A 72,089-nucleotide genomic window follows, 5' to 3' on the forward strand; every position below is an offset into this window, starting at 1 on the left:
CACCATTTAACTTAAATCGGACGAAAATATATATGGGAGCTATATCTAAATCTGAACCGATTTTCACGAAACTTAACACACATCATTCTAGACCTAATTCATTACCCTGTGCCAAATTTCGTGCAAATCAAAAGATATATAGGGACTTTGGTGGACCATTTGCATTAAATCGGACGAAAATATATATGGGAGCTATATCCAAATCTGAACCGATTTTCACGAAACTTAACACACATCATTCTAGACCTAATTCATTACGCTGTGCCAAATTTCGTGCAAATCAAAAGATATATAGGGACTTTGGTGCACCATTTACATTAAATCGGACGAAAATATATATGAGAGCTATATCAAAATCTGAACCGATTTTCAGGAAACTTAACACACATCATTCTAGGCCTAATTCGTTACGCTGTGCCAAATATGCAAATAGAAAGATATATAGGGACCTTGGTGCACCACTTACATTAAATCGGACGAAAATATATATGGGAGCTATATCTAAATCTGAACCGATTTTTCCCAATTTCAATAGGGTTTGTACTTGGGCCAAATAAGTGACCTATGGCAAATTTCATCCAAATGGGATCATAAATGCGACCTGTACTTTGTTCACAAAAATACATAGACAGACGGACATGTGTAAATCGACTCAGAAAGTGATTCTATGCATATTCTCAAAAATGTTAAAATCCACGCCTTTTAGAGAACCTGAAAAAAATATTTTTTTCAAAAATCTACGCTCCTTAATAAACCTAAAATTATTTTCTTAAAAAACCTCGCTCTTTAAAGAAACTACATTTTTTTTTAAATCGATGCCTCATTTGGACCTCGAAAAAAATTAACTCACCTTAGGATCATAGTGCAGACCATAGGTACATATAAACATTGTCATTCCATCGGGTAGAACAAAATCCGAATAGGGTTTCAGTGAGTACCCCTCCCTCGCCCCCATTCCTTTATTATATCTTCTCTGAAGTATTGGTAATACCGGATACAACCTTAAGGTCTCACACACAACCATATCAAGATATTGTAATTTACTGAGATTTTCATAGGACACACTTGTACCCTTCTCCGCCTCAAATGCCTCCTTAATCTCCTTTTTCAGACGCCTTTGAATTTCCGGTTGCTTGGCCAATTCCAAAAGGGCATTTGACATGGAGGTGGCTGTGGTATCAAAACCAGCCGATATCGATATGCCCACCTGGGCCAATAGACAATCCATAAATTGTGACATATCTCGACCACTTTCCTTGGCGTCATCCGTCAACTTTACAAGGATATCAATTAAATCGTTGCGTGTCTCTTCACTCAATTTCCTCTCCTCAACAGCCTGGACAATTGAGGTCCGTAGAAAATGTTCCGTTTCTTCGTGTAAAAGCTTTGAGCGGAAAAATCTTGCCAGACTTGGTACAAAAAAGGCGATGATAAAATTAAAGGCTCTTCTTCCCGAGAACTCTGTTAATTTTCGAATTATATTTCGCAACTCCTCTGAAGGATTTTCCATGGAATTCGATTGGAATCCCAGCAGCACCGTGGCGATTATATCAATTGTGTAGCTGGCACAAAATTCCTTCATGTCACAACGCATCACCGTCGATTGCTTCTCCAGATACCGTTCCATATTTTGGGCCACATGTTGTATTAGACCATACATCGTCTTCAATTTGGCACTGGTAAATAGTGGACTTAATTTTGTCCGCATCTCCCTCCATGTCGCATATGAGGTCATAAACATTGCTTGACCACCAATTGGATCGTAGTCCACATCTTGTTCGGCAAAACGATCATGGAAACTATCGAAATGCTTCACCAAAATTGATTTAATTATTTGCGGATCCTTTACCATCAGAGCAGGTTCGTGCAGACCGTAAATACCCACCAAGGGTTCATTGCCAAATTTTGGATCATCATAGATTGTCTTTAGGTAATAACCAAAATTGGTCTTAAAACGTAATGTATCGACCAGGCAGCCACTAAAAATTCGTCCTTCTACGCTGGGTATTGTTTTGTGACGATTCCAATATGAAAATTGCCGCCGATACCACATGTAGATGGGTAGCAAAATTGTTGCGAGAATTAATATAAGTTGTAACATTTTTTTTACCAAATTATTTGTTCCGATCCGATTTGCGAATGTTGGCGTTCTCAGATGCAATTAATTAACTGTGCGGAGAATTTAAAATTTTGATTATAATAAATTTCCTAAATTAAAAGTCATTCTATAAGAGAAGGTATTTTCTTTGTTGTTTATATTAATTGCTTACCAAATGATCCCAACAGACCTCAATGGTTCATTAGCAAAATTCTTATCGGTATTTCAAATTGAAGCCTAATGCTTACGTACAGTGTGGTACAAAATTAAGCAACAATGGCAATCCACGCCTTGTGTGGGACCTTGAAAAAATATTCTTTAACAATCCACGCCTTGTGTGGGACCTTGAAAAAATATTCTTTAACAATCCACGCCTTGTGTGGGACCTTGAAAAAATATTCTTTAACAATCCACGCCTTGTGTGGGACCTTGAAAAAATATTCTTTAACAATCCACGCCTTGTGTGGGACCTTGAAAAAATATTCTTTAACAATCCACGCCTTGTGTGGGACCTTGAAAAAATATTCTTTATAAATCCACGCCTTGTGTGGGACCTTGAAAAAATATTCTTTATAAATCCACGCCTTGTGTGGGACCTTGAAAAAGTATTCTTTAACAATCCACGCCTTGTGTGGGACCTTGGAAAATTATTCTTTAAAAATCAACGCCTTGTGTGGGACCTTAAGAAATTATTCCTTAAAAAATCCACGCCTTTTGTGAGACCTTAAGAAATTATTCCTTTAAAAATCCACGCCTCTTATGACAACGTCTTTTATGGGACCATGAAATGGATATCCCTATATTATATTACCGAATATAGTTTGTTCTCATGTACTGCCATCCTTAGAGGATTATTATTGCAACTTAAAAGTATGTTTGTTAACTATTCGACTTCCCAAGGCGGAACATCCATACATGTCATCTACAATATTGACTCGTACTAAATGCATATACAAATAGTTTTGTATGTGTTATCGGTTTATTCCATGTAAGAAATTTCGAAGGTAAATTGCACTCAAGAAAAAAAAAAACTATCCAAGAGGGAATTTTAAGGATATTTTGTCCATATGCAAGGCTATGGACTAAATATCATAAAAAATCTAGGACTTACATAGAGCTTGGAAAATATTTCTAACAAATCGACACCTCGTAAACAGGTTGGAACATAATATGTGATCCCCTCATACATTTTGTGAGTGTATACTCAATCCTCCTCAGTCCCTTCTCAGCTAAGTTGCATTGCAATGCACAAATCCAATTTTCTTGATAAATACTCAAACGACAATACTCAGATACCAATAACAGGGCAACTTGAAATCCAATTCAATTTTCAATAACAAATATTAACACGTTTACAAATAACAAATAAGGATTGAGAATGTGTGTGGTTATGTGCTAAGCTGCCTTATTATCTTAACAATAGTCAGCGAAAAGTGCACTTCTTCTTAACCACAAATATCAGCATAAAGGAATTTTTAAGGCAACACATTCACGCTTAAAATTAGATAAAATTGCAATGTGTTGCCTGCTGCCATAATACGAATTTTCCGATTTGCCTCGAGACAAACAAAAAAATCGTTTATATTGAAATTCATTCAATTGTTGAAATTTTTATTTCATTTTTTTCACCGTCTGCTCAAATTTTTTGCGAACTTTTCCAACACTATGTAAATCACACGATGAATGTAGATTTCACACTTTTTATGCTTCACCAATACCAACACCACCACAAAATAAAAAAAAAATAAAACATTTACATATTTTTTTTCGGAGGGTATCTTCTGTTATTGGCTTTGATGGTGGGGAGGCTTGAACATGTTTTATTATGCATCGCTGTATTACACCCTCTGCCGACGAATTAAATATTTTATTGTTGGATTTTATTTTCGGTGAATACAATGTCCATATATAAATATAAATATACATACACATATTTACATATTTTTTTTTTATTTTTAGCGTTATATTAAAAGTTATTGATAATTGAGAACTAATTGATGATTGATGGATTTTCGAAGAGAAATAAACAGAATATAAAAATAATAACCAAAAAATCTTTAAAAGTAACCACGCCTTGTGGAGGCCTTGGCCACACATGTTTGGGACCAAGAGAAAAAAATCCAGCCTCTGTTGGACCTCCAAAAATATTTTCCACACCACTCTATCCACCCCTTTTTTGAACCTTAAAAATTCCGCTTAATGAATCCTAGTTTTCCCTCTTCTTGGTTTCTATGGTGTTCTCATTTTTTTGTCTATTGTCCGACCACTTTTTATGAAGTACCCTCTTAACGTGCAGACTAACATCCAAAATACACAGAACTTTCTTCGTATACAATGTCGTTGTTTTTTACCTCCACCCTAAAAGGTCCGAATGTGAACCGTTATAATTGCACTGTTGCATGTCCAACTCAGGCATTATAAGCCTGAGGGTTTCTTTTCAGTTTTTCCTTTTTTCTACGGCTGTCTGTTTGGTTTTCATGGGGACAATGTCAACAAGCACTTCATTCTTATTTGGTGTCGTATACACACATACATACACATAATATGTACACCAGACATGTTGGTGTAAGAGAATGTTAAAGAGCTGGTGTAAAAAAATGCATTAAAATCGGTCGAAGTACTGTAATTTATAGGATAAAGGTGACAAATATGAAACCCATAACTTGAATGGCTCCAAAGGACATGGAATTAAAATATATATATATATATAGAATTAATTCCTTTTTAATTTACTGCAGTATCTCAGTTATGACCTGCATTAATATCAGTCAATCTATATATTTTGTCCCACTATCCAAAATCTTGTATACATAATTTTTGTAAATATTTTTTCGACCCATCTGATAATACAAATTTCTATATAACTTATATATTATAAGCCTGTCACATGTCAACACTTCATAATGCGAAGTGCTTTTAATGTCAGAGGTGTGAACAGCAAAAAAAACTGATTTTAGTCCTTTGAAATTTTTTTAAATGCATTTAATTTAAGGACAACTTAGATTTTTATTTTATAAAAATTTATAATTTATATACATATATTTATTATATATATTTTGAAAAATCCACGCCGTATGTAGGCCTTGAAAAATATTCTTTAATAAATCCACGCCTTCTTTGAAAAATCCACGCCTCTTACAGGCCTTGAAAAAATATTCTTTGAAAAATCCACGCCTCTTACAGGCCTTGAAAAAATATTCTTTGAAAAATCCACGCCTCTTACAGGCCTTGAAAAAATATTCTTTGAAAAATCCACGCCTCTTACAGGCCTTGAAAAAATATTCTTTGAAAAATCCACGCCTCTTACAGGCCTTGAAAAAATATTCTTTGAAAAATCCACGCCTCTTACAGGCCTTGAAAAAATATTCTTTGAAAAATCCACGCCTCTTACAGGCCTTGAAAAAATATTCTTTGAAAAATCCACGCCTCTTACAGGCCTTGAAAAAATATTCTTTGAAAAATCCACGCCTCTTACAGGCCTTGAAAAAATATTCTTTGAAAAATCCACGCCTCTTACAGGCCTTGAAAAAATATTCTTTAAAAAATCCACGCCTCTTACAGGCCTTGAAAAAAATATTCTTTAAAAAATCCACGCCTCTTTTAGGCCTTGCAAAAATATTCTTTGAAAAATCCACGCCTCTTTTAGTCCCTAAAAAAATATTCTTTGAAAAATCCACGCCTCTTACAGGCCTTGAAAAAATATTCTTTGAAAAATCCACGCCTCTTACAGGCCTTGAAAAAATATTCTTTGAAAAATCCACGCCTCTTACAGGCCTTGAAAAAATATTCTTTGAAAAATCCACGCCTCTTACAGGCCTTGAAAAAATATTCTTTGAAAAATCCACGCCTCTTACAGGCCTTGAAAAAATATTCTTTGAAAAATCCACGCCTCTTACAGGCCTTGAAAAAATATTCTTTGAAAAATCCACGCCTCTTACAGGCCTTGAAAAAATATTCTTTGAAAAATCCACGCCTCTTACAGGCCTTGAAAAAATATTCTTTAAAAAATCCACGCCTCTTACAGGCCTTGAAAAAATATTCTTTAAAAAATCCACGCCTCTTACAGGCCTTGAAAAAATATTCTTTAAAAAATCCACGCCTCTTACAGGCCTTGAAAAAATATTCTTTGAAAAATCCACGCCTCTTACAGGCCTTGAAAAAATATTCTTTGAAAAATCCACGCCTCTTACAGGCCTTGAAGAAATATTCTTTGAAAAGTCCACGCCTTATGTAGGCCTTGAAAAAATATTCTTTGAAAACTCCACGCCTCTTACAGGCCTTGAAAAAATAATCTTTGAAAAATCCACGCCTCTTACAGACCTTGAAAAAATATTCTTTGAAAAATCCACGCCTCTTACAGACCTTGAAAAAATATTCTTTGAAAAATCCACGCCTCTTACAGACCTTGAAAATATATTCTTTGAAAAATCCACGCCTCTTACAGACCTTGAAAAAATATTCTTTGAAAAATCCACGCCTCTTACAGGCCTTGAAAAAATATACTTTGAAAAATCCACGCCTTTTGATTGCCTTGAAAAAGTATTCCTTTAAAAAATACAAGCCACTGCTAGTCCTTCAAAATATATCCTTTAAAAATCGTCGCTTTGGAGAATTAGAGTAAATTTCATTGCTGGGCTTTATTTTCTAACAAGGCAACAAAATGCCACTAGAGCATCCAAGACAGAGCTGACATGACCAAGTACTGAACAGGACGAAACAAAAAAATATTACATACACACACACAATGAGATTAAACGCCAGAGGAAAACTATCCACAACCAAGCACCTGCATGTGGGAAAATGAAAGAAGGAATTTATTTTAATTAGATTTTCATAAATATTAATTTATATAAGAGAATGATAGGGTAGGATATGAAAAAGGATTACACACCTGTAGCTCGTTTTTAGAAGAAAACAATTCTTTACACGATAAACGGTTATAAAACAAAGATGGATTTTTAAAAACATTCAAATTAATCTGCTTCCGCTGAGAAAAAATCGCCTTCAGATCCTTTATCTTCCCAAATTACTCTGACATTTGATTTTTTAAACATCATCTGATTCTATTCCAAATTACTTCTTTCTGGCTTTCATTGATTTCAAATTCATTCATTTATCCTTTTTACATGCATATCCTTTCATTTATTTCTTAATTCCTTCCTATTATTCTTTATATATGTTCCATTCCTATTTTCTCATCATATTTTTCCACCAATTTTTTTTAAAATATCATTAACCAAATATGGTCGTCCATCATCCGTTGTTTAACAACATTTAAAAGATTTGCACAATATTTTGTCATTGTTACACCAACACACACACACCCATACATACATACACAACCATTTTCATAACATACATATTTGACAAACACAAACCCTGGAGTTTAATCCTGTGTAAACTCAGTTTTTTGACAAACGCCCGTTATTTAGATTTAGTTAAAGTACTTAATTTTCATAGCGATGTTGGAGGCTGGGGGAAATGGGGTGTGGCTGAACACACAGAGCGCCAAACTTTGTAATATGGGCCATTTAGTAAGTGTCATGTTTATTTTGGCCCCTTGCCAATGGAAAGTTGACTAAAATCAAGGTGTGCAGTGGTGTTTGGTTTTTTTCTATTTTTTTCATTTATGGTTTTAGAATTTTAGAACATGTTCGGGATATTTTTCCGATGGCAGCTACATGAATTTAACTAATAAATATTGGTTTAGTTTGGTAAACAGTGGTATTTTTCAAGGCCTACGAGGGGAATATTTTTTCAAGCCAACCTACAAGAGGCGTGGATTTTTTAAAGAATATTTTTTCAAGCCACCCTACAAGAGGCGTGGATTTTTTAAAGAATATTTTTTCAAGCCACCCTACAAGAGGCGTGGATTTTTTAAAGAATATTTTTTCAAGCCACCATAGAAGAGGCGTGGATTTTTTAAAGAATATTTTTTCAAGCCACCTTACAAGAGGCGTGGATTTTTTAAAGAATATTTTTTCAAGCCACCCTACAAGAGGCGTGGATTTTTTAAAGAATATTTTTTCAAGCCACCATAGAAGAGGCGTGGATTTTTTAAAGAATATTTTTTCAAGCCACCTTACAAGAGGCGTGGATTTTTTAAAGAATATTTTTTCAAGCCACCCTACAAGAGGCGTGGATTTTTTAAAGAATATTTTTTCAAGCCACCCTACAAGAGGCGTGGATTTTTTAAAGAATATTTTTTCAAGCCACCTTACAAAAGGCGTGGATTTTTTAAAGAATATTTTTTCAAGACACCTTACAAGAGGCGTGGATTTTTTAAAGAATATTTTTTCAAGCCACCTTACAAGAGGCGTGGATTTTTTAAAGAATATTTTTTCAAGCCACCTTCAAAAGAGGCGTGGATTTATTAAAGAATATTTTTTGAAGCCACTTTTGAAGAGGCATGGATTTATTAAAGAATATTTTTTGAAGCCACTTTTGAAGAGGCGTGGATTTATTAAAGAATATTTTTTGAAGCCACTTTTGAAGAGGCGTGGATTTATTAAAGAATATTTTTTCAAGCCACCTTCAAAAGAGGCGTGGATTTTTTAAAGAATATTTTTTCAAGCCACCTTCAAAAGAGGCGTGGATTTTTTAAAGAATATTTTTTCAAGCCACCTTCAAAAGAGGCGTGGATTTTTTAAAGAATATTTTTTGAAGCCACCTTCAAAAGAGTCGTGGATTTATTAAAGAATATTTTTTGAAGCCACTTTTGAAGAGGCGTGGATTTATTAAAGAATATTTTTTGAAGCCACTTTTGAAGAGGCGTGGATTTATTAAAGAATATTTTTTAAGCCACCTTCAAAACAGTCGTGGATTTATTAAAGAATATTTTTTGAAGCCACTTTTGAAGAGGCGTGGATTTATTAAAGAATATTTTTTGAAGCCACTTTTGAAGAGGCGTGGATTTATTAAAGAATATTTTTTGAAGCCACTTTTGAACAGGCGTGGATTTTTTAAAGAAAATTTTTTCAAGCCACCTTTGAAGAGGGGTGGATTTTTTTAAAGATATTTTTCAAGGCGTACCAAGGCTTTGTTTGTTTCCGATATCCCCAAATATATGAAGTACACCACTGTCCCGTATTATGTTACAAAAATCCCTGGCGCTAAGCTCTTCCAAAAATATCCAACATGATACCTGATCTACATTTAAAATGCTATTGCTGGTAAACTACTATCACTCCTCCCACTGCCCCCAACCAAAAAACGTTTTATGGTTTAAAACTGAACCTCTCCTCCTACCCTCCACCAGTTTTAATATTATTGTGTAATTCTAGATTCCCGAACAGGGCAACAGTCTCGCAACAACCGAGGTAAACAAATGTGCGTAGCAGAACAAATGCCAAACTATACCGCAAATGAAGTCATGTTTATTCAACACAAATACCAACACAAAAAGCCACTTCCTTTCGGGTGGAGGACCAGCAGAGGGCACACATGTGAACGGAACACGCACATCTAAACAACAGCAACAACAAAAAAACTACATCGAAATACTGGACCTAACTAACTTCACAACATTGTATTCCACCTTCTGGTCTGCATATCCTTGTGTTCCGTTGTTCTGCCGTTAAGCTAGCAATTCGCGTAAAAGTTCAAATGGCTATTTCACGCATCGTTTGACGTGAAATATGTTCAGGGAATTTTAACTAGAATATCAGATCAACATGGAACATTGGGACGGTGGATTGTTGGGTCGTTTGGTGTAACAGAATGAATTTGGTCCATTCTAATAGACAAGCTGTAGCGCTGAAAATGCATACTTACTTTATGGGCGGTCGAATAATGGAAACAAGAAAAACGGAAATTAACAAAATAGGTCAAACAGTTTTTTTTTTCACGGAAATGAAGTGGAATAGGTTATGAGAACAAAAATGGAAAGGGAATCATATTTACACATTGGACCTTAAAAAAATATTCTTTAAAAATTCTACACCACTTACGTCTCTTGTAGTGCTTGAAAAAAATATTTTTGTTAAACTACTCCTCTTCGAAAAATATCCTTCATTTCACAATTCCTTTGTCCATTGTAGCCTTGACCTCAGGCTATGAACTTTCCTAAACTGTTTATCTTAATGAAAACGTTTCTTGTTTTTCATTGTCCATTTTCTTCATTTGCCTTTCTTCTTCGTTAGCAATTAACCATTTTATAATTGTCCTTGTTGAAATTATCCTTTGCCCTCCGTTCTCTATCTACAATAAAATTTAATTGTTTCCCCTTTTTTTGGAAAGCGGCCCTTAAGCGGTGTCCATTCTCCCACTAAAAAACAATAGTCCGCTATTTTCTTTCAGCAAAAATAGTCTCTTATCGCGATATATCTTTCTTTCATTTCTGTTTCTTGTTTTACTATTCTTTATTTTTTTTTTTTTATTATTTTTTTATTGTTGTTGTGTCTCCTCTTTAATCGCGCTCATCCATTCGGGCTTAAAAGTTGTTGCTGTTGTTTTTGTTGTATTCGCGTAGTCTGCTGCCTCCTTTTTGTTTTTTGCCACTTAACGCATAATAGGGACTAAAGGTGCCGTCAAGAAGTGGCATTAGCAGGGTCTTAGCAGGACACGTTTTTGTTGTTGTTGTTGCTGCTGCTGTTGTGGACTGTAAATAACTAAATAGAATGAAAGGATTTCAGTACAAATCTTGAAATGTTCTTATGAATGACTTTATAAGTGTCTCGGAGAAGGATGAAGGAAACGGAAATTATCTTTGGAGATAATTTGCCAAAAAAATGCCTTCAAGTGGACTTGACTTTAAGAGGCTAATAAGTAATTTTAGATGGAATAAGACGAACAAGCATTTTTGTTTTTGTTCAATATTTTTTTTTGGTTTCAAGGCCTACAAGAGGAGGGGATTTTTTTAAACAATGTTTTTTTAAGGTCTACAATAGTCGTGGATTTTTCAGGAATAATTTTTTCATGTCCTACAAGAGGTGTGGTTTGTTTAAAGAATAATTTTCAAGACCTACAATAGGCGTAGATTTTTTATAATATTTTTTAAAAGTCCTGTAACAGGTATAGATTTTTTAAAGAATATTTTTTCAATGCCTACAAGAGGCTTGGATTTGTATACCCTTCACCACACTGTGGTATTATGGGTATTATGACTTTGTGCATATGTTTGTAACAGGCAAAAGGAAACGAGATAGACACATGGTTCCTTTTGAGAATATGCATAGAATCACTTTTTGAGTCGATTTATGCATGTCCGTCCGTCTGTAGATGTTAAATTGTAAACAAAGTACAGGTCGCATTTATGATCCGATTTGGATGAAATTTGGAACAAGTCACTTATTTGGCCCATGGACGAACCCTATTGGGGAAAATCGGTTCAGATTTAGATATAGCTCCCATATATATTTTCGTCCGATATAGGCACCAAAGTCCCTATATATCTTTCGATTTGCAAGAAATTTGGCATAGCGTACTGCCTTAGGTCCAGAATGATGTTTGTATATATATATATTTTCGTCCGATTTAAGGTAAATGGTGCACCAAAGTCCGAATATATTTTTCCATTTGCAAGAAATTTGGCACAGCGTAATGAATTAGGTCTAGAATGATGTCTGTTAAGTTTCATGAAAATCGGTTCAGATTTGGATATAGCTCCCATATATATTTTCGTCCGATTTAAGGTAAATGGTGTACCAAAGTCTCTATAAATCTTTCGATTTGTATGAAATTTGGCACAGCGTAATAAACTAGGTCTAGAATGATATGTGTCAAGTTTCCTGAAAATCGGTTCAGATTTAGATATAGCTCCCATACATATTTTCGTCCGATTTAATGTAAATGGTCCATCAAAGTCCCTATATATCTTTTGATTTGCACGAAATTTGGCACAGCGTACTGAACAGAGCCTAGAATGAAGTGTGCTAAATTTTGTGAAAATCGGTTCAGATTTGGATATAGCTCCTATATACATTTTCGTCCGATTTTAGGTAAATAGTGCACCAAAGTCCCTTTATATGCTTCGATTTGAACGAAATTTGGCACAGCGTAATTAATTAGGTCTGGAATGATGTGTGTCAAGTTTCCCGAAAATCGGTTCTGAGTTGGATATGGCTCCCATATATATTTTCGTCCGATTTAAGGTAAATAGTGCACCCAAGTCCCTTTATATGCTTCGATTTGCACAAAATTTGGCTTAGCGTACTAAATTGAGTCTAGAATGATGTGTGCTAAGTTTCGTAAGAATTGGTCGAGTTTTCGATATAGCTCCCATATATATGTTCGTCCGATTTTATATAAATGGTGCACCAAAGTCCGAATATATTTTTCGATTTGCACGAAATTTGGCACAGCGTAATGAATTAGGTCTAGAATAATGTGTGTCAAATTTCCTGAAAATCGGCTCAGAGTTGGATATAGCTCCCATATATATTTTCGTCCGATTTTAGGTAAATAGTGCACCAAAGTCCCTTTATATGCTTCGATTTGCACAAAATTTGGCTTAGCGTACTAAATTAAGTTTAGAATGATGAGTGGTGAGTTTCGGTTTTATGTAAATAATGCATCAAAGTCCGAATTTTGTTTTCGATTTGCACGAAATTTGGCATAGCGTGCTGAATTGCGTCTAGAATGATGTGTGCTAAGTTTCGTGAAGATCCGTTCAGATTTAAATATAGCTCCCATATATATTTTCGTCCGGTTTTACATAAATGGTGCACCAAACTCATAATGTTTGGTGAAGGGTATCATATAGTCGGCCCAGTCCCACTTTATTACTTTCCTTACTGGTTTTTATTTTGTATTTACAAAAACCTAACCTTTCACATGGATTGCTTTCATGACTGACTGTTTTGTGATTGTTTTTGTGTGCCACAAGGTCAAGTTATTCATGTAATTCACATAAAAAAATGCATATAAATAAATGCACATGTGCTCTAGTACATAATATACTATTTACACGGTATATATACTGTCATATAATAACATAGAGACATATACACGAACTGTCTCTTAAATTCGGAAGGGCAGCAAAAAATAAAAACAACAAATATTCTAACTTTTGGGGATTTTCTACTAGTGTTTAAACTTTGATTTTTCAAACGTTAATTTTATGTTCATCAGATCATAGCCCATTTCGTCACTTTTGGCAAAATATTGACCTTTATGACTTCGACTTCCCAGGCCGATTATTTACGTATGTAGCGTCTTATAGTTCTATGCGAAATTTCAAGCTCCAACTCCAGTTTCAGCGATCATTTACATGGCCAGTACCTCCCCCTTGGCCGAGGCCTCTCTATATGGAATGAATAGAATAAATAAAAAATAGAATATTAGCAACCTCTATTCGATTTTACTCGGTCAATAATGACACTTTTTTGTTCGTTCGTCCAAGTATTTTATTTTTGCACTAAAAATAACTAAAATACGTCATTATTAAATATTCTATTTTCTATTATTTTATGTTTGTTTGCCAAGTTCCATTTTTTTGTCTTTTTTCTCTATGTTTACCGTTCATGACTTCATATTACATATAATCCAATAAAATTGCCTATAATTGTTTAATAAATCAGAATTTATTAGTTGTTTTTATTCTAATACCCACCAGATAAACAGTTAAACCAATCAAATTGCCAGAGGTAATATCGATTTTTACGCCAGTTGTACAATAAACATAGAGCTCAACAGATTCTATTAAGCGGAATAAAAAAATTAAAGAAAAACTAAACACATAATGGAAACAACAAAAGGTAAATTTGACAAATTAAAATTTATTCATATTTTTAAATATATTATTCGAAACTCATTTTAGAATAATGATTTTTTTTTTTTTTTTGCAAAATAGTCAGGCTTAATCCCAGTTTGTTGTTTTTATAAAAAAAAAGAAATGATAAGAACATAGTCTCTTTCTAAAGTGAACTGTATAAGTTCTGTAGTACCTCTTTGCATTCTAATCCACCCGTATTGAATGCAACCGTTTTCTGGGAATTGGAAATTTTTATATGTGATCTTTTTACTTCTAGATGCTGCAACAAGGAAGAATGAATCCGAACATACTCATACTGAAATTAATATAAGTCAAGAAGTGCCACCATCCAATGGAATTACAAATGACAGGAAGGATTTTGTAAAAATATCCGACGATAGCAAAAAAATGCAGCAAAATACCTGCAAATTACCGAAACGACATTTAGAATGTCGTGAATCCTATTTTACCGAATTGATGAAAAATGATCATATCCGATGTGTTTATAATTTATTTATTGTTGCGTTCATATTCTATTTGGCCTATAATATTATGGATGATTATTTCGTAAAAGGAAGGTGAGTAGTACAGAATATTTTTTAAGACCTCATAAATGTGTGGATTTTTTAAAGAAAATTTTTTCAAGCCCAGAAGAGGCGTGGATTTTTTAAAGAAAAATTTTTCAAGCCCAGAAGAGGCGTGGATTTTTTAAAGAATATTTTTTCAAGCCCAGAAGAGGCGTGGATTTTTTAAAGAATATTTTTTCAAGTGGATTTTTTAAAGAATATTTTTTCAGAAGAGGCGTGGATTTTTTAAAGAATATTTTTTCAAGCCACCTTCAAAAGAGGCGTGGATTTTTTAAAGAATATTTTTTCAAGCCACCTTCAAAAGAGGCGTGGATTTTTTAAAGAATATTTTTTCAAGCCACCTTCAAAAGAGGCGTGGATTTTTTAAAGAATATTTTTTCAAGCCACCTTCAAAAGAGGCGTGGATTTTTTAAAGAATATTTTTTCAAGCCACCTTCAAAAGAGGCGTGGATTTTTTAAAGAATATTTTTTCAAGCCACCTTCAAAAGAAGCGTGGATTTTTTAAAGAATATTTTTTCAAGCCACCTTCAAAAGAGGCGTGGATTTTTTAAAGAATATTTTTTCAAGCCACCTTCAAAAGAGGCGTGGATTTTTTAAAGAATATTTTTTCAAGCCACCTTCAAAAGAAGCGTGGATTTTTTAAAGAATATTTTTTCAAGCCACCTTCAAAAGAAGCGTGGATTTTTTAAAGAATATTTTTTCAAGCCACCTTCAAAAGAAGCGTGGATTTTTTAAAGAATATTTTTTCAAGCCACCTTCAAAAGAAGCGTGGAGGCGTGGATTTTTTAAAGAATATTTTTTCAAGCCACCTTAGGAGAGGCGTGGATTTTTTAAAGAATATTTTTTCAAGCCACCTAAAGAAACTTGTTTTAATTTTTTGTTTAAAACCCCTAACTTTCACATGGTTTACTCTCATGTCTGACTGTTCTATGATTATTTTTGTGTGCAACAAAGTCAGATTATTCATACAGAAATAAAGGCATACGAATGTAGACACAAATGTACAAACATATGTTCTTGTACATAATATACTATTTACACGTTTGATATATATATATATATATATAGTGAGACAAGTATAAAATGGCAATAGGCAGAACGAATACAAGTCCACAAGTTGTATATTGTGTCAGATTGTAAACAAATATTAACCAAACGATGACATATTAAAGCAATTTCGAATTAAAAAAGAACTTTTTTTTATTCGACCGGATATTTAGAAAGTAAATTAAAATTGAAAAAAATCTAAAAATATCGGTAATTTTCTGCAAATATGTTGTTCACCCTTTAAGGCTAAAACTTTCAAAATACCGATAATGTGGCGAGGCCTTTATATGAATTGGAGATCCCAACCGAGCCACCGACCACATTTTGGAGGGTATAAATTGTTCGGGACTTGACCACGTTTTTAATTTTTTTAAATACTAACCCCATTTTTGTATTGCACTGTGTGTATTACACTTTTGTGTATCTAATTAATGAATTTTATAAAATTTTATTTTTATTTATTTAATTGTTACATTAATTGATTAACCGGTATTTATTACCTTTTTTAATATAATACCGATCAAATAAACAGTTCAACAAATCGAAACTGGTAATACTGATCTCGAAATCAGTTCTAAATTTAACATCAAGCTAAACGGTTTCAGTTAGACGGAATAAAAATATATATCTATGTATATTGAACTGTCGAAGTAAACAAATTATAGAAACAATGAAAGGTAATACGGTGGGAGAATTTTCATTGCTTCAATTGCTTAGGTCTAAATTTGATTTGATGTAATTTTCACTTCTAGAGAAAAATATAAATAATCTGCAGAATGATGAGTCGGAGCAAACACATTTGGAAATTAATATAGAGGCTAGGCAACCCCTCGCATCGAATTGTTCAAGGAATGCCAATGAAAATGGAAACAACGACGCAAATTACCGAAACGCCATTTAGAATGTCGTGAATCCTATTTTACCGAATTGATGAAAAATCCTCACATCCGATGTGTATATTATTTATTTATTATTGCGTTCATATTCTATTTGTCGTATAATATTATGAATGATTGTTTCGTCAAAGGAAGGTGAGTATGAAGCTAATAAAAAAATATTAAAATATCCACGGCTTCCGCAGGTCCATAGAAAAATATTTTAAAAAATACACGCCTTGCGCAGGTCCATAGAAAAATATTTTAAAAAATACACGCCTTGCGCAGGTCCATAGAAAAATATTTTAAAAAATCCACGCCTTGCGCAGGTCCATAGAAAAATATTTTAAAAAATCCACGCCTTGCGCAGGTCCATAGAAAAATATTTTAAAAAATCCACGCCTTGCGCAGGTCCATAGAAAAATATTTTAAAAAATCCACGCCTTGCGCAGGTCCATAGAAAAATGTTTTAAAAAATCCACACCTTGCGTAGGTCCATAGAAAAATATTTTTTAAAAATCCAAGTCCATAAAAAAATATTTAAAAAAATGCACGCCTTGCGTAGGTCCATAGAAAAATATTTTAAAAAATCCACGCCTCGCGTAGGTCCATAGAAAAATATTTTAAAAAATCCACGCCTTGCGTAGGTCCATAGAAAAATATTTTAAAAAATCCACGCCTTGCGTAGGTCCGTAGAAAAATATTTTAAAAAATCCACGCCTTGCGCAGGTCCATAGAAAAATATTTTAAAAAATCCACGCCTTGCGCAGGTCCATAGAAAAATATTTTAAAAAATCCACACCTTGCGTAGATCCATAGAAAAATATTTTAAAAAATCCACGCCTTGCGCAGGTCCATAGAAAAATATTTTAAAAAATCCACGCCTTGCGCAGGTCCATAGAAAAATATTTTAAAAAATCCACGCCTTGCGTAGGTCCATAGAAAAATATTTTAAAAAATCTACGCCTTGCGTAGATCCATAGAAAAATATTTTAAAAAATCCACGCCTTGCGTAGGTCCATAGAAAAATATTTAAAAAAAATGCACGCCTTGTGGCTACATGTTGGAGTGTATAAAACGTGCGGTCAGGTCGAAATTTACGATTTTTTTGTTTATTTTTTGTCTTTTAGAATCACCTTGGCTGCGAATACATTCCGCGAGGGATTTATTAATATCCACTATGCCCTTGGTATGTGGCTTATTCTGCAATTGTATGCCTGTGCTATATATTATCCTGTGAAAATCTGGGCAAATATCCGAGCCAAACTTCACAAACATGGTTGGTATATAGGAAAATATATCATTCCAAAAAAAAACTAATTTTCTTCTTTCTCTTTCAGATTTTCTACAATCATTGTGGTCTCTAACATGGCTTTTGGCCTACATAACAAGTCAAGGATTATTTGTATATGTTCCAGCGAAAGTCTCCTTGGAGTATAATATAAGAAATGCCTCGTGTTTTGGCCTACTCTTCGATACCATGCGATTGGTAATGAAACAGCATGCCTTTGTGCGGGTAATTTGTGGAAGGGTGGTGAGCGGAAAATCCCCCACTACAACTTGTCCAATTCAACAAGGAAACTCAACAAGAGAAAATAATTTGGATGATCCTGAAATACCCCGATTTCCAAAATATCTTTATTATTTATTTGCTCCCACTCTATTGTATCGGGATAATTATCCACGAACCTCGCAGATACGTTGGAAGTTTGCAGTAGGCCATTTTATAGAATGCCTGGCTTTCGTCTTTTTATTTGCCTTTCTCTACGAGAATCATTTACTGCCAATATTGGAAGACTATGGCAAAGAAAAGATTACTGGAGAAATTCTTATTCGCACCTTCTTTAAGATAAACCTAACAATCGTTCTCATGTTCCTGAGTTTTGTCTATTTTCTGCTACACTCCTGGAATAATTTCACCGGAGAACTGTTGAAGTTCGGTTATCGTAAATTCCACTCAGACTGGTGGTTATCCAAAGATTATTTGCAATTTTTCCACAAATGGAATAATCTGGTCGGAGATTGGTTATATGAATATATTTATCGGGATATGTATATGTATGGTTTTTAAGGACAGTAAGGCTGCATCGGCTATGACAGTGTATTTTATATCCGCCTTAGGTCATGAATATTGTGGTGCTATCCCTCTGCGTTTACGTTTTCCCGTCCTGTTTTGTTTCTACATCTTTGGTGGCAGTGTCTTGGTGTATATTACACCTCTGATACCCCGCAGGGTGGGCAACGTGGTATTTTTGTTATCGTTTTTAATTGGTGTTACATTGGGTTTTGGTGGTTATCCCCTGGAATATTTTACCAAATTAAACTGTCCCAAAGAATCGTACAGCAGTTGGTCGGATTTATGGATACCACATTTGTGGTCATGTAAAAGGGAGATTATTTAAAGAGATAAATGTAGTTATAAGGAAATAAAATGAAGAAATACAAATTGATTTAAGTAAAAGGGAAAAGTAAAAAATCATTTTTTTGAAGGGACTTATTTTTCGATGTTTAACGAGGCGTGAAAAAATATTCTTTAATAAATCCACGCCTCTTCTAAGGTGGCTTGAAAAATATTCTTTAATAAATCCACGCCTCTTCTAAGGTGGCTTGAAAAAATATTCTTTAATAAATCCACGCCTCTTCTAAGGTGGCTTGAAAAAATATTCTTTAATAAATCCACGCCTCTTCTAAGGTGGCTTGAAAAATATTCTTTAATAAATCCACGCCTCTTCTAAGGTGGCTTGAAAAAATATTCTTTAAAAAATCCACGCCTCTTCTAAGGTGGCATGAAAAAATATTCTTTAAAAAATCCACGCCTCTTCTAAGGTGGCATGAAAAAATATTCTTTAAAAAATCCACGCCTCTTCTAAGGTGGCTTGAAAAAATAATCTTTAATAAATCGACGCCTCTTCTAAGGTTTGGAAAAATATTATTTAATAAAGAGGTGTGGATTTATTAAAGAATATTTTTCCAAGGTTTGGAAAAATATTCTTCAACAAATTCACCCCTCTTATAGGCCCTAAAAAAATATTCTTTAATAAATTCACCCCTCTTATAGGCCCTAAAAAAAATATTCTTTAAAAAATCTACGCCTCTTCTAAGTTGGCTTGAAAAAATATTCTTTAAAAAATCTACGCCTCTTCTAAGTTGGCTTGAAAAAATATTCTTTAAAAAATCTACGCCTCTTCTAAGTTGGCTTGAAAAAATATTCTTTAAAAAATCTACGCCTCTTCTAAGTTGGCTTGAAAAAATATTCTTTAAAAAATCTACGCCTCTTCTAAGTTGGCTTGAAAAAATATTCTTTAAAAAATCTACGCCTCTTCTAAGTTGGCTTGAAAAAATATTCTTTAAAAAATCCACGCCTCTTCCAAGGTGGCTTGAAAAAATATTCTTTAAAAAATCCACGAGTCTTTTGAAGGTGGCTTGAAAATATATTCTTTAATAAATCCACGCCTGTTCTAAGGTAGCTTGAAAAAATATTCTTTAATAAATTCACTCCTCCTGTAGACCTTGATAAAATATTCTGTAAAAATCTACCCCTCTTGTAGACCTTTAAAAAATATTCTTTCAAAAAATCACGCCTTCTTTTCTTACTTCGTTCTCTTTTTTATTAAAATCTCTACCAAATATTGATATAAGATAGGAAAACATTATTGGAAATCATAACCATATCATGGTTATTGGCCAATTACGTAGTAGTTCATTTAATTATAAATTGGACATAAATAACAACAATTAAATACAATATTATTAACAATATTTTTTCTTATCGTAAACAATGTTCAATCTATTACCAATTAAATAATTAAGAATTGAGTTTTAGCATAATAATGAAGTTGCCCGGATTCAATTTTCAAATAAAGAAAACTATTTTTTTTATTATTTACATTTTAAATTCAATGTCAGTGTTATTTTAAGTCTTGAGACGAAATATTTTTTTTCTTTTAATGTTGGAAAAAAAATTGATCTCATCATAATAGAATGCAAGTGGTAAAAATTCGATTTCAAGAATTAATTACTTCCACATCTTCAGCTATCCTATTTTATTTTACAGCTAATTAAATATGGCATCAGCCAATCACCCCATCGTCCTCCACCACTTGCCTCCTTGGGACAATTTTCTTTTGTATAAAATTCCGAAATATAAAACAGAAAATCAAAAGTATTACCCACAAAAAAGCAAAACCAAAATATTAAATTTCCCAACCCCTTCGGAATTCTCTTGGTGATATGACTTAAACTAAGTCCCGCAAATACAAATTGCAGTGTTAAAAAGGGGAAAAATAAACGCAAAGCAAAATCAATAAAATATTCATGGGCCAGGGCCGAAATTACAAAAACCGACATACCACAGGCGGCCTTGTTACCCTTAAAAACATATCTATAGAAATCTTTAAAAACATATTCATATAGCCAATCGCCGACCAGCAAATTCCATTTACGAAAATATTCAAACATATCACGGGAGGTCCACCAATCGCGATAGAACATACGATCACCGAAACGTAACAATTCGGCAGTGAAATTTGGCCAGGAATGTAGAAGGAAATAAAAACCGCTCAGCAGGAATAACATTGCCGTCAATTGTATATTAAAATAGGTTCGTATCAATAGAGCTGCACTCAATTCCATTTTTCCAAAATTCTCCATAAATGGCCGCAAATGGTTTTCATAGAGAAATGCAAAAAGGAGGACATAGGCCACACATTCCGCAAAGCGAGCTGCCACAAATTTCCAGCGTATGTGTGAGGTACGTGGATAGTTGTCCTGATACATTAGTGTGGGGGCAAATAAATAATACAAATATTTGCCAAAACCTGGCATTGTCACAGGCTTTTCAGAAGAATCGTCTCCATTCTTTAGCTTTCCTTGTAAGACCCTGCCACAAATTGTCCTGACAAAGGCATGTTGTTTCATTATCATTCGTAGAGTTTCCATAAGTAGTCCAGCACATGAGGCATATTTTATATCAAGCCACAAACATGCTTTGACCGGTAGGTAGAGACACAATATTACACCCATAATGTAGGCCATGAGCCATATGCGGGACCACATCCTTTGTAAGGGTTCTAAGGAAGTAAGGAATTGTAATAATAAAATTCGAAAATTGGTTTATAATTCATAAATAATAATCTTACCATGATGCCGAAGTTTAAACCGAACACTGGACCATGTTTTCAAAGCATAATATACACTACATGTATAACACATTAAACCAAGCCACACTGCCAATGAATAATGTATGTTACCAAATCCAGTGTGGAATAAATTCGCAGCCAGGGTGATTCTAGAAAGATAAAAAAATATTTTGGACATGGATTTCAAAAAGACTTATTTTTAAGGTCGCAAAAGGCTAATTTTTAAGGTCCAAAAGGCGTAGATTTTTTAAGAATATTTTCTCAAGGCTCCAAATGACGTGGATTTTCTAATGAATTTAAAAAGCGCGAATTTTATAAAGCATATTCAAGGCCCTAAAGAACGTACATTTCTTTAAGAATAGTTTTCCAAGGCACCAAAAGAACGTATGTTTTTTAAAGAAAATTTGTTCAAAAGAATATATTTTCTATTTTTCAAAGAGTATTCTTCAATTTATTCAAGACCCAAAAAGGCGTGGATTTTTTAAAAATATTTAAATAAAAAGGCGTAGATATTTTAAAGAATATTTTCTTAAGGCTTAACAGAGGCTTAAATTTGTTTAAGAATATTTTTTCAAGGCATAGATTTTTTTAAAAGTCCCAAAACGCGTGGTGTTTTAAAATATATATTTTTAAGGACCCAAAAGCATATTTTTATGTTGGATTTTTTAACGAATACTTTTAAGTTCCCAAAATGCGTGGATTTTCTAAAGTATATTTTTTCAATGCCCCAAAGGAATTTTTTTTAATATTTTTCACATATTTTTTAAAAATTCACGTCTATATTAGCCCTTGAATTAATCTTTTTTTAAAATTATATTTACAAAAAAAATTATCTTCTATATTGGTGTTAAAAAAATGTCTTTACTCACCTTCCATTTGTAAAATAATCCTGTAGTATATTTTGAAAAGCATAATAAATAAATCCCACCACAAAAATATTATATATTGTTCGTATGTGATCCACTTTCATTAAAGTCGTCAAATATGATTCACGACTTTGGAAAACTTTTTCTGGAAATTTCTGTAAAAAACTCTGTTCTGCTCCCCGTTTCTTATCAGTTGTTTTATCAGGAAATTTCTTTCTTCTATCATAACGTTCTTCATAGGCATCTGCGTTAATTCCATTTGTAAATGAATTTAAATTTGTAAGACTTAGTGAATTAGGAAATTCATGAATTTGTAACTCCTGTTGCCTCAGTTCCTTTTCCAGATCATTTACAATATTGGACATACGTTCCTGGACTTCATTTAGCAGATCCGTATGAAATGCTTTCAATTTGTTTTGTATGAAATGCAATTGTGCACCATGATCTCTGCGAGGTATGGGACCTAAGGTAATAATAAAAATAAAAAAAAAATGTTATTAAAATATTAAAAGACTTATATATGAAAATCAATATAGAAACTTTAACTTATTAATTTAATTTCTTAATTAAATATTTCTAACTAATTTTAATATTTGTTCGACTCACCATTTTGTGTAAACTGTTCTGAGGGCCCATCATTTCGTTCGGAGTTAGCAACCATGTTTATAAAACGTTTATCTTAAAATATGTATTTTGTTTCTTAAATTTATTTCATTGGCATTGAATCGTTATTCCTAATTACTTTTAATTTCGGTTCGATACTTTCAATTCTACATTCAATCGATAACTGTTTAATTCCTGTAGGTGTTTAATATGTTTTGTTTTGAAAAACGATGACCCAATATTGCACAATCCAAATGTAAATCCAGTTCAGCCGGTTATTATAAAAACAAAAAAAAAAGTTTATTATTTACAAATTAATTTAAAAATACAACATTTTTTATATTACAATAAATATTGAGAATATTGACCTAATGTGGTTTACATTTTTGCTAAAAGCCCATCATCAATTTTAAGAACTTTATTGTAGTGTTAATGGAATTTTTATTAAATATATAAAAAATGTAATAAGTCAAGAAGATTGAAAATAAAAATTAAATTTATGAGGTTTAATTATGTGTGATTTGAGGCGCAAATATTAGATCTCCTACACAACAAACATATTGTTTAACCAGTGAGCGGAGCAGTATAGTCGGACGGGCCGACCACGAACCCTTCACAACTACCATGGAACTCTAACTTTCTGCGGATGTTTATTCCGAGTCTGGGTAATATTTCGTGATATTTGCCCCTCTTTCCCGATTAGAGGTAAACAGAACCTTTTCCTTACATTTTCGAATATTCAGTACATACGTTCTAATTACTAGTCCAGATTCCCTTCACGGTGGGTTGTGTTGTGATGTTCGGATTATATTCGACTCGAAAACACACCTGTTCTGAAAACGTGAGCACCTGTAACTATTTGAGTGTAACCCCCACATCCGACTACATACGAAAATATAATTGGTATCAATTTTAAGGTCAACCACTCCTCTTGGATACACTATCAACTTCTCGGCTCTATGTCCTTCAGGGGAAAATATATACGCTATAGAATACAATTTTTGTCATTTTTCACACAAGTCAGGGTCCATTTGACCCGCTAAATATTGACCAATCTTTACCAAAACAGGCATGCTTATTCTTTGGCGGGATCCCCCTCTCTGTGTAAAAATTCGATGTTTCGATTCGATTTGTTTGGGCCATAAATGCGGCCTCTGGAGCGACTAAAATCAGACAAAAATAAAATTTTTGGTCCATTTCACCCCCTAAATATTAACTGATATTTCCAAGAAACAATGGGGGTCTTCAGTGGCCAGAACCCATCCTACATGCAAACGTTCGTGAAGATTGGTCCATAATTGTGGCCTGTATCGTGTTTACAAATTATAATGGACAGACGGACGGACACACATGTCTAAATCTACTCAGCTAGTCGAGATATGATATGATCGGTGGGTCTAGGACCAATATTTCGCGGCGTTACAAACTTTTGGGGCTGCACAAAGCTATAATACGCTCACAACATACTTGTGTAGGTTATTATTAAGAAGACCTTACCTTCATTTAAGCATTTTTATGGTCCTAGACGTATTTCCAATGGATGTACCTGTAATTTGACATTCCGTACAACAGTTTTTTGCTGATCATTTTCAACATAGGCCTATGTTCTGGCATAACACCCATATTGAATTTTCAACATGTAATTGTCTTCTCCGCAGTTTGAAAGTTGATTTTTGCTTTTGTTTAGAATAATAGTCCTCATGGATCCATGTTTTGATAAAGCTCCCAAAAAAGGTTCCTCAAAAAGCTTATTTCAAATCGTAACTTCTGAAATATACGAAAAAAACCAATTTGTGTTACTGCTGATTTTATTTTGTTGTCAGATAACGCCGCAGACATGGCCTGTAAATCAAGACAAATGCCGACCCTGTGAAATTTGCAAATATATATTTTTATATTCTCTTGGAACTGTTTAGTTGTCAATACTTACAGATTATTTGTAAAACACTACTGGACTTACAGATTTATTGTAAAAAAATTCTGGACTGGTAGGATGCTTATTTTGGATCTTTGAAACAGATTCGAAGCCCAACCTTCCTTTGTCCCTTATGTTATTTTGAGGTTATTATACATCTAAATGTCTATCATGAGATAAAATAACGACCATTGAATATATCGTTTTAATAATTTGGTTACCAGTTCATTTATTTATTTTAAATATTTTTCAATTAATTATTATATTCCTTTAATTCCATTTTTTTCTAAATAAATTTGAATTTTTTTCCTCTTTACCTCAACCCAAACCCACTTTTACAATAGGTCGCACTTGTGTCCACATCTGGCAACTCCACTCTACAAACACAGTTTATTTTGACAACCAACGCGCCATCTGCCAAATTGTTGACAGTTGTGAGAACATTGAGAGCGCATACTCCAATTTTGACAATCGGCCATCAGTCGCTGCGAGAGTTTCTCAACAAAACAAGTCAAAAAAGTTTCCACGGACGGAGGGAACGTTTCCGATAAAAAAAACTAAGAATTTTTGCCGATTGTAAATTGCAAACGCAGTGACGTTTCAATTGTTGTATTGATTACAAAATAAATTGAAATTAGGTGCTCCTCCTGAGACAAAATGTTGGTAAACGAAGCCCGTTTAATGTTGAGCCGTACTGGTGCTTTGGCCGCACGTCAGCAGGTATGGATCGAATGGCGAAAAACAGCAAGCAAATACTTTTCGCTAAGGTGTTGGTGGTGGGGGTATTATGATAGCTGTCGCTGCTCGCTCGCCACCCAAAATAATGTGTCTTACATAAGTTCGAGGGGGAAAAGTGATAAAGTTGTGAAAAAAGAGTTTCATAATTATTCTGTAAATAGAACCTTGAAGAATTATTCCTACTGGTCACTGAATTAATATTCTTGACATTTTTACAAGCAAAATGTGTTATGTAAACTGTGAGCAATTTTCGAATATTCGCGTGCTTTATGATGGCAGTCGGTGAAAAAAATAATTTTCCCCCAGCACCATATCTAGTATAGATTGTTTGTAATTGTTTTGTTTATTGTTCGTTCATGCTCATGTGTGTTTTTTCTAAAACTTTTTTTTTTCGTTTTCTGTTTTTTACAGTTGCGTTCCCTCACCTCGGGCAGCCAACAAAATAACCAGCAGGCTGAAGTTAAGTCCGCTCCCGAACCACAAATCAAAACTTTCCAAATCTATCGCTGGAATCCCGATAATGCTGGCGAGAAACCCTACATGCAAACCTATCAGGTTAATTTGCGTGAATGCGGTCCCATGGTCTTGGATGCCTTGATCAAAATTAAAAATGAAATGGATCCCACTTTGACTTTCCGTCGTTCATGCCGTGAAGGTATTTGCGGTTCCTGTGCCATGAACATTGGTGGTACCAATACATTGGCTTGCATCAGGTAAGATAACCTTTCTTTTTGTAAAATTCGAAATCAGGAAATTCTGTGTAAGAAAAATCTTTTCATCAATTCCAAAAGAATTAAAAACCTTGGAAAATAGCTCTATGGAATTCTTTCTTTTCGAATTATACATTTCTTTCCATTAAATTAAGGCTATTTATTCTGTTTTTCCGTTGGATTAGAATTTAATGTAAAGAATGGATGAAAATTCGATACAGCCGGCTATCGAATTCTCATATTTTGAAAATTAACATCTCTTGTTTTTTTGTTCTTCCCATTAGAGCATTACATCGAATGTAGCTAATTATAGGTCACTTTTAGGTTTTCATAAAGATCCCATGCTGTGATGACACTAATTTATGAGCCCCTGACTATCTACTTAGCCGCCTTTGCCCTTTTGTTACATAGGGTTTGATTTTTAGAAAACTGGTTTGGTTAGTGTCTTGTAATATTATTGAAACAGGTAGAAATGCATGATGACCTTTTTTGGGTTTCGGTTTTTTATGAAATGCATTTCATTAAGAGATTTTAAAATTTTAAATCTTGATCTTTTCTTTTTGTTTTAGAAATTCAATTTAATTTTTTTAATGAAATTGTTGTTGTTCTCCCCGTAGAGAGAGATATGAGACGACAGAGCTATCTATCAGCTGGCTAGTAGAAGTAGTGTATGATATGGCGCAACAATTTGACCATGAAAGGGCATGGCATTCAGAAAAATGTATAGATTAAGAACATACACACATAGATAGATAAAAGCAAATGTAGAACATAATTTTTTAGCTATTGATAAAATAGCATTGTTTTGAATGGGAAAAAAGGCTACAAACAAAAATGTTATGTCCAGTAAATAATTGGAATGAATATGAGGCGATGATTATAAGTAAATGATATTCAATTGCATTAACTAACTTTAATGTATTACAGGTAGGCAATATCTGCAACAATATTTGCCATTCGTTCTCATCACGGTTCTAGACTCAATTCAGTATGCTATACCAAATTCTGTTCAAATCGAAAGATATATATGGACTTTGGTGCACCATTTACATTAAATCGGGCGAAAATATATATGAGAGCTGTATATAAATCTGAACCGATTTACACGAAATTTAACACACATCGTTGTAGGGCTCATTCAGTACGATATGCCAAATTTCGTGGATATAGAAAGATATACAGTGACTTTGCTGAACCATTTAAATCAAATCGGTCGAAAATATATATGGGAGCTATATCTAAATCTCAACCGATTTTCAAGAAATTTTACACACATCATTCTAGACTCATGTCAGTGCGCTATGCCAAATTTCGTGGAAATAGAAAGATATATAGTGACATTGTGAACCATTTACATTAAATCGGTCGAACATATATATGGGAGCTATATCTAAATCTGAACCGATTTTTCCCAATTTCAAATGGGTTTGTCCTTGTGCCAAATAGACGAGCTGTGCCAAATTTCATCCAATTCGGATGATAAATGCGACCTGTACTTCGTTTACAATTTAACATGGACAGACGGAAGAACGGACATGCATAAATCGACTCAGAAAGTGATTCTATATGCATATTCTCAAAAGGAACCATGTGTCTATATAGGTTAGAGACATATGCACAAAGACATAATACCCTATATCACAGTGTGGTGAAGGGTATAAAGACGGTTATCATATGACCATAACGCTCTGAATTGACGGTGACTGCCGCTCCTTAGTCGTTTTCGAAGAAGTAAGACCTTATCACACCTTCGGACCAAAGAGCAGAGGAAAGAGTGGATTTTTACTATGCCCAGGCCATACAATTTTTGTAACCGCCTCAGTCTTTTCAAATTTCTTAAGAATTGCTTGCATATTCTCCTGTTAAAGCTGTGGTCCTCTCCTTCTGTTTCTGAAATGATTCAGGGCAAACAAAATAGGTTTAAAAATAAATTAATTTTCAAATTCACTATTATTATTATTGTACCGATCTCAATGAAAATTTCGTAGTGCTGGAATCGTAATTAACGCACACAGAACATATAAAAAGAAATTAAATGATGTCTGAGTTTCAAACTAAATTCTGATCAAGTTTTAAAAAAATTTGGTTTGATGCTACGCCTTTTTCTTATTCAAAATTTGACAACAGTTTTATTATTATTATTTATTATTCATTTCAAAGCCAAGCCAAAAAAAAACTTAAATTGCCAGTATACTACAAAATAAACTTAGACCAAATTACAAATATAAATTTTACACAATAGCATTTCTTTTCATGTAACGTATGTTCAAGCTCCATAATTATTCATTAAAAATCATTTGAATATGAACTACTAAGATTTGACTACAAAAACATTAAAGTAAAATATAAAGTAATTACAGAAATTTTTCTTCAGTATTCAAACTACTCTTATTTATTAATTTTTTTAAAGCCCAGAATATGGAGAGAAATATATATGCCAATCATAATCTCCCACACGCCATATTTATGACCCCTTATAATTAGTTGTTACCTTATATAATACATAGATAATCAGCAATGATGCTACCTTATCACAAAAATTTGTATATTTAATTGTTTAAAATTTGGGTTGCAAAATTTTCATTATTTATTTTATTTTTTAATTTTTCATTGCAGCAAAATCGATACCAATACATCGAAACCCTTGAAGGTGTATCCTTTGCCTCACATGTATGTTGTACGTGATTTGGTTCCCGACATGAATCATTTCTATGAACAATACAGATCCATTCAACCCTGGTTGCAGCGCAAGTAAGTACAAAACTATGTGATTTTTATTATATATGTATGATATCTAATACTAAAAATAACAATTTTTTAATAGGAACGAAGCCAGCGAGAAGAAGGGCAAAGCCCAATACTTGCAATCCGTTGAAGATCGTTCCAAATTGGACGGTTTGTACGAGTGCATTTTGTGTGCCTGTTGCTCAACCTCTTGCCCATCGTACTGGTGGAATGCTGAGAAATATTTGGGCCCTGCTGTCCTTATGCAAGCCTACCGTTGGATCATCGATTCGCGTGACGAAAGCACACACGAACGTTTGGACAAACTTAAGGATCCCTTCAGTGTGTATCGTTGCCACACCATCATGAACTGCACACGCACCTGCCCCAAGGGCTTGAATCCCGGTCGTGCTATTGCCGAAATCAAGAAATTGTTGTCCGGTATGGCTAAGAAACCTGAACCCAAATTGGATACCGCTGCTTTGCATAAGTAAATCGATATTTTGGATAGCAACAACAACAACAAAATACTATAGTGATTAATTATCGCTTTATAAATCCAAGTTTCCTGATATTCTCTATTGTACTTATAAAGTCGATCTAACAGTTTTTCCAACTATACAAGTTATTGCATAAACCTCATTTTATCGTATAGTTAGAGTGATGGGGTTATCTAACATGCATTGATATTTCTTTGGTTTTTTCTCATTCACAATTTTGCTACAATGATTTCTTCTTTATATGTGTTACCAGTAAAACTTGAACAACGAGGTTGCGTTGTGTTGCTCCAACAACTACCACCACTATCACCTACTATTTAAGAAAAGTGTAAAGTTTTGAATCGATTTCCTCTCAAGTTTTTCGTGTGTTTTTTGTTTTATTTATTATTTTGTTATTTAATTTACGATTTTACAACTTTGACTATCCACGAACAAACCAAACGGCAAACTCACTACAACAAAAATATACAAATTGTAAAGAAGAAAAATTATGTATGTCCATACATATTAATTGAAATTGAAAGAGAGTGTTAGGGCAAAGTTTTGTAATAAAAATGTAGAACTATCGTATATTATTATATAAACAGTAATAACTACAGTATGTATATCTAAAGAAATAAATGCATAAACAGAAAAAATAAAGTGAAAAGAGTTTTTTTTTTTATTAAAAATGTGAATTTTTATAGGATCAGGTATTTGTAGAAGGTCCGGTAAAACCAAAAAAAATGCACTGGTTTCATACCAACCGATTTATTAAAACAGAGTATGTGAAAGACCAAAATCTATTTGGGACGACTTATAACCACAATATCTAGCAAGCAAGAATTCAAGCCGCTGTACCCGATGTAAAAAATCCTGCGGATAGTCAATTTCGTACTTGATTGAGGCAATTTCCTTCTCGCTTATACGTGTCACAAATTGAACGTAGATAAGGACTCCATACCAAAGTGTCTTTGGAGGAGTACCAACTCGTCGTTTCTTTTCCCTCAGTGGACGTCATCTTCAGAATTACCGGCTTGTCGGCTAAAGTCGACACTCTACTGGCATTTCCACCATTGAAGAGCAATCATAACCAACGGACATGCTTGACGGCCCCTGTTGTCTAGAGGTAAGTCGGGATGCTATCATGTCTCTGACAGAAACTCCCGAATTCCTCAATAATGCTAAAGAGAGATTCACTGTGTCGGATCAAATTAAAATGTATGTCTGTATGAGGTGAAGCCCTTATATCGATGAGGCTTTGTTCGAATACATTCGGTATCTTGGTTGTGAACCGTACACGCTGATGGGCAAGCGTTCGCATAACACCCCAGCGCTAGGGAGTTATACTTTTGGAGAAGACCCATGGTGTTTGATTGGGTGTAGGGGTGTCAGTCGAGAAGATACTCCCTATAGACCGCTTTACACCCCTGCCGACGTATTCACTATGGCATTGTCGAGAACTTTCTGCCTGAAAGTATGCTACAAAATATTTCAACTTAAACATTTAACTGAATCTTTACTAAACACAGCTACAGTGTATCAGCCAATGTGGTATTTTACCGAAATATGGAATATTTTGTATACGGATGTATATGAGACCATTACAGCCATAAATAAGTAATAAAAATATATATTGTGATAATGAAAAATAAATTAATGAAATAAATCGCGTTTCTTAAAAAATAAACTAGTTGAATTTGTCTTTTATGAACCTTTGCAATACGTACAATTTGATTGAACAAATCCCATGTGCGTTACGATACACCTTTTGTACTAACTACACATATTGCCATGGTTAGTGTCCACAATAACTCGCAAATACCATATTGTAACTAAGTAGTTGGCAACACTAACCACAGGTAAAATATCGATATTTATATATCGTTATACAATGTACAGACCATGATGCAATAATAAGGTGATGTATACCAACAAAAACCTTTGTTTTTGTCTCGATTATCTGTCAAATTTTCCATATAATATTTCAAATGGTTGGCAACACTGCACATCGAATTCAAGTAGAAATTACCCACTTTGACAGTTAAGCAAGACATCAGCTGCGCTAAATGGACTACCTATTCATTGTGCCATGGTGCAGACTAAAGGGCTAAGCAGAATGCTCGCGTTGAGCCATCCGTTGCGTTATGTGTTATCGAAAATACAACAACCACAAGGAAACGATAACACAAACGCTCGAAGTTGATGTGCGCTGCCCTTCGGAGTTAAATATATTTTAACTTTTTGCGTGCGTTAACGCGATAACAAAAAACGCTCAACGCGAGCATTCTGCTTAGCCCTTAATGTTGTTCGCGCAATCATTCATTGTTCCTATTAATGGAATTTGATTGCATTTTTTAAGTATAAACACACTTTAAAAACAGAGAGGTGAACAATATAGTCGTACGGAACCTACCATATGATACCCTACACCACTACCAAGCGCCGCTAAAAATATCGGTCAATATTATATCTGATATTGACAGATTATCATCAAAAGAAACATGGTTGTTCGGTGGCCAGATCCCTGTTGTGGCGTTCAGGTCGTAACATCAACACTGAACGCCACCATCGTCCCTAACAATATCCATTAAATAGGTCGTGTGGGAATCAAATATTATCGGCAATTTTTATTGAAAATTCCACTAATGTCAAACTTTTTTTACGTTTTTATACAATTAAATCAAAATTGAAAGCATTTTGACAGCTCGGGTGAAATCATCTGGCCTTATCGGAGGGTCATTGTCCAAACTTGAACAATTGTGGTGGAAGTTTCGCCGCTACCGTTCGCTGGGTCACAATAATGCTCCAAAAGAGTTTACCGTAAAGAAATAGATTAATAAATTTGCCGAAACTGGATCTGTTAGTGATTGTTGACGAAAAATGCAAAAACGCCACAACATGATAACAATTGGTCTGTTCCCGTACTGCAAAAATGTACTAATTTGTACTATTTTCTTCGATATCATAAAGAAAAAATTGTTATCGTAGTAAAAAATTTTACATTCTTCCAGGTTCTGAAACAGGCCAATTTTTTTTCCTTTGTGATATCGACAATAATTGTAAAATTCAGTAGATTCTTGCATGTACCAGCAAAGCCCCGGAGGCCATCCGGATTATTTATTGTTCAATACATAGCCTCATTCTGTCTACTTTACAATAATATAAAATTTTACGATTGAAAATTTACAATGAAATGGAAAGTGAAGACAAATGTCGAACCCTGAAAAATTTGAAGTTAATACGCGGATGTAATTTCGCATCAATTGTGACATAAACTGATGAGCCGAACGAAAGGCGAAACGCATAATGGTGGGTACGCAGGTTCTTCTCCTGGCTCGGCTCGAAGGAGAAAATACTCACATAGATGGTCTGTTCCCGTACTGTAAGAATCTACTACTTTGTCTGCTTTTCCACAGGCAAATTTTTATTTGGCAAATACTGAGTTTGCAGGCGAGAGGGGTGCGAGGAAGAAAAACAAAAATTTGCCTGTTCAGAATTTGCCGTACACGCAAATTCTGCTTTGCTCTGTTCGTTGAAAACAATTTTGTTGACATTTCCTTTTGAACCTATTCGCTTTACTGACACACAGTCAGATTTTGTTTACAAACCTGTTGCTTTAATTTGTGCAAGTGAAATTTAATTTTTAATTTTTGCAATTTATATAATAAAATATATAAAAAATAAATAAAATATTAAAAAATCTTTAAAATGCAAACACTATTTACGTTTTTTCTTTCTTTTGTATTTTGATTCGCAAATTTGGCAAAGAAAAATTTGCTAATGGAAAAGCAAGCGAAAATTTCAAAAGAGAAAACAAAAAATTTGCCAAATAAAAATCTGCCTGTGGAAAAGCAGACTTTATACAATTTTTTTCGATATCATAAAGGACAATTTGTTATCGTAGTAAAAAGTAGTGAATTAATGCAGTGGGGGAACAGACCAAGAATTAATTAAAATGGTCATCGTTATTACCATACCGCTCTATATAATGATATCTTCTTCTTCAAATGGTATTGAAATTTGTTTTTTGTAAGAATTGGAGGCATTTCGGTTGAAAATGCGAGCTATATATAACTTTGATCGATTTGGACTCATTTTCAGTATTAAACATGCTAAGAGCTCTACCTTAAATGTTACAATGTATGGTATGTTCCTGTTCTACGAGTTTTTACTATTTTTTCCGATATCATAAAGGAAAAAAGATTTATCGTAGTAAAAAATAGTAGATTCTTGCGGTACGGGAACAGGTCAATTTAGTGGTTTAAAATTTTCTACTCAGATCAAGAATATGTATACTTTATGGAATTTTCAGTGGACAATTTGCAATACCAAAAATCCATAATAGCAATGTGTGTGCAAAATTTCAAAGCTCTATCGTAAATAGGATGATATTTTTACATCTTCAAGTCTAAAGGATATAGGATTTGATTCTGATCATGAAACATATATACTGTTTCCGTACTACAAGAATCTACTGTTTTTTTACGACGATAACACCTTTTTCCTTCGTGATGTTTCCGATGCATATTCTGAAATGACAAATTTATTATATACTCCATATCTTGCTGGAGGATATAATAAACAGACGTTATTTATTATCTATAATTTTTTTCAAATATTGAACAAAAATAATTAAAATTTACAATTTTTATCACATTTATCTAAACAATACATTATTTGTATGACATGAAACGAACCCCATTGTTAAATATCGATACTGCTGGCAATAACAATCGATATTCACTTATCGATAATGCCCTCCCATTGTTTGTCAGCTCTAGGTATGCGCTTGTCATTTTCATTCGCATATTTTTAATTGATTTGAACGGACGTTGCTGTACTCTCGCAAAGCGTTTGAGTTGCGCGTGTGTTGTTCAATAAGAGAAAAGAACAAAAAACGCAGAAAATAAAATATAAATTAATGTGCAAAAAAGGAAATACAAATTCTGAAACAATTGATGACTAACTGGGCACACATCGCAAACAAATAATAAGGCCCCGCAAAAAAGTGAATAAGAATATAAAAGAAAATAAACAAATTGTGAAAAAGCGCAAACCGAGTGCAAAAAAAACTCAAAAGTGAAATAAATATATATAGAAAAATCTTGAAAGAAAAAAAGTACTACTAAAAAAGGAATAGTCTGGTGTTCAATTTTTAAAATAGAACACGCTATAACATCATAATTTTTGTATTTAAAAAAAGTAAGTGGTATTTAAAAATCATTATCAATTGTGATAATCAACTCCCAACAACAAGAAACATAAAATCTATCGATGACCGCATTTTTAGTGCTTCACTTTTTCTTTTAGTTTTTTTTTTTGTATGGCCATGTCTAGCCAGCCGCTGTATTGTTGCTGTTTTTGTAATTAAAAGAAGAAACACAAATGAATGTATAATTTGTTGTTGTTGGTTTGCTTGATTGTTTGTTGCATTACTGCTTGATATCCCTGTTGTGTATTGAGTGTTTTTTTTTTCTAATAGCCAACTGCCGCCACCATGCAGTTGTTTGCTTGCCTGCCTGAGCAAGCTGAGCGTCTTATTTGACGTACATATAGCAAACAAAAATATGCAAGAATGTTGGAAAACTAGTTTCAGCCAATAGTGTATTTTTTTTGTTTATATTATTGGCTTGGAAAATGTTATTACAACTGTCGTGTGCCAGCCTGCTTGCAGACCTCCATCCAGCATGCCAAATGTTCCCCCCTATTTGTTATGGCGGTGGTGTGTTGCATTTCATTTGTTTGTTTTTCTTTTTCGCTTTTTGCCTTGTGTTTTTTTTTGCTGAGAATTTCAACCATGAACATGTGTGTTCAAGGAATGCCGTTTGGCTGGCTTGTTTGGTGAAAGGGCTGAAAAGAGAGGGAGAGAGAGCGAGTGAGTGACAGAATTTAGAGTTGCCAATACATTTTATAGTCGTTCAAAGAGCGTTTAGACAAATTGCAGTGATTAGGGGAAAATTGTAAATGCTGTTTGAAGGAAAATTAATAAAAGGAATATTGTGAAATTGGATTAAACTTTAATTTAATGTTGAAATCCCAGAATAAGGTGTTACAAATGAAGTTAAAGGTAAATAATTTATACTAGTATTATTTATAATGTAAAACCTGAAGTATTTTTATCGTTCAAGTCGATTTGAGATGATAGGCGAGACTAGATGTAATCTAAAGAATTATCATAATGGTTGATATTGGGAATTTTAGTCAATACTAAAAGGGTAAATATATGAAATAAGAGTAGGTTATGAATTAAATGTATATTTTTATCGTATTGCAGACGTGCAGGCAGGATTACAAATTAATTAAATTTAGCGCTTAAAAGGGTGTTGACACCATCGACAAAACGTTAATGAATATGCCTTCATGTCAGGGAATTTGTGATTATACAATTGAGTTCTTCACATTGTAACATATAACTACATAGTTCCTTTTCCATAGAATGAAAGAAATATGAGCCACGTAAAAAGGACTTAAGTGTTGCCAATACCGGAAATAGTTACATATGTAGTATTTAAATGAATAAGAAACATCTGGTAGGAGGGATCACTAAAAGGATATTGGAAAATCATTTCAAATTCCAACATGTTGTTGTTGTAATAACACGTACTATTGTAAATGTTCTGCCCATTTTGTCAATGTTAGGTGAATCCGTAATGATCATCTGTGGAACGAAGTTTTTAGTAAAATTATTGGTCTATTCCAGATCCTGCAAGTAGTAAAATCTAGTAGCTTATTGCAGTATGGGAACACACCATATGATTAGTTTTTTTCTGGTGCTCTAATAAGCGTAACGATATTAATGTAAGTGTAGTTTACAAAGTTAAACCTAATGTCTCTTTATGCTATTTCAGGTAGACTAGGTAAGAATGAATGCTAAAGAAAATGTAGTTAAATTATGTGTAAAAATAGGAGATTACAATCAATTAAGATTTCCCAACACAAGGACTTGGTATGTCACTATGAGACTAGGTAGACATTTTGTCCCTAATGACTGTTATTCTTTCACGACTTGACCGAATTTACCAATAATATGGGAAATGTACATATGGCCTATAGGAATATATAACGACAGATTGGTCAGGTAAACGGATCATTTGGTGTCAGGAACTAACTAATATTAAATTCAATTTCAGGCTGGTAAAGTGTTAGTTCATAGTGTCTCACATTAGCGGAATGGATATAATTAGCGGAAAATTTATTGAGTTACTGTCCTTAACGAAAATTTGTTTACTTGTCACACGGAACGTTGTGAAATTTAAACTTCATTAGGATACCAATTACAGTACGTTTACATTTAACCGGATTTCGTTAACCTAGTGGGTTTCAATTGCCATTTCCTTTGCATATATGTCAAATAAATCCTCATAAAGTAGGTTAACCCGGTAAAAAGTTCTAATGTACAAGGAGTTTTACCTTGCTATTGCTTACCGATATAGGTCCCAGACTACAATATTTCCAAAAAAGACCAATTAACAAATATCTAAATAAACATTTGCTTATATTGTAACATTTTGATCATCCAGTCGAGCAGTTGGCGCATCATATTTTGGTTTTGTATTCAAAAACCTTTTTAGCAAAATTTAACAACTGGAGAAGATAAAGTAAAAGAACTACTTCACTATAGCCTCAACAGGGTGCCGCTTCACAACAAACTACTACTTAGAAACATTTAAAGAAGGAGAATCAAAATGTTTGCATCCATAGGATCGCCAACCCACAAAGCGGACGAACTCAAAAAATACAACGATCTATTTGCAGATTTAAGCCATGATCCTAGCTTATCCATAGATGGGAATAAGTGTTATCAATGATTGTCATACTTCCGGTCAATCCGGAATCCTCTGTCGAACAGCTAAGCCATCCTTCTTCGGCTGTTAATTGAGAATTTAAAGAATAAATGTTGAGATGGGGGTTATAGTCGCTAATGTTGTACTTCTATAGATATTTACAGAGCGTGACAAGGCAACCACATTAGTATGAGTCAAAGGCGGAAGAATTTTTGGGGCGTCAATAATAGTTTCAAACCTACATGAATTGCTTTTGTTGTATTGACTGCAGTCAAATGCATATTTTGAGAAGTGCCTTATTTTCGAAAATCGTCTGCAATTTCGAACAAAGTTGTCCTTTTTTCAGTTTAATCCAATTTCAGCTCTTATATCCATTCTATACCAATATATCAATTTCTGGTAACGTAAATGATCTAGAGATATTGAAGTTCTTCAACTTTAACTATAACTTGGTCTTACTGCCTGCAGGTTCAGTTATGTTTTAATACATGCATCTTAACATTGAAAAATATTTGTATATGAGTTTTCTCAAACTGTTTATATGTTTAATATTTAATTCTAACCTATAAATTTATATCAATCATAAAATAAACGACTGAGGTCGTAGTATTATTCGCTGTTATAACCTTCAATAATTTTACAAAATTTATGTATGATTTTAATATTGAAACATTTTCTCAAGTACAGTTGTTGTTTTTTCATAATAATGAATAAAAAAATAAATTTCATTTTTATGTCTGTTGATCGCATCGTGTGACTTGTTTCACGAGAACCAAAAAAAAAAAAACGTTTGTGAATGCGAATATTTTGTTAATCAGAAAAAAAAATCGAAAACAGAAATATCGTCTTTGTGGGATTCTCATTTTGGCTGACTAATCTGCTAGTGAGCAAAAAATGTTGTCGCGATTGGTACGCTCATACATAAATATATGTATGTACATTTTTAATTCATTTCGTATCAACATCCATCTATGTATATGTATGTATGCGAATCGTCTATATTTAGTTTGTTCTTATTTCGAAATTTGTTTTGATTCGTTTTTCATTTATTTTTTAGATTTTTTGGGGGTTCCATTTATTTTTTATTTTTGCTAATTTTCCTCTAAGGTTCTAAGACAACATAAATACGATTGAGCCCAATTTGTTCCCATTTTCAGTTATATTATGTCGCTAATTTTTGGCGGAATATTTGCCTGCCTTTTTAGATGATCCCTGCGGAGAATATTTTTATCTATTTTCTTCTACTTTGCATACTCTTTGCCTTGGTATGTTTTTTTTTTTTTTTTTTTTTTTTTGCATATTTTTGATGATTACATACATTTTAAGTATGTTTATTTTGTCCTCATCATTATCAGAGTGGTGTTGTGTCTATTTTAATTATTTGGGCTGTGCTAAATTTTCTGCTTCTCAACATAAGAATGAAAATAGCGAATTGCATAACCTGAAACGCTTGAGTTATGGGGCTGCTTGTTGTAGCACATTAAATATTTTGTAGGAAAAGATATATTAAATCGTAAGATCTTCCTTTAAAAAATGCGAATAGTTTCAAAATTTAAATTGAACTGGATTTTTGAGGTATTTTGTATGGTTTAAATAAATATTTCAGTTGGTAGCCCCAACCATTGACTTTCCCCAATCAATGATCCCAGGCCCGTAGAGGTCGATCCATTTTACTTCGGGTCTCTTTAGTCCCTTAAGACTTAATATATCTCCCATTCCTCTCCACATTAAGTTGGTTTTGATAAACAATTTATCATTGCTTATTAACAAGGTCTTAGTGAAACATATATGCATATCTTCCTTTCCACTAATGCAGATTAATTCCCAGTTCTTAAAAAATAAGATTGAGCGAGAAAAAATTGGCGGGACTTTCAATATCAGTTTTTTTTCAATTCTGCTTGTAACGTCCGCTCTACACATGTGTTGTGGAATTGATAAAAGCAATCGGGAATTTTGCAAGAAGAGGGAACGAGCAGCACATCACAGCAACGCATTATTGTAGCAGTGAATCATGAAACGTCTTGGATTGTGGAGTAAACAATTGAATTATATAGGCAAGAAGGCGGCAATCTGTTGTAAATTTGCTGGGCGGGGAAAGAAAACAATGTTAGCAATTGATCCATACGACTTCTTCCTCATCTCAGGGAGCCAAACAACTCACTGAGTTCTAGACTTTTTGCCGTTACCGACCTTCGTACTTTTAAATGTTTTTTTATTTGATTTCCATTAATAGACTCAAAGTGTGTCTCTTCTGTATTTCTTTGCTAACAAATCAAATAAACTCAAATTAAAATTGTATTTGATTTGCTTGCTGAGTGAAGTGCGTGCTTAGCGAGCGTCCCTCCAGCCAAATCGTAGACAAACAGGCCATGTGGTAATTTTTTTGTTTGTTAATTGTTTTGTAGTTTTTATAATGGAGGGTAATTGTTGTTAGTTCTTGATTTCTTAAATTTTTTGGTAATAAGTTTCATGGGATTCATTTTTATATCCTCCACCAAAAGGTGGAGTGTAAAATACTTTGTTCGTAAAACCTCGAAATTCTATATCGATATAGTCAGATCCGAGTGCAGACGGAAGTCTTTTGAAATCAACAAAAACATTGCAATATTTTAAATAGAGCTTTAAAAAAATCCACATAGGTTGCTATTGTTGACTAGGATGTTTGCTATTGAAATGACAAAAATCGGCCCATTTTTGGAATGGAACCCAAATAACGATAACACCCCATTATCTGCAATTTAAAAAGTGTAGACCCATTTTGGAGTTGCGGTAATTTGACATTGCATCATCCCCCATCCATTTTTGGAATCTACCGAAGTGTCTGCAATTTGGTAAAAACACACAAGTTCAAAAAATCCCATTATAGATCAATTTTTTTAATAGCATTCATAGAAAGGTTCCGCCTCATTTCCAAGCAAAGTGGCTGTAATTTGATATTCTGTTTCCTTTGGAAAGCGAAAAACTTTTTTTTATAAAATTTTGTAGGTCCATGTTTTGAAAAAGGTTCCATTTAAAGGTTCTACACATTTTTCATGATTCTTAGAACATTTTTCAACCGAAGTAGCGTCAGTTTAGCATTTCGGTACCTTTGCTAAAAAAACTTATTCTAATAAGGTCCCGACGTCAGGAGGCCCATTGATCAGCACCATACCTCATAGAACACCATAAGGTTTTCTTGTTGTAAACCAGATGGTATTCTCATAGCAGGGCAGAAGAAGCAGGTCTTCTTCTCATAGAAGACCAGAAGGTCTTCTCATAGAAGACCAGAAGGTCTTCTCATAGAAGACCAGAAGGTCTTCTCATAGAAGACCAGAAGGTCTTCGTTTTTATATCATCTCATAGAAGACCAGAAGATCTCCTCATAGAAGACCAGAAGGTCTTCTCATAGAAGACCAGAAGGTTTTCTCATAGAAGACCGAAAGGCGTTCTCTTGGAAGACCAATAAATCTTCTCATAGAAGATCAAAAGCTCTTCTTGTAGAAGACCTGAAGCTTCTCTCAAAGAAGACCTAAAGGTGTTCTCATAGAACACCAATTCAATTGTTCTTCTCATAGAGGATCAAAAGCTGTTCTCATAGAAAACCAGAAGATATCCTCATAGAAGACCGAAAGGTGTTCTCTTGGAATACCAGAAGGTCTTCTCATAGAAGACCAGAAGGTCTTCTCATAGAAGACCAGTAGGTCTTCCCATAGAAGACCAGAAGGTCTTCTCATAGAAGACCAGAAGGTCTTCTCATAGAAGACTAGAAGATCTTCTCATAGAAGACCAGAAGGTTTTCTCATAGAAGACCAGAAGGTTTTCTCATAGAAGACCAGAAGATCTTCTAATAGAAGACCGAAAAGTGTTCTCTTGGAAGACCAGAAGGTCTTCTCATAGAAGACCAGAAGGTCTTCTCATAGAAGATCAGAAGGTCTTCTCATAGAAGATCAGAAGGTCTTCTCATAGAAGACCAGAAGGTCTTCTAATAGAAGACCGAAAGACTTGGAAGACCAATACATCTTCTCATAGAAGATCAAAAGCTCTTCTTGTAGAAGACCTGAAGCTTCTCTCATAGAAGACCTAAAGGTGTTCTCATAGAACACCAATTCAATTGTTCTTCTCATAGAGGATCAAAAGCTGTTCTCATAGAAAACCAGAAGGTGGTCTCAAACAAGTGGTCTGTAGCAGCCCTATTGCTTTTACACAACAGGCTGAGAAGATCAGTAGGTCTTACCAGTGAAGACTATTTCCCTAGTATACTTAAGGTCCTCAAAGAACCCGAATGAAGACCTAGATCGAGAGGTCTTTTTGTATAATCATAATTCTCTGAAGGAGATCTGAAATAATGTATTTTCTAGCCGTTTAATTTCCAGCTTCTGTGACTATCCAATTATTACAACGCCTAACCCAAAAATTACATAGACCAACCTATGTTAAATTGTCTTCTAATTCTCACATCTCTATTTCAAGGTCTCCACTAACCAACCACAACAACAAATATTACACACGCTAGCACATTACACAATTCATATCTTTCACACTGGATGGACTACCCGTCTTCATCATCATCTTCATATTTACTCATACTCAGTGTTTATCTTACAAATTTACTACATAGTGCTACATACTACCACATACTGTAACATAATTTTGTTTGTTTACATTAGTTAATGGTTAGTTGGAAATTCTCTTTTTTTGTCTAATTTTTTTTTTTACTTTTCATTTATAGATTTTTGTTTTTTGGCCACCAGCAAGCTATAGAAGTCATCAACCATTCAACAAACTGTGTTGTCTAAGACACCTCGAAAGACATGAGCGAACATAGCATGGAAACGAGACGTAGGTCTCGTTCAAAAACACCATTTTTACGTTCCAGTTGTGATCATGAAAATTGCGATCACATTGGCGATGAGCCACATATACATCATCAGCACAATAAAAAGAAACCAACATCACAATTACCAAATGTTCGGTAAGTATTTATAAACATATTTTGAAAACAAATTCAATAATCATTACTCATAAATTTTGAATTGACAGTGTGTGTGTGTTTTTTGCTGTTTTCTATATAAATTTGAAATTTTGTTGAGCAATGACTAAATTAAGTAATTTCATCCTCAGGCGTCAGACACCCAAATATACCTGTTTAAAGATTAAATGCTACTTATTATAGCATATACCGTCAACCGTGTTTTCAAAAGACTTTTTTCATATCAGTTGTTTTCAATGATATCATTAATTCTAATCCCAATTTTTTTAATAATACAAATTACCATAAAAATGTATAACATATTTTCTGCAAAGTAAACTTTTATCGTCTGCTGTATCAATTGGAAAATAAGGCTAGAATCATCAAAATTCTTGATGAAGTTCAGTTTTTTCGGTTCTCCTTTATGTGGGAGCTATCTAGATAAAGCAGCCGTTCCATTTAGGTATTTTTATGTTTCTCGGCATAATTCTTCCCAGATTAAATGTTTGATATATGTCTATATTTTACATAGCTCCCACACAAAAGTCCCCACCCATCTTTGTAAATTTCACAGAATACCATAAGAAGATCGGGGAGACTAGATCAGGGAGTCTTCATATATTCAAAATGTTTTCTTATGGAACTTAAAAAAGACTTCTACTAAAAGACCTCCAATTATTTTCGTAGACGTTAAAAATAAAGTTTTTCTAATAGGATATTCGATCACATTCGATTACATTAAATCGTACGAAAATATATATGGAAGCTATATCTAAATCTGAACCGATTTTCACGAAACTTAGCACACATCATTCTAGACATAATTCAGTATGCTGTGCCAAATTTCATGCAAATCGAAAAATATATATAGATATACCTGAATATATATTTATATATATATACCTGGAAAGAAAGATATATATCGTTAAAATGCAAAAAGGCGTAACTAACAAAACATTTAAAATTGACTTTTTGAATGAATATTGTGAATGTCAATAAACTACATGTGTTGACAAAGTTTTACACGTATGCCCTGCCGGGCATACTTTTTTTGACATGTTTATTTTTTTCATTCAAAACAGTTATGCTTTTGTTAGTTACGCCTTTTTGCATTTTAGCTGACGATATATAGATATACCTGGATATACCAATACTTTGTTTACAATTTAGCATGGACAGACATGCATAAAACTACTCAGGAAGTGATTCTATGCATATTTTCAAAAGGAACCATGTATTTATCTCGTTTCCTTTTGCCTGTTACAAACATATGCACAAAGACATAATACCCTGTACCACAGTGTGGTGAAGGGTATACAAATCTCCTGGTAGAAATGTTTCAAAGCACGCCAATCTTTTGGCATAGCTTCTATATGAGCGTCGGACTGATATAAGTATTTTGAAGAATAGAAAAATAAATCTCCTGGTAGAAAAATGTCAATTCTGCATCTCCATGTTTTGTCATGGCTTCCATATATTTTATTTACAAACATTTTTAACCACGTTTTTATTCAGTGTCAGTTGGTTGATGACAACTCTTCCACAAAAATGTGCCATCTACTGCTATAGACCTACATTTGAGGAATTTTATCATTTTTATCGGACCCAGCGAACTTTTAACAATAGTTTATAGTTTTTTGTTTTGTTTTTAAGATAACCTCACCCAATAAACTAATTTCCTATTAATATCTAATTTATAATATAAACAAAAAAATCTAGTTTACCTTATTATTGATGACAGCGCGGGGACAACTTGCACACAGTCTCACACACATGGTCAACAACAACCACCAACAATACTTTTAAGCTGTTAACTTTTCAGTTTATAGTAGTAATAATAAATAAAAAAACGTGCATTTTTTGTTTTAATATCGTGACAAAACCAAAATAGACTTTTTCCCAAATCTAAGTTATAACGTAAGCAATAACGTCATCGCTTCGCCAACGTTGCTGCCAATGATTACAATCATAGATATCTATATATAGACTAGAGTGGTTTTTCGAACATGTGTTCAACACGATTGTAGTTACAAATGAAAACATTTTATTATTTACTTTTTTTAAATAGTTTTCAACCTTCCTCGATAGACACCTACGAAATGGGGAAAAAGTTACATTGGGTTAAAGGCGTGTGGGGTTGGTGGGTGCGTGCTACAAATCAAAAACCAATTTTCGTTTTTTGCATGTCTATGTGTCGTTATTCGAATCAAATAACAAACTTTGTGGTGATGTGGTGGTGCTATACCAGCCGCCGGTTGTTATTGTTATTTCTGTTGATATGACGTTATGATGACTGTTAGAAGACCCCACAACCACAAGCTATTCAACGCTCGTCGACCAGAGTACAAGCCTACATTTGGCGCAATTTTTGCTTTTTTAAAATTTATTTACAGTTTTTTGCTTTGTTTTTTATTTATTTTTTGAATCAACAAAAAAGCTTCACTCAAACTAATCAACCAAAAGAAAGAGAGAATGGAGAGAAAAAAGGTTTGTTTTTGTTTACACTGTACCACAATGAATAATAAAAATGGCGCGGTGGAATTTTAGTTCCATTCTCCATATGACGGCTGGTTGGCACCCCGTTTGTCGTCTCCACTATACCTTCCTTCTCCCCATTCGTCGTATCCATAATTAGCTATGATGTCATATTGTGAATTTTGTATGTTTGCGCTTGAAATTTGTTTGCACTTTTAATAGGTCTGTATTGAAGATTTTGTTTACTTGGCGGCTCACGTTGAGATCGTGGGAGCGCGGGATTAATGGAATTCTAGTCGTCATTATTATTGGAAATGAAAAAAATTTGGAAATAAGTTTAGTAAATTTATATATAATGAATGACTTTTTATACCCTTCACCACACTGTGGTACAGGGTATAATGTCTTTGTGCATATTTTTGTAATAGGCAAAGGGAAACGAGATAGACCCATGGTTCCTTTTGAGAATAGAATCACTTTCTGAGTTAAATTGTAAACAAAGTACAGATCGAATTTAGAATCCGATTTGGATTATTTGACCCAAGGACGAACACTATTGAAATTGGAAAAAATCGGTTCAGATTTAGATATACCTTCCACATGAATTTTCTTCCGATTTTAGGTACACGGTGCACCAAGTCCCTGAAAATCAATTGATATGTACGAATTTTGGCATAGCGTACTGAATTAAGTCTAGAATAACATGTGCTAAGTTTCGTGAAAATCGGTTCAGATTTACATATAGCTCTCATATATATTTTGTCCGATTTTAGGTAAAAGGTGCACCAAAGTCCCTTAAAATAATTTGATTTGTATGAATTTTGACATAGCGTACTGAATTAAGTCTAGAATGATTTGCACGAATTTAAGCACAGCGTACTGAATTAAGTCTACAATGACATGTACTAAGTTTGGTGAAAATCGGTTTAGATTTAGATATAGCTGCCATAAGGCCATGTATTTTTTCTATTGGCAACATAAGCGAAATAATTGCCCGAAGTTTGTTTAGTTTCGGGACTAAAAATTGGTCTTCAATACCATTTCCAAAATTCTTAACATTTTGTAATATTTAAAATTTTCCGCAACCCCGATTGGTTCTGTTGTTATCCGTTCAAATGTCAATACTTCTTTCCATTAGTTTTGCCCATAATAATTCCATGTTAAACCATGACGTAATTTTTGTTTTCGTTTTCTACAAAGACGCTACAAGTTGTGGTTTTTATGTGTGTTTCATGTTTTTATACCCTCCACCATAGTATGGAGGGTATATTAATTTTGTCATTCCGTTTGTAACTCATCGAAATATTCATTTCCGACTCTATAAAGTATATATATTCTTGATCAGGGTAAAATTCTAAGACGATCTAGCCATGTCCGTCCGTCTGTCCGTCCGTCTGTTGTAATCACGCTATCTTCTGAAGGAATTGATATAGGGTGCTGAAATTTTGCATAGGGTTGTCTTTTGTCTGCAGGCAGGTCAAGTTCGAAGATGGGATATATCGGTCCACGTTTAGGCATAGCTCCCATTTTGGGGTTCTTCTGCGCGTTTTTAGATTGGGTTCTTATTGGATACTAAATGTCTCCACAAAAAATTATAAGTATAGGTCCATATTTTCTGGTAGCCCCCATATAACGGAACCTCCTAATTTTCAGTATTTTGGGGGTTTTGGTCGTATTTTTCCGCCAAATTGGCTGTAATTTAGTGTTTTGAGTTCTTAATAGGTACCAAATCTCTCTAAAAAAAATTATGTATATAGGTACATTTTTCCGGGTAGCCCCCATATAAGGGTACCCCCCAATTTTCGGTATTTTGGGGTTCTTGAGCACGTTTTTCAGCCGAATTCGCTGAAATTTGCTACATTGGGTTCTTATTGGGTCCTTAATGTCTCCACAAAAAATTATAAATATAGGTCCACTTTTTCTGGTAGCCCCCATATAATGGTACCTCCCAATTTTTAGAATTTTGGGGGTTTTGATCGTATTTTTCCGCCAAATTAGCTGTAATTTAGTATTTTGAGTTCTTAATAGGTACCAAATCTCTCTACCAAAAATTATTAATATTCGCCCCCTTTTTGGGGTAGTCCCCATATAACCCCCTTTTTTATATTAATATAGTTATCTGATATGTTCCGCGTTTTGAGTTTGGTTCTAAGACTCTATTGTAATCATTTCACCTGCAGAGGATAGCGAGGTAAAAAATTAGAACGTAAGGTTCGATAATGAACTATAGTCGCATTTAGACCTAGCCTCTGTGGAGGTTTCAGAAGGAGTGGACCGATATTCCCCATCTTCGAATTTGAATTATCAATTAAAAATTTCTGAAATTTGTATTGTGGTTTACAAAATCCGATTTTAGACATGTCGGTATAGGTCCACTTTTTGGTATGTTCCCTTTATTTTCATTTCTAGTACCTGTCAGTATATCTATGGTGGAGGGTATACAAAGTTCGGCCCGGCAGAACTTAACGCTTTTTCACTTTTTTCTTTTGTTTTTTTTTTGCTTTTGACCGACCCTCATTAGTTTGTTGGCCCAGCTACATAAATCACCAGTAGCCGACACAGCACACATTAAACCAGATTTTTTGTTACCGCACCTCTTAATTATTGAAAGCGTCATCATTGGCATATGTCGTGTCACCACAGTCACCAGAATGTTGGACGACTTTCACAGTGTTGTCGACGTCTTACCCCCGGCCACCATCCGACGGTGTTGATTGTTATTATTGTTTTTTGTTGCTGTTTTTTTTTTCTAAACATTTCAAGGTTAAATAACACGTTTGAAAATTGTTTCTAAACACATAACGTACGTACGTTCACACATACACACACGCACACACTTAATTTATATATTTTTTAATTATTTATTTATAGTTTATTTTTATATACATATATTTTTTTCCTTGTTAAACATATCGCTTAGATTTCAATGTTGAACATTTTTTTCCGAACTTTTGTTTGTAGCAAGGTTGTGTGTAAGAGTTGGGAAGCTTTTAAATAATTTTCCCACCAATATCTCATAAAATTAAATATTCATATTTTGCGGGATTCATTTTCGATGACATTGAATAGGCGCTAGGATGAGAGTCCCATGGTGACCTTTGTAGTATTTTTTTTTATAAAATTCCGTATTATTGGTGGTCAAAAAATTATTTCGTAGAAAATTGCCCATACAATTTGGGGCATTGGTATAGCTGCCAAATAACCGTAGCACCCTATTTTAGGCATATTTATGAATCTAGTCATTCCGAATTCATGACATGTCCTAGCTAGGCTTACTATATGAATGTAAGAAAAAAAAATTTCCTCTGACGAACATTTGCAGTGGTATTTGTATACAGCTCAGGTTTGGGTTTAGACGTAGCTTCTATATATGTAAAGACCCTAAGATTGTCCGATTGATTTTTAATATTTTTTTTATTCCCATTTATTTCCAGAACCATCATTGAAGAAACCGTCGAAGTAACATCATCATCTTCCGTAGAGGCTTCGGGTAAAAATAGTCCCTCCAAAATGACACAAACTAAAATAAAAACATCCGATTACTCCAGCGATGATAGTCCTGATAATAAAACCAAAACAACAGCAACAAGGGCTATAACATCAGTGTCCAGCAATTCACAACAACAACAACAGTTAAGAAGTCAAACGGAGTCAAAAACCAGTACGACCACAACTGTTGTAACCAAAACCAAAAAAATTGGAGGCAGTGTGGCCACATCAACACCTAAAGCAAGTAATTTTATAACCCATTTTGCATCACAATATTCCTCCAGAGGTAGTGGTGGTGGTGCTAAATCATCCAAGGCACAAATCGAGTCTCAATTTGAGGAAGAGAAAAATGTCAAGGAACATACACAAAATGTGCTGAACAGTGAAAAGGAGTTGAGTAAAAGTAAATCATATCTAAGTGGATTTTTGGGTAACTCCTTCAGTTTGGATAATTTCGATGCCAGTGATCATGTGGCCTATTTGGAATACAAAAAGGCAGGAGAATATTGGAAGTAAGTTTAATCAAACAGATTTCTAATAAATAAATAATTAATTTTGTATCCCTCTTTCTAGGACAACACCCAAAACCGATTACACCTATTCGGAACTTTCCCCCCATCGCCGTGAATTGGCACCCGGTATTGTGGCCATGCCAAATATGTCCCGCAAATCATTGGAAAATCATCATGAACGTATCAATTATATGATTGAACGTGATCCTGCCCAAGAAGAATATATCCGTCGTCGTTATGAATCCTCCAAATATACACAAAATCGTAGAGCTGCCGAACAGTTGGCATATGATTCCGGCGATGAAGTAGATTATACATATCGTAGAGCGACAAACCGGCAATATAACCAGCAGCAACAGGAATCGTGGTTAATGCGTTTTATAACCACAATTGTCACAACCGTGACCACAACATGGTCCAGCATTACGGGTTCGAATAGTGATCAAAACGGTGGTGTTGGTCGTTACACCAGCTACAGTAGTAGTATGTATCACACCAAATTGGCAGAGGAGGAAAGAGGTAGGAATTTTTGCATTTTTGAATTGGTTTCCTTATTTTTAATTAATTTGTTTTTGTTGATAGGTTTCTTTGGTTCAATGCTACATGGCATCACCTCGGCCTTTGCATATTTCACCCGCAATCTATATTTGTTTATCTCATCGGTTTTATGTTTGGACACATGGCTGTTGCAATCTTCCAGTGCTGATAACAAGAGCAAAAAACGTTTCCTATTATTTTTGTTGATGCTGTTGCCATTGTTATTGTTAGCGGGTAAGTTTCGTTGTTTTTTTATGTCTTTGTTTTAATTTTGGATCAGCCTCAGATTTTATCACTCAGTAAATTTTTGAAATGAAATTTTTTATGAATTTTCATATGACTGACAATATATACAGGCCTCAAATCCTTTGACAGGTTATTTAAAAAGGTCCATAACGGATTCCAATAGTGCAGCCCCAATGTTTGTCCGATTGACACGAAATTTTGCATAGCTTTCTGATACAGTATAGAAAGGCGTACATCAAGTTTTGTTGAAATCGGCCCAAATTTAGTGTAATCACAGAAGGCCGGAAGCCCTTCTCCTAAGAGACCAGAATGAAGATGTCTTTTTAAGCGTTTTGACTAGGGATTGAGAAGAATTTCTAATAGCAGTTTAGAAGATCTTCTCATAGAAGACCTCAAAATCTTCTCATAAAAGACCAGAAAATCATGTTATAGAAGAACAGAAGCTAACCTCAAAGTAGATAAGGATTTTCTCATAAAAGGGGGTATCAAATATAAAATCAGATGGTTTTCTCGAAGAAAACATGAATACCTCATCCAGGAAGACATAAACAACTGCTCAAAGAAGGCCAGAATTTTGACTTCCACAAGACCCAACAGTCTTTTCATTGAATACCCGAAGTTCTATTCACAAAAAGCCACAAGTTATTTTCATTGATAGCCAGGATTTGTTCTCATAAAATTGCAGAAGGATTTCTCTTAGAAGAACAGAAGATAATCATAAAATAGAATGCTTGTTTAGTGATCTTCTAATAGAAGACCCAATTTTTTTTTCTTCTGTAGAATAACAGAAGGTCACCTCAAAGTAGGTTAGAAACCAGAGGATTCTCTAAAAATAAACTCTGAAGACAAGCCTTTACGACTTTTTACGACGAAGAAGACCAATAGTCCGCATTCTACAAGGCCCAATAGTCTTTCCATTGAATATTCGAAGTTATTTTCATAGTAAACAAGGCCAGAGTTTTTCTCAGAACGCCAGAACGTATTTTTTTATATACAAATGTAGAGGAATTTTTTGTGGATGAGCAGAAATTCTGTTCCTTGAAAATCAGAAGATATTCGTTAAATAGAGGAAAATCTTCTCTTGGAAGAAGACTTTATAGATAACCAAAATATCTTCTTATTGAAAGCCAAAATGTTTTCGAATCGAAGACACAAATACTCTTTTTCTTATGAAGACCCTAAGATCTCCACATATACCAAAAGTCTTCTCCTGGAAGACGAGAGTTTTTTTCCAGAAATCTTAGAAGATCTTGTCGAGAAAAACTTCGCATAGACGACCAGAATGTGTTCTTATAGATCTTCTCGTACATCAATAGTGTTCTGCTAGAAGGCCACAAAGTCTTTTCCTAGAAGAGAAGGACTTCTTATAGTCTTCTCATAGAATAATAAAACACCTTATATAATACCAAGAAGTCCCCTTATAGAATTCCAAAGATCGCCTCGTAGAATACTGGAGTTAATTCCCATAGAAGGCCTAAATTTATTGAAGACCGAAGATCTTCGTATACAAATATGGAAGGATTCTCCCTAAAAGTTATGAAAATTTTATCATAGTATATCGGAAGGACATCTCATAAAATACCACAAGGTCTCAATGAGGACTAGAAGATCCTTTCATAGAAAACCAGAAGATTTGCTCATAGAACACCACAGTGGTTTTTGGAACCGATCATGGCCTTGTGGCTAGGTTCCCGTTCATGAAAAAATAAATAAATTGAGATTGAAAATTAATTTCTTCTTAAAAACCCCGTAGATGTTAAAGTTCTTCTTAACATAAAGACGAAAAATGGAATTCAGCGGTACTAAATTAGGAGATCAAAGGTGGTCTTATCATTAAAAATACTAGTGGGGTATGTCCATATGTTTTTGCTTCAAAATTTACTGAGTGTTAAAAATATATATTTTAATTTTGAAATTTGCACGTTTATATATTTATATATTTATTATATACACATATTACTGGCTGACTCTCTTTACTATCATAATTGTGTGATTTTTTTTTTTTCGTTTTCTTCTAATTGCCATTACAGGTACTTACTATTATCTCCATCCCAATGAACCTTTCCCACCCAAATCATTTTCCCAATATACTATGCAATTACCCGAATTACCTAAAATCGATATAACCGAATATATTAATGAGGCCAAATATGAAGAATATAAAAAAGAAGCCTTTAATCGTATCGAAAATGTACGCGATTGGTCGGCCGATTATTTTCTCTATTTAAAAACCGTTTCACAAAATATCATCGACGAGGGTCGTAAACTTTTTCAACGCGACGAACATTTTGAACGTATTTAAAATGGACGTTTTTAAATTATTTTTTCAATTACTATATGATTTAGTAAATTTTTGCTAGAATTCATTTCATTTTCTATACATAGGTTTAGAAGTTATTATTATTTTTTTTTGTTCGTTATTTTTTTGCCTAGAAGGAAAACAACAAGTCTTAGAACACTAATATGTATATCTATTGAGAAGCTATTTTCTTATAAAAACTTCTTATATAATAAAATAACATGTTTTTGTGTATTTGAAAATATTTCTTTCTTAAATATTTTCTTTCGAACATTTGTGTGCCATTTGTATTTACTAATTTTCAAAAGTTTTTCCTTTGTTAACATTTTTTTTAATGTTTCCTGTATGTAACCAAGTATGTAAGGGGTTATTGTCGTAGATATTCGAAATATGTTTAATATACATGTTGAATATAAATTAAAAATATTGTACTGAAATTATTTCAGTACTTCAATAAATCAAAATTTAATCTAATAATAATATTCCAATCGAAATATTAATTCCAATCAATATTGGAATATTTTCTAAGTTGGATTGAACAATTTTCGACATATTCACTCCCATATGAATTTGGTATATTTTTTTTTAATTTTGCTTTAGAAGTATTCCCATTATCTTTTTTAAAACATATATAACGAAAAATTCGAGGTCCTTATATGTACAATTCATATATAACCCATTTGTTGTTTTCCTTTCTGCTTTCGTCTTCAGTATTTTTTTGTTTGTATTTCTTTTTTTTCTTTTGTTATATATATTTTTTGTTATTTATTATTTTTTTTAGTTTCTTTATTATTTTATTTTTTTCACGTCCTATCCGTAACCCCAGCTTTGTCCTATGAATATTAATCTATTTTTTTAAATACAATAATTATTTTTTTAGTCGCGTAAGTAGTAGTTTCTAGTTTTTTATATTTTTTTCTCGCTCTACAAAAACAAAACAAAAACGTACAAATTTTTTTGCATTTCATTTTTCGGTTAATATCGATTTTAGTTTAATTCAATTCCTCAACTACAAAAATCATTTCCATTTGTCATCCTGAGGGTTCATTTATTCCCTCTCTCCTCCGCCTCTGCAACAAAAGGAAACTATCAATGTTTTCCAAACCAAAAAACCCCAAACAATGTGCAAAGCTTTTTGAAAGCATCCATATTCATTCGAAAATAAAAAACAATATAGCAAATTTGGAGAAGGATAGAGTGTTATAACAAAAAAAACCGCTGCAATATTTGAAAACAAAACATATTTTTTTCTCATTCTCTTATTTTTATATTGTTAAATATAAAACAAATTATACATTTTAGTTTTAAAAAATAATATTAAATAATATATATTATATATAGTTTTTTTTGTATGTTCTATATATACAGGGTGTATCATCAAAATGTATGGGGATATATATGTTATTGGATAAATATTTACAATTCAAAAAAGTCAAACATTTTTCGTAATGAACCACAAGGGTCCCTTGTTTAGAAACCTTAACCCCTCACACAAAATATTTTTCACCCCAAAATAGAAAGATATCCAATGAACACAACACACACATTTTGAACTTTAGAAGTTCTTCTTATTCTTCTCAAAACAGACCAGTAATTATTCCCATTAATTTTATTTCAAAAATTACTTAACTCTACATTTTGTACAATAAATTTCACCTCATTATGGTGGATCAGGATATGTGAATGCCCCAAAAGATTTTCTGTCCTAAAAAAAGGTCACTTTCAACCAATTTGAACTAAGAAGACTTGATGTTCTTCTTCTTCCTCTCAAAACAGACCAGCAAGTATTCTCATTAATTTTATTTCAAAAATTTCTTAAAACTACATTTTGTACAATAAATTTTCCCTCATTAGGTTGGATCAGTATGTGTAAATACCTCAAGATTTTCTATCCTAAAAAATTGAATTTTGTTTTCAAGGTCGCTTTCAAAAAAGTTGAACTAAGAAGACTTTGGAAGTTCTTCTTCTTCCTTTCAAAACCGGTCAGCAATTACTCTCATTAATTTTATTTCAAATATTTCATAACTCTACATTTTGTACAATAAATTTCCCCTCATTAGGGAGGATATGTAAATGCCTCAAGATTTTCAAAAATTTTCAAAAAAGTTGAACTAAGAAGACTTTGGAAGCTCTTCTTTCTCATTAATTTTATTTCAAAAAAATTCTTAGCTCTACATTTTGGCCTAAGTCATGTGTGTTAGGCCATGTTTGGTTGGGTTTGTGAACTTATGCTTATTGTCTATGAAGACTGGGCCAAAGAACCCCTGTTGGACTAATCACTGTATGACAGTATAACTCCCAAATATACAGTTATGTCTTTTATTCCCAATGGGGATTCATTCTTACATATTTTGTTAGAAATCTTTTTTGTGAATGTACTCCAAGGTATCGATTCTTGTTAACTTGAGTTCACATTTTTTCCAATATCTTCTTATAATGGTGTTTTCGGTATTCAGAAATATTTGAGATATACTTGTCTTCCAAAATCCATCTAAAAAGTCAAGGTAATTTTTTCTTAATTTTTATTATTTACTCACAATTCCCCTAACTGATTCCATCTTATAATCCATAATTAATCCTAACATTTTGGGACACCACCCTGTATGTATATTTGTAGTAAATATTTTTTTTTTCTAATTTTCGAAAAAACAAAAACAATCACTGTGTGTCTTTATTTCTTCTAATGATATTAAAACAAAAAACATAGTTGTTAAACAACTTTAACATTTTATGATCAAAAAATTCAATTATCTTATAAAAAATATTCAATTATTTTCTTCCTCACTCAATGTATAAGTTTTCTAAAATTATATATATTTTTTAACTAATTAAATAAAAATATGTCTCTAACACTATGTAAAAAACCAACACACACAAAAAATATCAATGTGAGTTGTTAATTTTATAAAAAAAAAAAATAGGGAATGTAGAAAAGGGAACAATCAAAAAAGCTTATAAGATGCAACTAAACCAGATTTTTTTTTTTAAATTCCCCAAATGTAGTACGAATTATAAAAAAATATCGCTAGAAGTTCCTAGACTATTTTCAGAAAAAAGACTCTTAAGAATATTCTAAAATAACTTCTTTTTTATGTCACATAATTTAATAATATTTTGGAGTAGTAGATGTATAGTGGTTTTTGGAACCGATCATGGCCTTGTGGCTAGGTTCTCATTCATGAAGAAAAAAAAATAAAATAAATAAATTGAATTTGAAGGCTTTCTTTCAAAATTTACCGACCCTTTCTACTTTTAAGATTCCTACTCAATTCTTTTTGATACGACGTAGAATAGAGCCTTCATCCCTTTTCCAACCTAAGTTGTTATGATTCGATATTTTAATGACCCACTGGCAAACATTTTCAATAATTCTATATTTAGACACTACAGGTATTTTAAAGCTCACGGTCATTTTCCAACAGAAGTGTCAGAAATTTCATATCTTTTGTCCACAGAGGATAAAATACTTCCTTTACAGAAAAAATGTTTAATTAAATTTCTATGTTCGAATGTTCAAATGCGATATTTCTCCTCGCAGAAAATTGTCCATATTGGTCCATGTTTTATCGTCTAACGAATCATTTTTATACCCTCCACCACAGTATATTAATTTTGTCATTCCGTTTTGACTCATCGAAATATTCATTTCCGACCCTAAATATTTTTGATCAGGGTAAAATTCTCATTCCAATTTTCCATATTTTAGGATTCTTGAGCGCGCTTTTCAACCGAATTAGCTGACATTTTGTACATGGGGTTATTTTTTGATACCAAATGTCGCCCCTAAAAATTATAAATATCGATTCATTTTTTCTAGTAGCCCCCATATAACGGTACACCCCAATTTACTTGTATTTTGGGGGGTTTAAGTGCGTTTTTAAACGGAATTCGCTGACATTTGATACAATGGATTCTTATTGGATACCAAATTTCTCCACTAAAAATAGGTCAATTTTTTCCGGTTAGCTCCCACATAGGGCAGTCTCAATTTTCGGTATTTTGGTTTTCTTGAGCCCGCTTTTCAACCGAATTCGCTGTAATTTGGTATTTTTTAGTCGCATATGGTAACAAATCTTCCTACCAAAAGTTATTAATATATTCCCCACGTTTTAGGTGTAGTTCCCATATAACTCCCTTCTTATATTGAAATAGTTAGCTCATTTGTTACGTGTGTAGGGGTTCGGCCTGGCCGAACTTAACACTTTTTCACTTGTTTGTATTTTTATTGTTAGTTTTTTTTCTACGAAGTGAAAAATGTTCCATATTTCTTTCATATAACAGTCACCCTCCATTTTCGGTATTTTGAAGGCCCTTGCCTAATTTCTTCTTATAAGCTTTTTTGATACATTCCTTGGGTGGGATTTTTTGTAATATGGCTTAATGGCTTGGTTGGGTAGCTTTATAGAGATGGTAAGTATTGACTTTTTTATGTGTGTTCCTTTTCTGTATAAATGTGTGGTGGTAAAGGAAAAAAACAGAAGGGAAAACAACAACAATTGGCAACGAATTGGAAAAAATACTCTATCCTTCTTCATTTGTTTATTTTGTTCGATTTATTTATTTTTTTCTTTACAAAATTGCTATGCTGTGTTTTATAAATCCCTAGATTTAAAATTGCCTCCCTCTCCCCTTCCCAAAAAAAAGAAACATTGGCTTTTACTAAAATTGTTATAATTACCCCCCTTAAAAATGGCTGCATTCCATTTCCATTCCTCTAGAATTATTTTTTCCCCCTATATAACAAATGAAGAAGGTTCTCACATCCCCAAAAGAAAGAGAGAAAAACAGAGAGGAGTATTTTTTCTAATCATTGTTTTTTTTTGTTTTTCCCTTTCTATTTTTTTTTCCATGACTCCCTCCCTTACCACATTTGTGCAAAACAGCCTGGTATTTATTGGATGACGAAGATCGCCTCGTATATACTCAACGATGGAATTCTTTGCTACCTCTATCCCTCGTCACCACTCTACGAGGATCATTGTACACGAATGTTCATGCCATAAAAAGCTTTCTACAATTACCTCTATTCTCATCCACGGGTTCTAGTCAAAAAGCCACATTAGAAGAATTGAAAATGTCAATGTCAAAATCATCACTGGCCAATGAGGAACAATATGAAAATATTCTAAATCACATTAATTCCTATGTTCAAACATTGGTGGATTTAAAATTACAAGAACAACAAAAATTGATGGAACAACAAAATAAGAAATCCGCCTCAGAACTTTCATCGAAACAAATCAATTTAATAGTACAAATAATGAAGGAGAATTTGGAAACTTTGTCAAGGCAAAAACGTGATAAGGACGCACTGGCCCTCAGTGATGCTGATCTGAATCTAATAGTACAAAAAGTTTTATTAAAACTTCAGGAGGGTACCGATTTTACAGTACCCGTACAATTGTCGTCGAATAATATTGAAGAAATTAAACGTTTGGTTTCCCAAACCCTGGAAGTGAATAATCACGCCCATTATCACACTTTGGTGGAGAAATTGGATCTTGATGCTCTAATTGCCAAGCTTTTAAAAGCTCCCCTATTTACCTCTTACATCAACGATGAAATCTCTGTACAAATTAATGAAAAATTACACGACAAACTTTTGGAATTACAAAAAATTCAAAGCAGCAGCTCCTCCGGCAAGGATGGCGGCTCAGCCGAACACTTGGCCTTTTTGGAACAACAAAAACTCATTATTGACAATTTGGGCCAAGAGGTGGCATTTATAAAGCTTTCCCTTTCGGATAAACTCTCTGAAAATGAAGATCTCCACTACTCCATCAAACATCTGCAACAAACCCAGGATGATTTATTGAAACGCCTACAAGAACTTGAATTCAATACCGATCAGCGTTTCTCCTCGCTGCTACAAGAAATCTCCACCAAATTGAATACCCTCAAAGAGGAACAATTCCATTTGCTCAACCAGCAAGTGAAACTTTCTCTAATAGACATTCTCGGTTTTAGCTCGTCTCTGAAAAATGGTGCCAAATTTGATGATGGTGATTTGCAACATTGGGTCAACTCCATGTTTGTCGCGAAAGATTATTTGGAACAACGCCTATCGGATATTAATAATCATACCCATGACAAGATTAAACAAGAAATTGATAAATCTGCAATGTTCCTAATGCGCGACATCAGTGAAAGATTGAAACAGGAAATCATAACGGCGGTGGAGAATAAACATAAGGAAACGAATACCAAATTGGAGGGTCAAATCAAGGCAGCTTTGTCGGAGGAGGAAGTTCGTAACATTGTCAAATCGGTACTGGCCATATATGATGCCGATAAAACGGGTTTGGTTGATTTTGCTTTGGAATCGGCCGGTGGTCAAATTTTGTCCACTCGTTGCACGGAGAGTTATCAAACGAAGTCAGCACAAATATCTATTTTTGGTATCCCCCTATGGTATCCCACAAATACACCACGTGTTGCCATATCACCCAATGTCCAACCGGGTGAATGTTGGGCTTTTCAAGGTTTCCCAGGATTTTTGGGTAAGCAACGTTGACAACAATAAAATTTAAAGGAGGAAGATGCAAATTTTGCAATATAGTTGAAACTTGATTGATTCCGACATAAGATATCCATATAATCAAGTTTCAACTGTATTTAAATTTGTGGTATTTAAAAATGTAATAATTTTGATTATTATTTTACAGTGCTAAAATTAAACTCTCTGGTCTATGTTACCGGTTTCACATTGGAGCACATACCAAAAAGTTTGGCACCAAATGGAGCTATTGATTCGGCGCCAAAGAATTTTACAGTTTGGGTAAGTTCATGATTTAACTTCAAGAGGACTTCGATGGAACGAAGGCCATCTTGAGGGTTCTATAGACATAATTCTTCTAGAGATTTACTATAGAGAGAAAATATCTAGAGGTTTTACAGAAGACCTTCTATAGGACAGAAAACGTTCTAGAGGTCTTCTATAGACAGAATACCCTCTAGAGGGCTTCTATAGACATAAGACCTTTAGAGAAGAATTTTTAATTAAAGGTCATAAGTCGTTAATATTTTAAATATATTTTTCAAGATTTAATGAAGGACTCGTAGACCATAAGGATTTTATCAAGGATTCTTTGAAGGCCTGGGTTTTTAATTAAATTTTATAAAGGACTCTTAGGCCATAAGGCTTGGATTTTTTAAATAGATTTTTTCAAGGACTTTTAGGCCATAAGGCGTGGATTTTTTAAATAGATTTTTTCAAGGACTCTTAGGCCAAAAGGCGTAGATTTTTTAAATTTGATTTTTTCAAGGACTCTTAGGCCATAAGGCGTGGTTTTTTTAAATTGATTTTTTCAAGGACTCTTAGGCCATAAGGCTTGGTTTTTTAGAATTGATTTTTTCAAGGATTCTTAGACCATAAGGCGTGTTTTTTTAAATTGATTTTTCAAGGACTCTTAGGCCATAAGGCGTGGTTTTTTTAAATTGATTTTTTCAAGGACTCTTAGGCCATAAGGCGTGGTTTTTTAAATTGATTTTTTCAAGGACTCTTAGGCCATAAGGCGTGGTTTTTTAAATTGATTTTTTCAAGGACTTAGACCATAAGGCGTGGTTTTTTTAAATTGATTTTTTTAAGGACTCTTAGAACATAAGGCGTGTTTTTTTTTAAATTGATTTCTTCAAGGACTCTTAGGCCATAAGGCGTGGATTTTTTTGAATAAATTTTTTCAAGGACTCTTAGGCCAAAATGCGTGGGATTTTTGAGGACATTTTCTCAACAATCTTCATGACTACAAGGCGTAAGGTTATTCGAGAATATTTTCTCAACCATCTTCAGGACTACAAGGCGTGAGGTTTTTGAGGACATTTTCTCAACAATCTTCAGTACTACAAGGCGTGGGGTTTTTCGAGGATATTTTCCGAACAATTTTCGGAGCAACAAGGCGTGGGGCTTTTCGAGGATATTTTCCGAACAACTTTCGGAGCAACAAGGCGTGGGTTTTTCGACGATATTTTCCGAACAATTTTCGGAGCAATAGGGCTTGTGTTTTAGAGGATATTTTTAAGACGCAAAAAGCCACAGGCGTGGATTTTTTCATACGTGTTTATAAAGGCTCAAAAGAGCCACAAACTAGGATATTTTGTGGGCTTGGCATAGTTACAAGTTTGGATTTTAAAAACGATTATTAGAAGTCTCAATAGAACCATAAGTCAGGATTTTTAAATACGATTTGTTTAAGGCTTACATAGTCACGATCGACGGTTTTTACAGATGATTTTTTAAGGCTTAACAGATCCGCAAGCTTGGACATTTAATGGCGATGTCTGATGTCATACGCCCATACGTCTCTTTTTAAATATGATTTATTGTATACCTTACTGTACTTTTTATATCCCGTCGAAAGAAATTAAATTTTTAAGACGACTCTTGAAGCCTTCACAAAGTCCGAAACTAGAATTTTAAAAGACAGATTAGCAGAAGGCTTAACAGAGTCCGAAACTAGAATTTTTAAAGACAGAATAGCAGAAGGTTTAACAGAGTTACATACCATTTTTTAAAGACTCAACAAAGCAACATACAAGCGATTTTTAAATGTGATTTTAAAAGGCTTAACAGTGCAACAACCTTGTATATTGAACTAATTTTTTTTCTGAGACACTTGGTGTTAGATAATTTGAATCTAATTTGTAGGTCCTCTATAGATGGTAGATATTCTATAAAATTTCTCTATTTCCCCTTTCCATTTATTTCTTCCAGGGTTTGGAACATGAAAAGGATCAAGAGCCTATCCTCTTTGGTGAGTATGAATATGCCGATAATGATGCTTCTTTGCAGTATTTCCCGGTGCAAAATCAAAATATCAATCGTCCCTATGAAATTGTGGAATTACGCATCGAATCGAATCATGGCCAGCCGTTGTACACCTGTCTCTATCGATTCCGGGTACATGGAAAACCACCAACATCATAAAGCCAGCCGCCTATCTACAATGGAACCTACTACTAGGGCAATTGTACTAAAACCAAAAGAAAATATCCATCCCTCCCTCCAAAACCCCCAAAAAATTACTAAAACTTAGCCATAATAATTAAGTTCAAGCAGCACAAAAATCAGAAACATATAAACAGTGAATATTAAAAAAAATTGAATGCCTTAATTTTTAAGATTAGTAGATAGTAAAAAAAATGTAAATAATTTATAATATAAGTATAAATGTTTGTAGCTATATAGATATGTAATTTAGTTATACTATATGAAATGAAAAAAGGTTTATTCTACTCAGATAAAGTAAATATGTGCCTTTTGTAAATGGTTTATCACAGAGATTCCTATAATGCCAAGGTGCAACTCTTTACAATTTTGTTAGCAAAAATGAAACCCATAACAATAAGGTTCACACACACACTATTTACTTTATTAGAATTAATGCTAGCTTGTTTATAAGTGCAACTACTTTTCCTTATTAAAAAAAAGAATCACACTTTTTTTTATAAATTTCCCAGACTCGATTAACTACCTACCTCTCTTCCTTCCCTCCAAAACCTACTTAAAACAGAGTTTTTTTCTCTTACTTGTATAGGCAGTCTTCTACTTTAAGCTTTTGGCATTGCTTTTAACAATTTTTGTTTCCTTGTAATTTTAATAATATTTATTTTTATCTTAAAAAACTAAATCTATATAAAAATAATCAAAACTTTTGTATATAATGCTCGGCATTTAATTTTATTTTTTTTTGTATTTTATTTTTAATTTTCTATTAATTTTTTGTGAATAATAAACTATTTGTATTAATTTAAAAACATTTTTTGCTTAAGGCTTGGAAGTGCTTAATTTAAATATACTAAAATGCAATAAAAATCATATTTTGAAATAATTAAATCATGATGTATTTTGAAAAGGCAATTAAAAACAAATATAAGCCAAAGAACTTCTAAGAACTTTGCTTTCGCTTTAAATAAAAAATATATTTCTATGAATGTTTTCAATATATATATATATATATATGATCCTCAATATATAGATGACCCAAAATATGGCCCTCTATTTGTTGAAGGCCTACAAAAGGATATTCAAAGAGTCTTCTATCCATCGAAGCCCTATAAAAAGTCTTCAGTGTATGGAAGCCTCCTGAAAGATATTTTAAAACTTAATCTGCTATAAATTTCCTTAAAAAATTCAAATTCGTAATTCATAAGTAAAATAATGCTTTCGCATTATTGGTGTTCATATCACTGTCGAATTTATTCAGCAGTTATCATCGTTCAACAACAATTTTATATTTAAGATGTTATTTGTCAAAAACACAACTCTGCATATTACAGAAACATTTTTGTTTGCTTTCACAAATGTCCCGCTAATGTTTTTTTTCAAATATTAATCTAAAATATTATTTTGTAATTAATAGTGTTTTGTTCTATAAGGTCATTTTTGTTATTTTGTGTAATATTTGTTGTAATATCAAGCTCTAATAAATATTGTATTATTTATAAATATTCTAAACTAATATAAGTGACAACAACAAATGTGCAGTGTTAAAATCATTTAAAATAAAATACAAATCGTTTAAAAAAATATTAAAAAATAAAATAAAAAGTGGTTTTATTTAAAATTTTCAAAGGAAAAAATAAATAAAAACTCTCCAGGAGTATCTACAGGCGTGAAATTAAAAAAAAAAAATATTTTTTCAAAGAGTATCAACAGGCGTGGATTTTTTAAAACAAATATTTTTTCAAGGAGTATCAACAGGCGTGGATTTTTTAAAAATATTTTTTAAGGACTAAAAACAGGCGTGGATTTAAAAATATATTTTTTTTCAAGGAGTATCAACAGGCGTGAATTAAAAAAAAATATTTTTTCAAGTCGTGAATTAAAAAAAAAATATTTTTTCAAGGAGTATCAACAGGCGTGAATTTAAAAAAAATATTTTTTCAAGGTGTATCAACAGGCTTGGATTTTTATACCCTTCACCACACTGTGGTACAAGGTATTATGTCTCTGTGGATATGTTTGTAACATGCAAAAGGAAAGCGATAGACCCATGGTTCCTTTTGAGAATATGCATAGAATCACTTTCTCAGACGATTTATGGATGTCCGTCCGTCCGTCTGTCTGTCCATGTTAAATTGTAAACAAAGTACAGGTCGCAATTATGATTCAAATATGATGAAATTTGGCAGAGCTAATTCATTTGGACCAAGGACGAACCCTATTGAAATTGGGAACAATCGGTTCAGATTTAGATATAGCTCCCATATATATTCGTCCGATTTAAGGTAAATGGTGCACCAAACTTCCTAAATATCTTTCGATTTGCATGAAATTTGGCACAGCGTACTGATTTATGTGTGCTAAGTTTCATGAAAATCGGTTCAGATTTAGATATAGCTCCCATATATATCATCGTCCGATTTAAGGTAATGGTGTACCAAAATCCCTATATATTTTTCGATTTGCACGAAATTTGGCACAGCGTACTGAATTAGGTCTAGAATGATGTGTGCTAAGTTTCCTGAAAATCGGTTAAATTTAGATATAGCTCCCATATATATTCGTCCGATTTAAGGTAAATGGTGCACTAGAGTCCCTATATATCTTTCGATTCGCACGAAATTTGGCATAGCGTACTGTATTGCGTCTGTAATAATGTGTGCTAAGTTTCATGAAAATCGGTTCAGATTTAGATATAGTTCCCATATATATTTTCATCCGATTTTAGGTAATTGGTGCACCAAAGTCCCTATGTATCTTTAGATTTTTACGAAATTTGGCACAGCGTTTTGAACTAGGTCTAGAAAGATGTGTGTTAAGTTTCCTGAAAATCAAATCGATTCAGATTTAGATATAGCTTCCATATATATTTTCGTCAGGTAAATGGTGCACCAAAGTACCTACATATCTTTCGATTTGAATGAAATTTGGCACAGCGTACTGAATTAGGTCTAGAATGATGTGTGCTAAGTTTCGTAAAAATCGGTTCAGATTAGATATAGCTCCCATATATATTTTCATCCGATTTTAGGTAAATGGTACACTAAAGTCCCTATATATCTTTTGATCTGCACGAAATTTGGCACAGCGTACTGAATTATGTCTAGAATGATGTGTGCTAAGTTTCGTGAAAATCGGTTCAGATTTAGAAATAGCTCCCATATATATTTTCCCTCGATTTTATGTAAAGTGTGCACTAAATACCCAAATTTTGTACGATTGACATATAATTTTGTTAAAATCGATTCAGATTTAAATTCGTATGTTCGTTGGAGTTTAGGAAAATGTTGCACCGGTTGACACGAAAGGTATCAATGGTCCTGTTGAACAAACCCAAAGTGGTGAAGGGTATCATAAAGTCGGCCCTGTCCGCCTTTACTATTTTCCTTACTGGGTTTCAAAGATAATTTTAGTTTATAATTTTTAAATTATCACAATTTTAGTCGCCAATTCCAAACCAATTGTAAATCTGCAATTGTTTAGAAAAGAACGGATAAGCATTGTTCGAATGAAATCAATAACATGATAGTTATTCACATATAGGATGTAAAGCCCATGTTTGCCACATCCATACACATGGATGTATATTTTAGGCTGGGGGTGTTGTTTTCCAATAAATTGCTATATTTGGTCTGTGTGTGTGGGCGTGTTTGTTGTAATAGCCACAATGTTTTTTTGGAACAATTTAGGATGCCAATGATTTGCCAAAAAAAAAAAAAACAAAAAAAAAAAGAAAGACAAAAACAAAACGTGGCAGAACAAAATTGAAATACCATTAATCATTCTAACGAGAAATGCCAGCGAAAGGCAATAAAGTGTAGCCGGAACAAAACCACTAAACCGTGTTTTTTTGCTGTTTGTTGTTCATTTGCTTTTCGTAGTGTGGACACTAAAATGCCAAAACACAATTTTAGGCTGGTTTAAAAATATTGTGGATATTGAAAAATAAATGGAAATTAAAGATGAGACAAAGTCGATGGCCGAACAAAAGGAGTGGGTTTAAAAAAATATGTATTCAAGGCGTGGATTTTTTAAAAATATTTTTTCAAGGCCTAACCATGGCCATGGATTTTTTTTAAATATTTGTTCAAGGCCTAACCTTAGGTAAGGATTTTTTAATTTTTTCTAAAGACCTAACATTATGTGAGAATTATTTAAAAATATTTTTTTAAAGGCCTGTCCTTAAGTGATAAATTTTTTTAAGGATTTTAGATTCCCCCTTCCCCTTACCCTTTCTTTTTTTAATGAAATAAAATCCAGTTGCCTACAATTAGCAATTATTAATTATTAAAATATTAAAACATTTCCAGAAATTCATTCATCCATTAGATGGACACTTCTGTCTGCAAAAACTGGTGTTCTAATTACCCCATTTTCTTGCTGTTGGTTCATTAAAAATTTACCAAACAGCCATTTGATGATTGCGATGATAAAACGTTGGCTATTTGTTGTGATTTTCCATTTAATAACAACTACAACAACAAATAATCTTGATGATGCTCATCAATTGCGTATTTCTCATCTAATTAATAAATGAATTCAAATCCATGTAATTGAAATTTGATTACAATATTCCTGTGTGGGTGTTTGGGTCTCTGTGTATCGGTGCCAATTTAGAATGCCAGTCGGTGTCTGCCTAATCTTCATGGAGCGGAACACAACATTAACATAATTTTTAATTTTTAACGTCTGTTTGGCATCGATATTGTGTCAATGGCTGGCTGGGAAGAAGAAGGACTTCTGGCAATTCTGTCCTAGGCATCATCAAACCTGCCAGCCAGCCTGCTTGGAAAATTGTCTGCCCGGGTGGTTTAGCACGCAACAATTCTCATCAATAGAAAATCCCATTAATGATAATTTACATACATTAGGCATCCTGATGCCAATGCTGAGTGCTGCTGCTGCCGCTGCTGTTAGGAAAAGTATCCAACAGATTGTTTTCTATTAACACTCTTTGAGAGTTTCTGTGGTCTAAAAAGGCATTTTAAGGCATTTAAACGCTTCTAACGCCTAGAAAACGCATTTTAATTTTCTGTGGTCTAAAAAGGCATTTTAAGGCCTTTAAACGCTTCTAACGCCTAGAAAACGCATTTTAATTTTCTGTGGTCTAAAAAGACATTTTAAGGCCTTTAAACGCTTCTAACGCCTAGAAAACGCATTTTAATTTTCTGTGGTCTAAAAAGGCATTTTAAGGCCTTTAAACGCTTCTAACGCCTAGAAAACGCATTTTAATTTTCTGTGGTCTAAAAAGGCATTTTAAGGCATTTAAACGCTTCTAACGCCTAGAAAACGCATTTTAATTTTCTGTGGTCTAAAAAGACATTTTAAGGCCTTTAAAAAGGCATTTTAAGGCCTTTAAACGCTTCTAACGCCTAGAAAACGCATTTTAATTTTCTGTGGTCTAAAAGGGCATTTTATCATTTCAGTACGATATGCCAAATTTCGTGCAAATCGAAAAATATATAAATCTGAACCGATGTTCACGAAACTTAGCACATATTATTCTACCTCAATTCAGTACCCTATGTCAAATTTCGTGCAAATCGAAATATGTCTAGGGACTTTGGTGCATCATTTCTATTAAATCGAACGAAAATATATATGGGAGCTATATCTAAATCTGAACCGATTTTCGTGAAACTTAACACACATCATTCTGCACTTAATTCAGTACGATATGCCAAATTTCGTGCAAATCGAAATATATCTAGGGGCTTTGGTGCATCATTTCTACTAAATCGGACGAAAATATATATGGGAGCTATATCTAAATCTGAACCGATTTTCATGAAACTTAACACACATCCTTCAGCACTTAATTCAGTATGCTATGAAAATAGTGTGCAAATCGAAATATACCTAGGGACTTTGGTGCATAATTTTTCTTTTAAGGGGACCCCCCCCATTCTCGGGGTCAAATTTTTTTTCGATTCAATTCGAATCTACACTAATTCAAGAACGTCCCTACAAAATTTCAAGTGAAAATCTCAAGAACTCTTGAAGTTATAGCCGATTTATTGTGTCAGCATCAAGTGACGGCTAAAGGGCTTCTCAAACTTTAAACGCGTTTTTCTCTTTTGCGAATGGCGGGCACGATAGCTCAAAAACTAATAACCCAATCGACTTCAAATTTTTACACGTTTCTCTGTGAGTGTATAGCTATCGTATGAACTAGGATAAAGCCAATCGGTGAAGATCTTCCTTATTTTTTAACTTTGTTTTTGGTCAAAAATCGGCGATTTTCCAAAAATATTTTTTCAAAGGTCCGCCATTTTGTTAATTTTAGATCGAAGTCAATAATCCTAGTTCATACGAGAGCCAGACATGTACTCTTTCGAACACCGTTGGAATTTTCGGATTCCGATGTTTCTGTGCGGAGTTATCATGCCCGCCATCAAAAATAAGGACTTTTCTTTAATCACAAAAAACAACAACAATGCAACAACAAAATTTTTTTGTAAATTATTTTTCTTCCTTTTTAAATCTTCAATTATATATGTGCAAAGTTACAAACCTTAACAAGCATTGGTATTCATTTACCAGCCCATTTAAAATCGTAAAAATAAAAAATCGAGAATGGGGGGGGGTTCCCTTAAATCGAACGAAAATATATATGGGAGCTATATATAAATCTGAACCGATTTTCGTGAAACTTAACACACATCATTCTGCACTTAATTCAGTACGATATGCCAAATTTCGTGCAAATCGAAATATGTCTAGGGACTTTGGTGCATCATTTCTATTAAATCGAACGAAAATATATATGGGAGCTATATCTAAATCTGAACCGATTTTCGTGAAAATTAACACACATCATTCTGCACTTAATTCAGTACGATATGCCAAATTTCGTGCAAATCGAAATATATCTAGGGGCTTTGGTGCATCATTTCTACTAAATCGGACGAATATATATATGGGAACTATATCCAAATCTGAACCGATTTTCATGAAACTTAACACACATCCTTCAGCACTTAATTCAGTATGCTATGAAAATAGTGTGCAAATCGAAATATACCTAGGGACTTTGGTGCATAATTTTTCTTTTAAATCGAACGAAAATATATATGGGAGCTATATATAAATCTGAACCGATTTTTGTGAAACTTAACACACATAATTCTGCACTTAATTCAGTACGATATGCCAAATTTCGTGCAAATCGAAATATATCTAGGGGCTTTGGTGCATCATTTCTACTAAATCGGACGAAAATATATATGGGAGCTATATCTAAATCTGAACCGATTTTCATGAAACTTAACACACATCCTTCAGCACTTAATTCAGTATGCTATGAAAATAGTGTGCAAATCGAAATATACCTAGGGACTTTGGTGCATAATTTTTCTTTTAAATCGAACGAAAATATATATGGGAGCTATATATAAATCTGAACCGATTTTTGTGAAACTTAACACACATAATTCTGCACTTAATTCAGTACGCTATGCCAAATTTTGTGCTAATCGAAAAATATTTAGGGACCTTGACTCACCATTTACCTTAAATCGGCCGAATATATATATATAGCTATATCTAAATCTGCATCGATTTTCCCCAATTTTAATAGGGTTCGTCCTTGGGCCAAACAAATGAGCTGTACCAAATTTCATCCAAATCGGATTATAAATGCGACCTGTACTTTGTTTACAATTTAACACCAACAGTCGGACAGACGAACGAACGGACGGACATACATAAATCGACTCGGAAAGTGATTCTATGCATATTCTCAAAAGGAACCATGTGTCTCCCTTTTCCTTTTGCCTGTTACAAAGACATAATATCCTGTACCACAGTGTGGTGAAGGGTATAAAAATCCACGCCTTTTGATACTCAATGAAAAAAATATTTTTAAAAAATCCACGTCTTTTGATACTACTTGAAAAAATATTTTGGAAATCCTTGAATTTTTTTTTAAATTCACACCTATTGAAGATCCTTGAAATTTAGTCATCCTTGATTGTTTTTAATCCGTGTCCTCTTTGTTTTGCTTTTTTTCTCCGTGTATTTAACACGAATACATTGTAAATAGTATGTAAGACAGCTTAAGCTGCAACTACTCAATGGACATGGCATATAGAAATTCGATGTCCTACTTTACTACAACTAAAGTCCTTAATCCAGAAATGGAGAATATTGTCATTCATTTTGACGCCATAGGATATTTAATTTTATGCAAATATTATTTGTTTATTTATCGTTCGTTAACAACAACAATGGGCTGAGAGAAATGTTCCATTTCCATTTACCTTGTGGATGGAGGCCCGACATCTATGGAGGAGAAGGTGGGATGGGTAGCCGTTTGAAAGATAGGTTGGACTATTGGACATTTGTTGAGGTTTTTACATACAGACTGGGTGGGGAGAGGTGTACGGTAGGTGTACACTTAACCAGCCATAAATATTTACACAACTTACAAACCACACAATGACAAAACCACTCACACATACACACTCAGATGGAGAGTTACACAGATACCCTCATATTGGCATTGTGCAAATACCTAGATTTGTGCAAAATCTATCCAGAAGTATATCATCTTGTTGGTGGCTCTAAGATGTTGTAGTCTTATTGGATTGAATTGGATTGTTGTCTTCGTCGTCATCATCATCATCCTGAGAACACCTTTTGATAATCCCATCCACTTCGTCGTTGTCGTCTTCTTCTGCCTTATAAATGTTTATTTGCCTAATTGAAGTTACTCAGCTGTGGGTGGGTAGTTCTGGTGGGTGGGTTGGCTGGGCCCCTCCATAACAGGTGCTTGTGGGACGGCCTGTTAGATTGGCAATGTGTATTTCGAATGAATTGAATTGGTATTGAATAAATGAATATTATCTCCGACCAATTCGTTAGTATTTGTTGCCGACATGAACACGACTTTCAATGGCAAAAATTTTATTCATTTCAAATTGTTTGTTGTTCTTGTTGTTGTTGTTGTTAGCACCATCAACATCACCACCACCATCATCATGACGACGACCAAACTGCTATTTGCCAAAGTATTTATGAACTTGGAAGTGAAATATCTCAAGTCATCTTTGACATAATGTTAAGTGTTGATTTTTCCTGATAGAGTAAGGAGAGAGGAAGGTGAGAGGAAGGTGAGAGAGGCACAGTGGGTTGAATAAGAAACACATAGATTAAAAAAAATTAAGGAGTATCAAAGCCGTAGATTTAAAAAAAATTGTTTTTTCAAGCGTTATTTATCAGAGGCGTGGATTTTACAAAGATTTTTTTTAAGAAGTATAAACAGACTTGAAAAAATAAGAAAGAAAAAGAAAAACGTGAGCGTGAGCAAATCCAGATGTACAGGAGTCAGAATGAAGTCCGAAAATGCTACCAAGGGGTAAAACGCCAAACAGAAGGCCTTGGTACAGGCACATTCTCCTGTAGAGATGAAGAAGGAAAGCTGGTGACAGATACAGACAGCGTGCTGAGGATCTGGAAGGAGCATTTTGAAAAACTTCTTGTATCAAATAGTAGTGGTGAAGAGGATACCCCAGAACCAATAATAGATGACGCCTAGCCAAGATGAAGTCAGAATAGCAATGAATAGGGTGAAGAATAATAAAGCAGCAGATGCCGATGGGTTACAAGCGGAACTATTCAAGATTGGCGGAACTATTCAATGCTGGTAAGGAGCATGCACCAGCTGATTGGTACAATTTGGCTAGAAGAATGCATGCTCAATGATTGGAACCTCAGCATCCTTTAGACGATGTGTGCCAACTATAGAGGAATAAGTCTTCTTCCCATGGCATATAAGTGCTATCCAGCGTACTGTGTGAACGACTGAAGCCAATGGTCAATGACTTTATTGGACCATACCAATGCGGCTTCAGACCTGGCAAATCCACCATTGACCAGATTTTCACTCTGCGTCAAATCCTGGAAAAAACCCACGAAAAACACATCGACACATTCCATCTATTCGTCGAATATAAAGCCACATTCGACAGCTCTATCCGTTCAGAGGTTTATAAAGCAATGTCTGCGTTTGGTATTCCTGCAAAATGAATTCGGCTATTCAGGATAATTTTAACTAGAACAAGATCAGCAGCTAAAGTCGGAAAGGACTCCTCGGAGCCCTTTAATACCGAACGAGGATTCAGACAAGGTGACAGTTTGACAGAGGCACTCTGTACACCAAACAACAAGCGTAGGCGAGTAACATGCCTACGCCGATGACATTGATATAATGGGTCGAAAATTGAGAGCGGTAACAGCCACCTTTGAAAAAAATTGAGAAGGAGTCTGCCAAAGTGGGTCTGGCAGTAAACGGTGAGAAGACCAAGCTGATGGTATCCATGCGCAAGACGTCCAGTAGACTCGGACCAATTGTGTATCTTGAGAACTACAGCTTCGAGGTAGTCAAAGATTTTATATAACTTGGTATCGCCATAAACAAAACGAATGACATCAGTTTTGAAATTCGGAGAAGGATAGTGATGGCCACCAGATGCTACTATGTTCTGAGCAAACAACTCAAAAGCAAGGCCACCTCCCGCCAGACCAAACTCACACTCTACAAGATGCTGATACTATCCGTGCTGTTATGTGGATCTGAAGCATGGGTACTTGCGCAAGCAGATGAGGCAGCTTTTGGAGTGTTTGAGAGAAAAATTCTCCGAAAGATCTATGGGCCGATCTGCGTTGACGGTGAATGAACCATGAGTTGTACCACCTATTCTCGGACATCGACATTGTTAGACGTATTGAGCTGCAGCGACTACGTTGGCTAGGTCATGTTGTGAGAATGGATGAAAATGCCCCAGCCCAGAAGGCATATAAAAATGAACCATTTGATGGTTCGTGCAGAAGGGGAAGGCCAAGAATACGTTGGAAAGATCAAGTGGAAGATAACATTGCCGAATATGGTCTTTCAAATTGGAAAAACTGCGCAAAAGACCGACGCGCCTGGAAATCTGTTTTAAGCTCGGTTGGAACGAAAGTTCTGTCACAAGCCAGCTAAGTAAGCAAGTAAATAGACGTGGATTTTTTAATGTTTTAACATTTTCAGAACACTGTGGCCTTTAAATTTTTCCAAAATCTCCTTCAACGACATTTAAATATTCTTGTTAATGCTGTACCATTATTTGTTGTTGGAATTTCGATGTTGTCGTTGTTGTTGCTTGAATGTTGTCTACATCTATTTGTCTATTAGATTATGCCTACTTTCGCCATGAAAATAAATGTTTTGACAATTCTATTGAATTCAATCTGAGGCGAGAATTGTTATTAAGCCTAGGAAATTTCAGTTCACTTCTCTCAACAAGTGTTTGTGTTTGTGTTGGTGGGAGGAGGAATAATGAGATTCTAATTTTAAACAAATTGAATATTGAATGGAAATGAAAATAATCCCAAATAATAA

The 72,089-nt window shown here is 33.7% G+C and overlaps 5 protein-coding genes across 5 annotated transcripts in view; 3 read left to right on the plus strand and 2 right to left on the minus strand.

The window, feature by feature from the left end:
* Nucleotides 1-2,101, minus strand: part of LOC133327243 (cytochrome P450 6g1-like) — a 9,144-nt gene extending 7,043 nt beyond the window's left edge. The window contains exon 1 of the mRNA XM_061535803.1: nt 851-2,101. Coding sequence (XP_061391787.1) covers nt 851-2,101 — 1,251 coding nt within the window. The remainder of the gene's footprint in view (nt 1-850) is intronic.
* An 11,677-nt stretch (nt 2,102-13,778) lies between these two features.
* On the plus strand, nt 13,779-18,370 carry LOC133327245 (sterol O-acyltransferase 1-like). The gene is made up of 4 exons (XM_061535804.1): nt 13,779-13,794; nt 14,068-14,368; nt 17,430-17,578; nt 17,640-18,370. Exons 1-4 carry the CDS (start codon nt 13,779-13,781, stop codon nt 18,368-18,370), a joined length of 1,197 nt encoding a protein of 398 aa, XP_061391788.1.
* Nucleotides 18,371-20,337: 1,967 nt separating this feature from the next.
* On the minus strand, nt 20,338-22,964 carry LOC133327246 (sterol O-acyltransferase 1-like). The gene is made up of 5 exons (XM_061535805.1): nt 22,910-22,964; nt 22,307-22,766; nt 21,438-21,586; nt 20,649-21,368; nt 20,338-20,420 (listed from the first exon to the last, which is right to left on the minus strand). Exons 1-5 carry the CDS (start codon nt 22,962-22,964, stop codon nt 20,338-20,340), a joined length of 1,467 nt encoding a protein of 488 aa, XP_061391789.1.
* Nucleotides 22,965-25,425: 2,461 nt separating this feature from the next.
* On the plus strand, nt 25,426-29,488 carry LOC133327241 (succinate dehydrogenase [ubiquinone] iron-sulfur subunit, mitochondrial). The gene is made up of 4 exons (XM_061535801.1): nt 25,426-25,541; nt 25,971-26,272; nt 28,886-29,020; nt 29,094-29,488. The coding sequence occupies exons 1-4, from the start codon at nt 25,479-25,481 to the stop codon at nt 29,485-29,487; spliced, it is 894 nt and encodes a 297-aa protein (XP_061391785.1). The 5' UTR covers nt 25,426-25,478; the 3' UTR covers nt 29,488.
* Nucleotides 29,489-42,041: 12,553 nt separating this feature from the next.
* Nucleotides 42,042-60,688, plus strand: LOC133327242 (klaroid protein-like). The gene is made up of 7 exons (XM_061535802.1): nt 42,042-42,210; nt 48,117-48,683; nt 48,745-49,202; nt 49,266-49,454; nt 56,649-58,265; nt 58,431-58,543; nt 60,476-60,688. Exons 1-7 carry the CDS (start codon nt 42,050-42,052, stop codon nt 60,686-60,688), a joined length of 3,318 nt encoding a protein of 1,105 aa, XP_061391786.1. The 5' UTR covers nt 42,042-42,049.
* Nucleotides 60,689-72,089: the final 11,401 nt, after the last annotated feature.

Source organism: Musca vetustissima, unplaced genomic scaffold (assembly GCF_032173495.1).
Source record: "Musca vetustissima isolate MV318-11 ecotype Yass unplaced genomic scaffold, APGP_CSIRO_Mvet_v1 utg73050, whole genome shotgun sequence".
Classification (NCBI taxonomy): Eukaryota; Metazoa; Arthropoda; class Insecta; order Diptera; family Muscidae; genus Musca; species Musca vetustissima.

Coding starts and splice junctions, on each gene's coding strand:
- LOC133327245 (XM_061535804.1), top strand. Junction 14,369..17,429: donor GATTATTTCGTAAAAGGAAG/GTGAGTAGTACA, acceptor TTTGTCTTTTAG/AATCACCTTGGCTGCGAATA. Junction 17,579..17,639: donor AGCCAAACTTCACAAACATG/GTTGGTATATAG, acceptor TTTCTCTTTCAG/ATTTTCTACAATCATTGTGG.
- LOC133327242 (XM_061535802.1), top strand. CDS start 42,050: ATGAGCGAACATAGCATGGAAACGAGACGTAGGTCTCGTTCAAAAACA. Junction 42,211..48,116: donor TCACAATTACCAAATGTTCG/GTAAGTATTTAT, acceptor ATTTATTTCCAG/AACCATCATTGAAGAAACCG. Junction 58,544..60,475: donor CAAAGAATTTTACAGTTTGG/GTAAGTTCATGA, acceptor TATTTCTTCCAG/GGTTTGGAACATGAAAAGGA.
- LOC133327246 (XM_061535805.1), bottom strand. CDS start 22,964: ATGGTTGCTAACTCCGAACGAAATGATGGGCCCTCAGAACAGTTTACA. Junction 21,587..22,306: donor GATTATTTTACAAATGGAAG/GTGAGTAAAGAC, acceptor TTATCTTTCTAG/AATCACCCTGGCTGCGAATT. Junction 21,369..21,437: donor GTTTAAACTTCGGCATCATG/GTAAGATTATTA, acceptor TTACTTCCTTAG/AACCCTTACAAAGGATGTGG.
- LOC133327241 (XM_061535801.1), top strand. CDS start 25,479: ATGTTGGTAAACGAAGCCCGTTTAATGTTGAGCCGTACTGGTGCTTTG. Junction 26,273..28,885: donor AATACATTGGCTTGCATCAG/GTAAGATAACCT, acceptor TTTTCATTGCAG/CAAAATCGATACCAATACAT. Junction 29,021..29,093: donor CAACCCTGGTTGCAGCGCAA/GTAAGTACAAAA, acceptor ATTTTTTAATAG/GAACGAAGCCAGCGAGAAGA.